Here is a 54,359-nt window from a genome sequence, read left to right on the forward strand (position 1 = left end):
ACGCTTCTATCCTTTTGATGAAGTCTGTTTTCAAATCCCTTGCAATTTTCTTGGAAACCGCAATAAGTAAAGAAACCAAACAAAAAAAATTAAGGTCAAAAACAGCTTAAGGTCGAAGTGACATTTAATGTCACGCCAAAGGATTTTTTTATTATAGATGTCTTAAATAGTTATTTCCTGATAGACTTCAATACTAACTTATAAAAAATATTAGGCACAGAAGTATCATAAACCAGGGTGCAATGCTAGGGGGCTCAGGGAGCCCAAACGGGCTGCAAAAAGTAGCAAATTTTTACTTTTGCTATTTTCTTTTACAAAACTTTGCTGAAGTGCCCCTTTTTGTGACCCTTCAACCCTGACATAAGCTATAACATACCCCTGAATTTGTCTTAAACGTCTATTTATGACAAATTGCTGGGGTCTTAATATATAGAGGTCTTAGAGGAGCTTGTGGAGAGGGGCTCGGTAGAAGAAGGCTGGACATATCTTTCAAGGCTCCTTCGATAGGTTCTCAAAAGAACCTAGAAAGATTGTTTTTAATCTCTTGCTATAAATCTGAACTATTATACAGCTGCCTCTGTAGGACACCTGCTAATAAATTTGTTTGCCCTAAGTATTCATTTTTTTGTCTCACTTAAAGGGAAAAGAAGAACCAAGAGAAAGGCAACCATCATTGTTGCTTGTATGATACACAGGAATTAAGAGTTTAAATACTTTTGTATCAATGATTGACTTTGATACTTTTAATGTCGAGACAGAAGGGAACAGATTTAAGCACTAAATCATTTCTTCTACTTGCTCTTCCCAACAAAGTTTTATCGAGCATAGCAGCTCACAAATATGCTCTATTATGCAATCATGAACCATATGACCACTGTCTAGCCATTCAGATTTTACGGGAAGTCACAGAAAATATGATTTTATCTGAAAATTAGATTCTAAAAAAGCTTGTAAAATTTCAAATAATTTACCTAAAGAGTTGCACTTTGATATAAAATAATGCTATGAAATGCATGTATGTAACAATGTAGTAGGAACATCGTAAATCGATAAATTCGATTCAATGTAAAAGCATAAAATGAAATAAATATTAAAAAGGAGTTTTTTAAAAAATCATGCTTTTCTTAAGTCAGAAACACGCTGTAAATGGAAAACGTATGCGAAACGGCCATACGCATACACGTCAAAAGGTCAGGATTACATATAAAGTATATGCACGTTCCGTTCGTGTTCACCATAGGTTATCGATTTTTAAGTAAATTGATCATACTACAGTCCTCCTCCAGGGCCGCGCATTCACGAACGACATCGCGAAGAACGAGGAATGGCGCGAGAGTGAGCCAAATTAAGGACTTGTTTCGACATGTTCCTAGGGACAGGGGATTTTAACGTCTTTTCTAGACATCTCAGTAAGAGCAATGTCTGTCAACTACATTTTACTGTTTTTCTTCAATTATTTCTCTATTTTTTACCTTAACGACGTCACAAAATATCTCAACATAAAGTGTTTGAACTGACAATGAGAAAATAGAAGTTGTTGTGAAAGATAGGGAAGGATCTATCTTTGATAATTTTGTTTTTATGCAAACCTCTCTTTTTTAAAAGATAATGTGTCTATTATCAAAATATTCCTCTCTATATACACTTGAAAGATTAGCCTGGACTCAGACATCAGAAAGATGTGACTCTAGAAAATGGAGAGGCGAGAACGAACTTCTGTGTATTGTCATTGATGCATTGTTACTTTTCCGTTATTCAAGTTGCTCCTGTGAAGGCGCCAAATCACATGTCACGTGTCTTGATTCAATAAGCATGCAAGCGATAAAGTTCGAAACGAATCTAGTCAAACATGGTCTAGTCAAACATTACGACTTATGTCACGTGATAGTTTTAGCAATACTAAAGAGGTGCGAAGAGTTAATCAAAGGGACCGCCAGACGGTAGTAGTCAAACGGCGCTGACGCCTGCTCAGCACCTAGGGAGCACAAAAGAGCCAATAAGAGACGAGAGCGGCCTTTTTGCGTCTGTTATTTTAGTAAAAGAACGCAAGCTAAAAATGTGATTGTTCTCAGTTTCTACCAAGTCATAGACACTTTGGAGTGTGTCACTCGCCCATGCTTTCGGTATGTTTCCCTTTTTAATGAACAAGGACGTGATTAATTTTACCGTTTAGAAAGTTTAAGATAACCCTTTGATCTCGTTTTCATAATAATTGCTATGTATCGTTTCAAGCCTCATTACTGAAATTTATTTGCTTATGCTCCAGATTTTGCCTGTTTTCAAATCAACCGTGTGACGAGAGAGTGGATATCAGAAATATTTCTTGGAAAGGATGATGAGCTCAAGTAAAGAGATGAACGATTCTTCAGGAGCCGCGGAGCACAGTGATGTGATCACCCTTGCAAGAGACGAAGGATTCCAGGGTTTTGAGGAGATCTCATGTAAACAAGGCGAGTAAACAGCTTTAACCAAATAGTTCATAACAAAGCCAAGCAACTTGTTTATTTTTTTGCATGTAACTATGATAAAAAACCATCTATCAAAACCATTTCCTAAGCGTCTATACAGTTTTGATAAGGTTCACTCGCAATGCAACTGCAAGGTACATCAAACGTCCTTTATTTAGGCATCAACAGTTCGTTTTCAGAGTTGCATTGCGAGTGAACCTCGCCTACTTTTTTTGAGGGTATGGAATCAAGATTCATTTCCCTAGAAAATCAGCATTCTAATAAGCATTTTCGCACTAATCAAGGCAACGTTGAGAAAGGTTCCTCGGCAAATATTACAACTTGTCCAACAATTGCCTCTGTGGGTCTATTGTAGCATTGACAGGCGCTATTTCTTTCGCAAGAAGCTGATGTCATTGACGAAATGTAGAGGAACGAACCCTGCTGGTTGGAATTAGAGATTGCTGTCCACAGTTTGCTCAAGTCCAACTACCGACTTTATTTAAAGGAAACAAGATTGGCATCCCCATAATTAACTTAACTTCTCTATAACATAGCGCCCCTTTATTTACAATAACGATAAGCTACTGTTGACGACATTGTTCGCTGAATTTTAAAAAGGGTGCTAAAAAATTATTGAATGAACGGAACGGGTTTGGTTGTGTCTCTATACTAAAATTGTAGCGTCTTTTTGAAAGTGTTTTTGTGGCGATGGGTCCGAAAAATGGGAATGTTGTATCAAACACCCTGCAACATTTTTCTGAGAGTTCCTATTTCGAAAACCAAAAGGTTTGGGGATATTTTGGCTGTAAATTCATAAGCCAAACATGCAAAAAGATCTAGAAAAAGTACATTTGTCTGTCTTTCAAGTAGAAACTTTCGTTGTCGGCTAAAGCGATGTTAGAATTGCTCGTTATATATCAGGGAGCTGTTATGTAGTCTATATTTGAAGTACAAATTGTTATCTATGTTTGATTAAAAAAGTGCATTGGGCTGTAAAAACTCTATCAGTTGTAAAGCTTTGGCAAACAATGCTGCTTTGCGAAACCTGTGGACAATATTTTGATATTTTCGTGTTTATTATGTACGACAGTGCAAACCGAACAGTATTTCTTTTGAAAAATCTATATAATTTCATTAAATTTACGTCTCTTTAAAGCTATTTGAAGTAATTCTATCAAATATTGTCTTCAAGACTTGAGCAATCAACTGACGTCTATAGATAAACTTTCTAAAAAAATTGTTCTCATTCTTTTCCAAACAAATTATGTTTACATATCCTGTAACTAAACGAAAATTGGGAAATTTAAAAAATCAATTAAGAATAATAGCCAGGCTCGAATTTGACCAATAATTTGACTATTTATCTATTCGTGTCTTTTGGGAATACAAGAAAAACGATGCTCAGAGGTAACGTGCTGGAATATTTCAGTTCCTTAAATATTATCAACTTAAAGAAATACAGCAACAAAGATTTGAGCTCTAAATTCTTATAAATTTACACTTGGTGTTCTTTATGATGAATGTTTTGGGAATAATTTTAGGCTCGCTATCACATATTAAGTTTTTCTTAATATTAAGGCGCAGTAAAAACCAAAGTATTCTTTTTAAAGAGGTGCTACGGAGCAAAAGATCTTTTTCCACTTCATTCTGGGTTGGCACAGATAATGAAGTTTCAATCTGTTCCTTTTCAAATCAACGTATTTTCTTTGTACTTAATTTCATTTGTATCAAGAGCTTCCGGTACATACTTTTCTTATGCATCTAAATCAATTTTCTTATCCGGTCTAAATCAATTTTCTTATCAATTTTCTATTGGCCTATTTCGATCCACAACTGGGTATATATTTTCCATCGTGTTCTTTCGGAACCTTATTCTGACGTTTTATGCTCTGAGGAGTGTCAGACGAAAAAGCTTTTAGTATGTCGTAAAATGTTTGCTTTTTACAAAGCCATTTTCAAATTCTGTACCGCAAAAAAATTGTTCAAATCAATTTTCATGCAATATGCTTCATGGCATACTGAAATGTTAGATATGAAGTAAGAAACAGCATCGTGACAATTAACAGCAAAGATTATATATATCAATTCTGTAGATTTTGTTACAGTACGATCTCATCAAGAGCTTTGTTTTCTTATATATTTGGTCAATATACCTGTTTGGTGCATAAGGATCCATTTATGGTTCATTTCATATCATCAACAAAACATTAGACTGTGCCCGGCAGCATTTGTGGACTGGGGCGCAGGCTGATAACCTTTCATATCACGTCAGAAAAAGTCTCGTGAATTATTTGATACTTTTTTCTACTCCATTTTAATTTAATCAAGAAGGTTGACTGAGAACATCATAAGAAAAACATGAGATAAGAAACCTGGCCGTATTAAGGGGGATCCAAGGAGTGGGGGCTCGTTTCCTCTCCAAACAAACTTTAGCTGCTTTTAGATATGTGTTAGCTTTCGTAAATGCGACCATTATTGGCTTTTCAATGAAAAACTTTGTGAGAAGTGAAGTATTGCTCAAATCGTTCAACCCTTCTTTGGAGCGATGAAAATTGTTACAGCTAACGAAAGTTCGTATTCCCAAAAGTTCGTATGCCCAAAAGACATGCAAAAACGGGTCGAGCTATCAGGGGCTCGTATTATCGACAGTCGAGCTATTGGAAACATGTTTATCATTCTTGTAAGTTTTATGATAGGCCGTCGAGGGCTTTCAATATATTTTTCAATGTTTGATGTCTTCTATCTTACGTTGATTCTATCTATATATTGCTGTCACAAGCGACACCGGAAAGGGGACATAGAAGAAAGTGCCATTTTTGCCCTTTCTATAGGACAAGGACTCAACTTCCTTTTCTCATAAATTTTTCTGTTCTTTTGATGACTACATCTTGACTATTTGATGACTATTTGGTGATTCACAATATTTAACGATTTTCGTATGCAAAGAATGGTCCTATTTCAACATTACTATAATATATCAAAATACGAATGTCAATCTAAGTGAAACCTGTTATCCATTTCCAAATGCCTATTACTAAAGCTTGCTTCACTATCCTCTGTGTAGTTCTAGCATTACTAGTCGTCTCTTCTTCTATCTGGAAATACATACCAACTTGATAGTTTTGATAGGGTACACTCCCCTTTCTATAAGAACCTGATAGCTAATTTTGCTCTTAATATTGCTCTTATCTAAACATAGATTTTTCTGCACCCACATGAAGTAGAAGACAACTAAAAAATAGTCATGCATGTCATTTGAGTGGCACGATTTGTTAGTTGGTAAAAGCAGCTCTACTTTTTTAAAGATACAAGAAAATTTTCTTCCAAGATACATTTTTCTCTTCTCATTTTAAATCTAAGACTGGCCATGTTTCTTTTTTTTCTTATTTGCTTGGAATGGAAATCTATGTAAAGTATTTATTTCTAAAGAAAAAAATTGCATCGGATGTTGTCATATCTTGTAGCAGTTCGGCAGTGTTTCTCTATTTAACGAAGTAATTGTATATTATCACTTGTTATCTCAGGCACCGTATTCTTCATTGATAATATCATCATCCAATTGATTCTGTACAACGCCCCATATTACATATGGGGTATAAAGTATTTTCTATATTATCTTATAGATATTACTTTTAATGAACTAAAACTTTGTAAATAGCTTAAGAACAATAGAACAAAAGTTTTCTTGCAAGTAGCAATAAAACGCTTTTTTATCTATAAGGTCATACCTAATACCGTTTCTCTCCGCTTTTCAGGGAATGTTCTGCCTGTACACTTTCTATTATTATTATTCAAATATTCATATCAGAGATTCTAGTACTTTGAAAGCTCTAGAATAGCAGTGTTCAAATGCAATAGATCTTTATACAAAAGGTACCACAAACTGTCATGGCATTTTACGTTATATTGGCTGCCAATTATCTTAAAAATACCGCCGTTTTAGACTTTGGCACAATCTGGGTATCTAAAAGATGGTTTCCGATAACAGAATCACATGTTTTAACGGTCATTTTTAGACCTACAAGATCGAGGAGGCTGTTCTCTTTGAGGGGCAGTTTTGTTTCTTATGTTGGAAGGAGCACTTTTTTTAATCCTATCCCCCAATCTTTTAGTTGTACGTCCTACGTCCAGCGTGATTCTACGTACGACCAATCCTCGATCTTGTAGGTCTAAAAATGTGCCAGAGTCTATAATGAGGACATGTTTCAGATACTTGGTAGAGCTAGGTCGTCATTTCATCTAGCAGTTTTGCAATGATGTTATCTGCTGGCCCCATTCATTAAATGTCCAGTGGATCTGCTGGCCTCAAAAGGTTTTTTGTTTCCCCTGCCTTTCCATCCTTCTGAAACCCAGTATCTTTCATCAACACATTCCCAATGAAGTTACAAATTACAAATAACAATAACCACGGTAAAAATGATGCAGAAATAATACCACTGGGAACATATAAGTATATATTATAGCAGGGGTGCCGTCATAAAAGTTAAGAGGCGGGGTGCAGCCAATACATTTCTTTGATTTTCTATTCTATCAGTTGCTTTGTTTGCGATACCTCTATGACCAATCAACGTTTTCTTAAAACGTTTTGCTCAGATTTATATAGGTATATGTAAATGATATATTACGAATAAAAATTTTTGAATAGCGCAATTTTTAATAATTACCAGATAGTTTTTGCCGTTGCTCGCTTTTCTTATTTTTTTTGATAACTTGAGTCTCGGGTGTACTTAATGTTGCTCTTATTTTAACTGTTGTTATTTACATTTACATTCAGTAAGTTTTTTCTAAGATCGCAAAATAAGTTTTCCATGGAACGTTCAGTAGCCCAGTTGACAAGCTGATATTTTTCCGTCTGTTTTGTCAACGTGAGACAAACGTTTCAAAAGCACATTTTTTTGTTTTCTCCTTTTTCAGATGAGGATGGCAACGTTCTTATGCAAATGTGTTCTTAAATAGGTGTTTTTGAATAAATCTTGGTCGAAAAATATCAGACATCCTGGGAAGTAATTTACTGAAGGCAAACTGGATCTTTTTCATCTTACTGTATTTTTCATATGACTTCAAATATCATTTTTTTACGGTGCTATGAAAGAGCTATTGAATTGACAGGCTTTTCGTGACTTTTTTCTCACATCCACTGTCAGAGAGTGTTGTAAAGTTGCCAACAAGTAAACTATACTGCTTTGAAGACGCCCAAATAGCGGTACTCTTTTCGCGCACTTTATCAATCAACATATAAAAAAGCAGCTACATCGGTCGAAGAACAAAAGACAAAACGTTTAGATGTCTTCAATATTTTATTTGTTTGGTTATGACCTCAGCATTGCAATGTTTTGTTGTTGGATGGTCGTAGCATTTTGGCACAGGAAAGGCAGAAATGCCACAAAAAAGTTGCGGGAATGTTATTCTGATAAACCACAACATGGACCTATCCACTGACGAACGAATTTGTTCAAAGACAGTCTTAAGCTCTACTTCAATTTGAAGCATTTTTCAACTAAGGGGACCTGTATTTCATTTCGTCATCCATAAATACTGGTAAGTTATTTCAAGCATGATCTTTACATTTTTGCCGAGTGTTGATTGTTTATAATTCACAGCTTTTGTAACTGTCACACGGAATTAAATCAAGGAAACAATAAAAATTCAGTGGATGTGACCAGTTTATGTCATATGTAATACGGACATTATCAACGAAGAAATATACCTTGTTTACACGATGAAAAATGTAGGGATCATAAGAAATATTATATAGGCCAGAAATTCTTTGTTGCTGTACATTTAAAATACCGTTTACATGAACTGATTAAAAAAGAATTTCAGGACATGCCTTCAGCCTTATTTCTCTAGGTTTGACCTCTGGGTTTGTCCCTTTTTACTCAATATGCTTTCAAGTGCTTCCGCCAAAAGAAACCTACGGATGTGCTAAACGTAAGAACAAGACCAATTGGTGCCAACTTTTGCTTGTCTGAAAATCCAGAATGATTAAATATATTTTAGAACAAGGCTTATCCAAAGATCACATTGGAAACAGAAACTTTTTTCCTCGCTATTCGATGTTTTTGGATAGGCCGCAGCGATAAATTTCATCAAATTTCATACAATTTTCTCTCTAATACATGCTTTCCAGCATAAAAATAAAAGTTCAAAAGATTCTGGCACAATTAACCTTTTATAATTGCATTGCATGCCTTATTTCGCTGTTTTCTTGAGGTCTCGAACCGTCTTTTTTTTATTTCAAAACAGCAATTTCCCGGCAATCGATAGTGCTTCAGTACAGCGTCTGTAGGCACCTACAAGGGCATGCCTTACTGTCTGGAATGCATACGTCTTATTCTTGATAAACAAAACGTACGCACAGAGGCTAAAATAGCACTTGTGATACTTTTTTGAGACGAAAATTTCCATCTTTGCTTGAAAAACTTAATTGCATTTTCAGTCTGAATTTCGAGAAATTTTCTCGACAGGTTTGAGATTTGACTAAAATTCGCCCTCTTGGAGATGCAATAGTTTAGCAGGTTGTTCATTTTTAGTAATTGTTCGTCGTTGGAAGATTTAAAAATAAATTATTTGAAAAACATATCTTTTCTTTCATAATTTAACAAAAACTTTATAAGCACAAAGTTTTCTAGCTACAACTTCTAGCTACTATGAACATAGCTTGTTAGCATATTCAAATTTCTCCGTTTTTGGTGTTCACACTGAAAACGGAGCGTACTCAATACGCGGTACTCAAAAGTATCCATACTATTTTGGGTCTTCAAACGCTCCATTTTCAAAGCAGAGCAGTGTGAACGCAAGGCAAAAAAGGGATAGGTTTGACTCAATTTTCATTTAAAAGCAGAGCAGTGTGAACGGGTCCCTAGTGTAAACTGTCTGTGCTTGCTTTTTGCCACGTTTCAATCCTTTCTTCATACAAACAACGTTTCTTTGATGCAACATATTAATGGTACCGAAAGCCAGACATTTAGATTAAGTCTGGAATGCAACTTCAATGTCCATTTAAAACATTGAATATCTAATTCTTTGCTTTTTGAGAAAAATATTTAAGTTTTTGCTACATTCTTTTTAATTACTCTTTGTTTCTTTGCCAGAGGTAATGACTGTCAAACACAAATATGTTATAATTTTGTTTAATCAAACTGGTATCTAAGACTTTTGTAAAATAATATACTGATTTGTTTCTGGTAAACAAGGCGTAAAGTACATGCAATGGAAACTTTTCTTTTAGGTTGGTTAAGAAAATGATATTGTCCGATAATGACCGAAGTTTTCAGTTAGCCATTGCTTGATCCAAAGTCTTTTACAATAGATGAATTAAATCCAACGGCAGTCGAAAAATATCGAAGTGGCTTGAGCCATTTGTCAATTGATATAAGTCAACCAATAAATATCTTTACTGAAAGATGGGCCAAGCTTAATTAGTGTCTATCGATTGCCTTTGAAACATTGAGGGGCCTCTTTTTTCTTCCATTTACACATTTATTTACACCTTATTTACACGAAAACCCCCATGAACATCCTCTCATTAACATTCTGCCCCGAATTTGCATCAAAGATGCCCCTTAGGAGGACTATAGATAAAGAGAAGTATACACACTATGGTATAAATGCAATTTCGTAAGGAAACGAGCCTCAAAATTGGTCAAAAGGTAAAGAGCAAATTGAGTTGTCAAATGATGACGTCACAAAAATGCGTTTTTAGAACTTTTGATATTTGTTCCCATAATCTGAAAGAGCACTATGATATACCTCTAAATCTGCAAAATCAATTTAAAGATATTTCGAATTGGCTGATATATGTCCAGATGAGCACAAGCTCTGGCCCCATCAAATTAATCAAACCTCTCTAATTTGGTCTCAGTTAGAACTTTATGAATTGAGCCAAAATAACAGTAATCCGTTAGCAAACTTAAAATTATCTATTGGCCATAGCTCACCCGATCTTCGACAAATTTAACTGATTTTGCACATGTGGGAGTATTTTATTGTGTTCTTTTATGTTATTTGGTCAAAATTCTAAAATTCTAAACAGTTAACAAACTGTGACCTGAGCTACTGCGAAATGTAATTTTAAACAATGTTGTGAAACCCCCTAAAGAAATTTTATCTCAAAAGCGAGGAGCTTCTGCAATCTAGTGGTGCATTTTTTCGGTGAATTTTTCAAACTTGTCGGCTAATAAAGGACGTCTCTTGCAATTCTGTTGGCAGATGAGGCCTGAAAACTCCCCTAAGGCGCACTGCTTACGTCAAAACGGGTTCTTGTAAAGGAAAGAGTGTATGTACTCTAGTCGAATAATAGACGCGGGTCCGGAAAAAGCTTCGGTGTTTTGGAGTTTGAAAAAATTGGTCAAGCGGTGGTCAGAATAAATGGAGTGGAATAAACGGTCCGAATAAACGCAGATTGTAAAAAAAGTGATGAAAAATCGATAAACAGTACATCTCAATTTTGTAACAAAACAGGAAAATTTTAGGAAAACTTTGTGTTTGGCTTCCGTTGTCATGCAGCATTGTAAGATTATCCGGTATATAACAACGAAAGAACACCTCAACTCGAACTTCAATACTCCATTTCGTATTCTCACGCATAACATGACATAACAAACCGGGCGCATGCCCAACATTACATAAATACGTGGCTAATAACGTCACAAGCATAGGCAGAAAAAGTAGCAGCTTTGATATTAAAATTTTTGTTAACAGCATATTGGTTGTTTCTGACCTCAAAAATGAAGAATATTTCTATACATTTTACCGTTTTCCCAAATAAACAAAGAACACCTCGCCCTCATGATCCACCAATAGTATTGAGGCGACCCTGGATTGTTTTGTTATGTTTTGACAAGATACACGTTTGGCCAATCAGTATTCAGTTACCTTGCACGTGGCTTCAGAAGCCAAAGTTGTGAAATTTCTTGCGAAAATTTGGACCTCTAAAGTAGGAAATAATAAATTTGGTCCTAGTTAAAACCAAGTTTAAAAACTAAGGAAAACAAAACGGTACAAGCTTTCTCTAGGCACACTTGACAAACACGGGCCACTAGTAACGGTATGTAAACACCGCTTTCAAGTCAAGGTGCAGGTGACAATTTATAACAGGCGCAGTCGAGGCTCTCAAAACATTAATGCACTGTCTTGAATGCGACTCGTCTCAAATACCGATCTTGGTTGTAAACTTTAGAGTTATTAGCTGTGAAAAGATTTGCCAGACAAATAATCTCATCTGGCGCCCGTGCAAAACGCGCAATAGGATATTGTGCGCACAACCAGTATCTCTCCGCTTGATAATTCGTTCGCGCGGCCATCGTTTCGCCACTTCTCACCTGTTGTTTTGAATTCCTTCTTCAGAGATGCCAGACGAGGGTTCACCTGATCCATTGTCAGGAGGTTTGGCGAAATCATTTACAAACACGCTTACGACTGTAATGAATCAGACCATCTCAGAAGATAGGGTTGCTCAAGGAGAAATGGTTGAGGATTCAAAAATACCCGTCTGTGGTGAAATCAAGGATCCGAATATAAAAGTGACGTTGCAAAATAAGGAAATATGGGACAAGTTCCATGCCTGTGGGACAGAAATGATTATCACCAAAGCAGGAAGGTATGCAATTGTTCTCTTCATTCAAATCTTAAATTTTTCCCAAGTGACCGGTGACTCAAGGATGATACTGGATGCTCTAACAATCTCATGATGCATTGACCCATTCTATCTAAATCCCTATATGGTGCATTTGGCTAACCAGTGCCAAAAACAAGATTCTTCGAGCAAGCCAATTTTGACACGACTGTATATCATCCTGCGAACCCAACTATCGCTTCGTTTCATCTTGTACAGCAACTAGGCCGCTGAATTGAAGTGCTAAGATGGATCGAAATCGAAGCTCATTAAGAAACTAAGATAATGTTCATTTTATTTCACAACTACTTGAGTTAATTGTACATGGTTGTTAGCAACTATGCACCGCATATTAACAGCCAATTCTTGCCAATTTGAACAGTGTTCAAGTCACTTGCTCATCCACTCCAGGGTAGGAAACTTCTTTCTGATATTATTAGCCTATACAGGCCTTGTGGCTCTCACCCTTTAATCATGGAACACCTTTCTATTTTAAACCTAACACTCGAACTAGATACGGCCTTCATGTTTCGTTGAAAGGGTGGTATGAAGTCTTGACGAAGGCAGTGATATTTCATTAGTATTTCTAAAAGAGCAATACCACGGTTTTCCTTCATTTACTTAGATATCTGCATTTTGGTGTTTGGTAAGATTTCTAAGGCATTAGCAATATGTGTTTGTAGTTATACTGAATATCAAGGAACAATTTTTGAAGCGGCCAACGAATTTTTACAAAAATATCCTTTAAAAATGCTAAAAGCACAGTCAATTGTATTTAAGACTTTAATCTGATGGGTAAGAGTGCATACAGGCACATACCTAATTATAAACTGAACTATTTCTAATAATTTTTGAGTATAATAGTTTTTCCTGCTAATTCGATATTTGTAGATGTCGAATTTTTTACATAGTAACGGTTCGCGGTTAACGGAGTTTATGACAGTTTGCAGTGGAAATAAAAACGCAACAGTATTTCAGAGAGTATTAAGACTTCAGATCTCCAATTCTTACTTCTCTCACTGTTGGAATTAATAGTTTAGATATTGAAAAATACGTCAGGAACACAAAAGAGGATTTTACAGTTGCAAAAGATTCCATTATCAGAATAGATTGTTATTTTGACTTTTTCAAGTGTGGTGGCTGGTTACTGTCTATCGCAATAGGACTCATTAAAGAGGTTTACAGAATGTGCTAGTGCCAATGGTGTGGTTATTTGGGAAGGTTGTTATCTATTTAGGTTTAAATCACTTCATATTAATACAGAGGTGCATTATAAAGGAATGATGAAAAGGATCATTTTTTTATAAACGCATCAGAAACAATGAATAGCTTCATTTGACCTGATTTAGAATTATGCTTGTAACGTCGTACTCATCTTTTATTCGTGTACAAAGCCGTTTTTTAATTGTATTAATTTTTCTCATTACTCGACGTACAACACATTCACCTACATTAATGATCAATTTAGCATTGCAAAAAAATTCGCTTCAAACTCAAGAAGATTTTTAGTTACGTTATAAACACTACAATACAGGTTTTTGAAAAATTAGACAAAATTTCAGTCAAAAAAAATGTTTTTACCTGTCTAAAAGAAATTACAAAATGAAAAGTGGTTAACGGGATGACTCACTTTTTGCTCGAAAAATATTGTTAGATTTTTGATGTTTTTAAACCAAAGATGGTTTTATAGGATTGAACGTGATATTGGTTAAACATTGTATATTGCTGAGAAGCTCATCACAATTTATGTCAAGTCTAACACAGGACATTCAAGCTAAATGTTGTTCAGCAACCTCCTCCTTAGTTTACCGTGTTTTTGCAACTTTGGGTAATTTTTTTAAGTAAGGCAATATGTAAGAAGCTAGTAACAGGAAACAGTCCGTGCATTTACAATGTTGAAAATGTTAAATCTTCTGTACACTTATCTCAAACTTTTTATTGAAATAATCATTCTGAAGAGAATATTTCTAATTGAACGAGCAAAAGGAATTATTGGGAACGTTTCTATAGGACTTGAACAGTGAATCAAATCTTCACCAGTCGAACTGTTGTACATAAAATAAACTGCATCAAAGTGTTTCGGTTGCATCTTGCCATATTTTCAGCTTAGATTTTCTCAGTATATTTTCAACAGTGAATAATCCCGCACAGATTAATTAGTAGATCCGAAAATGTTTAATAGAAGGCACTATAATCTTCGTTTGCCTCTCGAGCGTTTGCTTGTTAAATTTCTGTAATAATAACGTTCATCCTTTATATTTATATTTAAACTTATATTATTGAGATATTGACTGGAGAGCTTAAGTTAAAGGAAACAATCAGCAGTGTTCATTATATTTTCACCTTGCAATTTTTGGATTATATGAAAGTCAAAAGTATTTGTAACAGGGACAAAGTTATAAACACTTTTTATAAGAACTTAACCCCAGAAAAAGTTATCAGTTTCTTAACATTTTCTTCAATTTTGTAATTTTGGTGCTCAAAGTTTCTTAAAGCTTATTAAAGAGCAAGTGCTAAAGAGCTACAATATCTGCCAAAACTCCTTGGAACACCTACATATTTTGCTAATTTTTTGCTTTTTTCGTTTGTTTCCCATATTTCTAATAGACAAACCCCCCTCTCCCCCTTAAACAATGTTGCTTACAATGCAGTTTATCACAGCGATCGGTAGAAAAAGGTTTGCCACAAAAGTATGTCTTAACTTAGCTGTGAGACAACATTGTTTGAAGGGGGGGGGGGGGAGGGGAACGGATGCATGCAAACGTTGAAAATATCATAAGTGTTCCAAGAGTTTTGGCAGTGATTGTACTTTTAGAAACCCACTAACGTATCATAAAAGACCAAGAAGTTACAGAACACATTGTAGGAAGCAAAGAGCTTTCCATTTCGCGATATATGTCGATTTAACAGAAAAAAAATTCCTTTCTATCCGACATTTGAGAGATTTTTAGACTATTCCTAAAGGGTTGTCAATACTATGGTTGTCGAAGTTTTTTGTTTACATCAGTGCACGGTTGCGGAAGGAGAAAGTGATTTATACACTTTTTTGTCCTTTAAATCTAGACAATTTGAAAGGAAAGGGAAATATCAAAACATAGATAAATAAATAGTTGTCAGGCAAACATTATTAACATGTATACTATTTCACAACGATTGCCTGTGCAAAACACGTACGCAAGCATATTATACAGCAGGAATTTCTTTTTGTAATTTCTGTTGGTTGCAGTTGGTGCAGACTATTTCAGCCTTCAAACACTGTATATTTCTAACTTGATTTATGTCTGAGTTTGGTTCCTCAATTTTCTTTTATTATTATTCAAATTTCTATAACTTCTTCAATTTTCATAGTTAAACTTTAATTAATTTTGCAAATATTGCATAATGGTATGAGCAAGGATTTCTCAGTCAAGCAAAACTTTTACATTTAGGTTTTATGGGCTTCCAAAAAACGGTATTTTATGATAAGGACCCTGAAGGTGTGATGGCATCGTTAAGTCTTTTCAAGATTTTTTATGCATTGGTTGTAATTTGTTATCAATCGATCAAATTTTAATCCGTTATTTCACAAACTTTTTACCCAAAGTCAATGAATTTTCACGGCCTCTACGCGGTAAAACTCTTGTTGAACAGGAACGTTTATTTTGCATCGACAAATCATGTCTGATTCGACTCATGTTTTCCCCTCAAATCATTTCTGTAACACGAAGGATGTGGTTTTAAGCAAACGACGCCATCAGGCTGTGCTACAAGCAGTTGTTTCTTGCACGGAGATATTTCATGAACCACTATCTTCCTTCTTTGTAACTGCCGCTTCCTTTACGTTGATTACTTCTCTAAATTTTAATCGCCATGGATTTGGGTGTGCCAATTTGCTCCCAAATTTCGATGAAACTTTTCATCTATCTACCTTATAATTCTATGAATATGTGCCCGCCCATAGACTCAAAAATAGATGCATTAAAACTATGTTATTTTTAATTTTCGTAATTTTTTACATGGATAAAGGGGTTTGTATATTGGTAATATTTTGCTTTTTCTCGGACTGCAGTTTGATAAGTTCAAAAAGACTTTCCCCTTCGCTAGTTTTTTTCCAGTTAGCAGCCAAATATTGACGACTTTTGAAAACAACTCTTCATTGTACCATTCTGATTTCCTTTTAACATATTATCGTGTGACGTCATAGAAGAGATTGTTACTTATGGCTAGTACCAAGATAAAATAAGAGAACTTTAAGAGAAAATAAGAGAAGATTCTCTTATTTTATCCTGCTCTAGTACCTTGCCTTTCTAAGGCCTTGCGGCATATAGAATGTCACCAAACATCTTGTAAGCGCTTCTGATTGCTTACTCCACTGAATTGCTCTGTTCTTTATGCAAGACTGTGTGGCTGAATGAAAGTGAAAGTATGTCCAAGTGGCAAAGGTTTTTGTCAGGATTATCAATAAGTATTAAAAGCATAAAATTAGCACGCTTTTGCTTCCCATTGGCGTCAACTTATGAATTCCACTCGACGTTATCTTTGTGTCATGTTCTGCGTACTGGTAATCGTGGGAAATGCGGATTGATGTAAAGGAAAACAAGTTTACAAAGACAAATGGTTCTTCTTCAGGATTAATGGTGTAACAGAAACGATCACTCGCCAATGTCCTCCTAAATTCTTCAAGGAGTCATATTTTCAAGGCTGTGTCAATACATCGTTTCCCATTACTCTGTTAGGCCACTTTAAACAATCCTCTTGGTCATTGCTAAGGTGGAAAGGTATCCCATGCGATATACCAGTTTTTAACGCTGCTGAATCTTGATACAGCTGTAGATAAATCATTAGTTTCGAATGCTAAACTCGAGTAATCTTGAAGGAACAACTGTCTTTCAAATTAATAAAAATATGACCAGTTTGACCAGGGAAACTTGTAGTTCTTCATTAATCCTATCCATGTTTTTACCTGCTATAGTTATAAACATATTCTGTAATATTTCACAGGCGGATGTTTCCAGTGATCAAAGTAAGCATATCTGGACTGAACCCAAAGCTAAAATACATTCTTGTGATGGATATTGTCCCTGTCGATGACAACAGGTACAAGTACCACAATTCAGAATGGACAATAGCAGGCAAAGCAGAGCCCCATATGCCAGGCAGGCTGTACGTCCACCCAGACTCGCCATCAACTGGTGCACAGCTCATGAGACAAGTGATCAGTTTTCAGAAGATCAAGCTCACAAATAACCACCTCGACCAATCAGGACATGTAGGTTGAAGCAATCATTAGTTCTTTACATCGCCATACTTAGAAAGGGTCTAGCAAATTTTGTAAATTAAAGGATTTTAAAAAGATTAGTCAGCTATACACGTTTGCAAAGCAACATCCATGTTCGGACAGCTTCTATTTGGTCTCCGTCTACGCCTTCGCGTCTTTCAAAATATGAGCACATCGAAGATCCATAAATATCAGATCAACAGGACAAAAAATGATGTTCTCACTTATCATGCCAGTGAGATGTTTCTTAACTGGCATTACCCAGGGATTTCATGTTCCTTTAAAGTTCGGACTGGGTTCAAAAGAGTCACTAGCTTAAGGAATGGTTTTCATGGCAGATTTGGTCAACTTTCCACATACTTATAGTTTTTAAGAGTTGATTAAGACTTCAGCACAGGAAGCCCTTCATTAATGTGTTTAAAGGGAATCTCATTGCAGGGATCTTGAAATATATAAATTCTGTGCAGTCAGGAAGACCCCCACCCCTTTGTTCAAGATATTCTTTAAGCCTGAATCATTTTTGCTTCCCACCCAGTCACAATGAGAAATGCCTTGGTTTATAACGACCATCGAGTTATGATGGTATTATTATAATCCATGATTGTATCAGAAGTCTACATGCAATCAAAGAATTAGCGTGTTGCACGGAAGTAGCAAATATATTTTAACGTGTCGGTTGATATCCTATGTAAGATGGGCATTTAACTATGACTTTTCCCAGCCGTCCGAGATACTGTTCCAGCTTAATGGTACATAATAAATTTCAACTTTAAGCGTCCGCTCCTCACAAATGACAGCGGGCTTTCTGATCTAGTTTCAAGTTGCGAAGATCATGCTTCACGAATTAGCTCTGATTTTAAGACTTTTGCTGCATCAAAAATCTTATTGAATTAACTTTTACCTTACATCTGATTATTACACTACCCTCATTACATCTGATTATTACATCTGATTATTTCTCAGTTTTTTTCATTGATGACTAAAGCAATCAAAATGAAATAACTGCAAACAAAAGTCCCATCAATATTCAATATCATAAAAAGATGCCTATTAAGCAAACGTGTCATTTGTTGCCGCTTTGTTTTTTCTTTTCATTCTATATTTTGCTAAATGCTTTTTAATGCTTTTGTGATCAATTAGTTCTCGTGTTTCTACCAGGTCATGTTTCACTCATACCTGACCTATAAAGCTTCAAATCATTTAACTTGTTATTTATTTTTCACTATTTGTTGCTAAAGTGAGACCAGATGACCAAATTTACTATAAGAATTGTCGTTTTACCTACTTTGGCAAAATGCTTTAAAATTCATAAATAAATGAAAAAGCAATGCATTTCATGGGGGCCTATGAAGATTGACTTCCTCTATAATGAGGTTAAGAGTTTTTGCTATTTTCCGCAATGCCTTCTATATTGCCGAAGTCCACCCCTTTATTTTTAAAAAGATTTTCAAAAAATTTAGCTTCAACTCGTGTTACTAATAATCATTGCAATTCATTCGTATTTTAGGATGGTTACCTCACAAAAGCTATTAGACAGGTTAGGTACCAAAATATACGTTGAAAAATATCGATTTTCTTCGGCTATGTTGGCATTCCACGTTGCTTCTACTGAGTTAGGCTTCAACTTGTAGATGTGACAATCTTTTTTATTAAGAATAAAGATTATCATAAAACGTTTTTTCCATAAGATATCATTGCTGCTCGGCGGCAATATTGAGAAACAAGCATTACTGACACTTTTTCTTTATTTTCAGATAATTCTGAACTCGATGCATAAATATCAGCCTCGAATTCACATAGTGCAAGCAGACGACAGTTCCCCGACTGCCCTTCGAAAAAGCACCTTCACTACGCATGTGTTTACCGAGACCGAGTTCATGGCTGTGACCGCATACCAGAATCCTCGGGTAGGTTTACTAGACACGCTCGAAAACATTTTCTTGATTTGCGTTTTTCTGTTTGATATTGCATGCGGACATTAATACTATTTTCAACTTGCTCTGAGATAGATTGCTATCTCCATATTCTTAGCTTGCCAACAACCCAGCAATCTTTGTAGGAATATTATCGAAAAAAATTACGAATTACTTATGACCATTAAGACCCCGTTTAAACTACAGAAAGAAGAACGGAACTCTTGGTTCCGTTCTTGTTTGGGCACGATACCCCTTTTTTCATCGCGTTTACACTGAAGCAAAAAGGAACGGAACCAAAATGAACCCGTTTACATTTAAGCAAAAGAACGGATCTTTCATGTGAAGCATGCGCAGTGGCGCGGCAATGACGTCTGACATTTTCAGGAAGCCTCGCCCCAACCCTAGATAAAGCCCCGTTTTAGATCGTAACCAGACAGTTTCGTTCCTGACCGTTTACACTAGAAAAAACAAGCACGATTTGGGAACGGAACCAAAGAGTTTCGCATTTCAGCGAAACCAAAGAAGAATGGAACCGTTCCAAAACTAGCACGAAACCAAGATGCCTAGTGTAAACGCAAGGCCTATCGTCGCTTTTCAAGAACGGAACCAAAGTGTTCCGTTTGTTTCTCTGTAGTGTAAACGGGTTCTAAATCTAAAGCATAAATTATATTATTTTGGCTTTAAGCATGCTCCTCCCCGTAAAAATTTTTATCCCTCCAATACGTAATATGTTCTGCAGACCCTCAGTTCAAGAGTTTCTTGACTAGGAATTTGATAATCTACTGTTTGACATTGCCATCACATGGTTATACTCGAGGTGGAACGTCTGTTTATGCTTTACACAATTGCCTAAACTAATGATTTTTTGGCGTTTTTGCGATTAATATCATGCGAATTCACTTTATTCTGGATTTGACTAAAGACAATCTATTCTAGACAACCCAGCTGAAGATTGAGCACAACCCCTTTGCGAAAGGATTTCGAGGTGGCTGCAACACTGATCATTACGCGAGCATGAAGAGGTATGTACTTAATGTGTATTTGAATTTCAATAGCCTTGCTTTGATGACCGTAATTCTTGGTAAATCGTATCTGAGTACCTTAAATTCTCTGAAGCAACAGTTTTCTCATTGTTCAGTTATAGATGTACATTAAATGAGAAAAAACCCTGTTTTAAAAACATGAGTATAGAGGTACATGAGAGAAAAAACCCCTAGTGTGACAGCCTTTACACAAAAGGTTTTTGTAACAGAAAGAAGTGTTTGGGCCACTTTGTCTCTGAAAAAAGGACAAGATCCAATTTGAGATCTGATATAACTTCTGATATAACTTATGAGACAGGCTTCTGATATAACTTAAAAACTATACAACCAGCAGGAGATACTGGCATTTCTTTTTGAGCTCAAACGTTTGTCGCTTGGATGCTTAAAGATCTTCAGAGCAGAGATTTATTGAACTTCTGAAATTGTTTCCGACAGTCTTGGCATGGTAACAATTTACTAAAAAAGGTGTCATCCGTGGTTATTTGGCTCAGCCTAAATGTTTCTGGCCTGGCACTTAAATAATTGTGGCGTTCGCCGAAAATCTTTCAAAACCCAAACGAGAAAGCGCTTCCCAGAGGCAACGAAAGCTAATAAAGTTCTTCGCTTTCCAGTTGATGACAGCAGACTTAATACTCAACAGAAAACCCAAAAGATAGATGACCAAGATACTGAGAAAAGACATCAAATTAATAACGATGATTTATAACAAAAACTGATCAGTACCGATCTAAAGGTGTTTCATTTGTTGAAGTGGGTGTCAATTCGCGAATTATGATTTGGAATTTCTAATGGTTTGGCGGTTAATTTGTTCCGCTGACGCAGAATCTGGTGCAGGCCAATGTAGAACATCGTGTTGATTCACTGAACTAAACCACAAATTAAATGTGTTCCCCTCTATAAATTCTTGACTCCGCTCGAAGCTCGATTGGTTTCTTCAAAAGCAGCCTGTCCGCTGTTAAAGATAAAGTAAAGAACCTTATTTTATCTTGCTTATATCCTTAGCCGTCATTATTTACATATCTTTTGTAAGTAATTCGACTTTTGGTAGTTGCATGTCCAGGGCCTGTTTGCTGAATACTGTTATTGTCCTGGAAAGAATAGTTCTGTTGACCTAGTTTTTGGGTAGTACCCTTTTTGCAACAGAGAACATCCTCTAAGACTACCAACCATGTTCGGGCTTGCGCAATCGAAGGAAGGCTACGTAATTTTTCGAAGTTTTTCGTCTTCTACGTATGGCTCGGAGAACACTTGATCGAGATTTCAAAACAGGGCAGTCACACGGATACATGTATATTTGATATTCAAAGAAGAAGACTCATTTAGAACTGATAGCAAGAAGCATCGAAGCAGATTCATTTAGCATGGCATTGATATCAATAATTTCTATATATAACAGCATATTATTCAAGACCATGGTTCCCACGTTTCTTATGAATTTTTGACAGCATTTGAATTCTGTACTTTGTCTCATTTTGGACCTCATTAACCCTTAAAGCTATCATGTCCTTGTTACTTTGTTTGTCTTCTCACAGGTACCACGAGCAAGACCTATATTACGCAGCGAAACGTGTCTATCAACCTGCAATGTCAAGCATGGCCGGAATCAGTAGAACGTGCCCAACGATGTATAATCCGCCACAAAAACCATACTCCGACATATACGGTAAGTGCCCATATCTCAGTGCTTCCTCGGCACCTTTTTCTTGTAGCAATTAAAGATTGAAAACTTGGAAGATGGCTTTGCATTTTTCTGGTGGTTCATTGCTACCATGGCTACATAACTACAATATTTTGTTAAAGCAATACCTTAATTACAATACCTTAATTACAATACCTTTAATGTCTTACTGTTTTCTAACAACTTGCTCCTTTTTTCCCTAATTTCCTCGTTTATATACATAAAAATCTGATGCAACGAAATTTCTTTCCATATATCAATGAATCATTTTTTCTTTTACACGGATGCAGGGTTATTTGGAAAAAGCTGTTATTCGGAAAGATCAGTTATTCGGAAAACCTTGATTTTATCGAATTGAATATCAAAATGATTACCATTTTTTCAACTAAATTGCCGTTAATACTGCGTTGCTATTATATGGAAAATTTATGAGGATTATATGACATGACAAATTACTAACAAATTCTCATTATTTCAATAGAACAGGATTGGGTAGGATCGTATATGATAAAAAGAAAAGACACAAATTTTTCATTAAGGTTCGCTCTCTAAAAAAATCCTAATTTATATTCACCAGGTTCCTCGAACTATGGAACAATGGAGTACCCTTATGCCACCAACCAACCTTACATTTCTAAATCTTGCAGCCCGGAACAAGAATCATATTCGACTTCCAAGGAGGAGCGCTCACCTAGCTCCTCCCCAGCCTCTCCGGAATCCAACGTGCCGCACGGCTTCCCAAGCGGCCCTGCACCGCCTTTGGCCCATCCACCAGCTCATGCCATGAGTGCTGGATACCCGATGCCGCCAACCGGCTATCTCGCCAACGGTATGTCCTCTGTGTATGGATATCCACAGTCATATTGCAGTATTTATACGTCGCCTTCCGAAAACTACCATGGTCGGGCAGAACACTGCATGCGATCTGCCTACAGCTGGCAGCCTGATAATGCTTATCACTAAGAAGTTGGTGACCTCTTAATGATAACCGGGTCTGGTCCTATTGTAAAGCTGGACAACTGCATGAACGGTTGAAGTTGTAAGGAAGAGCTCGATTGGGACAGTAGAAACATTTGAAGCTTGCCATGGATCGAGAAACCCTCATCATTTCTCGAATCTCGAACCTTCAGTGAGATTTTTATAGGCATCGACAGAATTAAGGTCATCTACTTGCAAGAGGCCTCCAATTTCAAGCTATTGTACTTTCAAATTTCTCCCATTCGAATCCTCTCTTTAATTAACGAAATCCTTTTCTTAATTGGGAATTTTTCAACGTATACTCTCTGTTAATTGCTAAGAGGTGTGCCGTGGGTAACTGGCCACAATCCTAATCGTCAGCCATCAAACTGAGAAAACAACCAAATGTAAAGCCTAGAGTTGTGGGGGGGGGGGGTATCAGCCCCAAGCCCAACAATTAGCAAAATAGGCAACACAGTATACAATACTTAGAGATACGATATTCACCATTTTTGTAAGGTTTTTTTTAACTATTTTTCACTTAAACCTCAACACTGAGAGGCCTGATAATTATCCACTGCTTGAGCCCCCATCGCTTACTGTTTTAGCTGCCCATAGCCTCCTCTGCCCACTTTTGCCAAAAAAAAATTGAACTCAAACATTATGTATCTTACCAAAAAAACTTTTTACACGTATTCTGAGTGTTTACTGTAAATGTGAGTGTATTGCTTTATCTAGATGGGTACGTTGAGTTCGTCCCTGCCTATACCTGAAAATAGTGTAGAAAATGTTAGATAAATTTTATGGACAATATACAGATAGAGATAATTTAACCTGTTTTATAATCAATGTTGACAAATTAGAAAATAAGGAAATGGAATCCTAAATAATGCGCATGACTGCTATAACGACATTTTCACTCCATTTCTCGTTTGTGAATGTGATTTTTTTGATTGATTGCAACCAACGAAGGGGTTGAATGAAAAATGAATTTCATGGCAATCGAAAGGTATTATTGTGGCCTAAACGATCTTTCGATCATCAATTGACCAATCAATAAGCATGAATGGCTAACACGTGAATTGATTGGTCAATAATTGATTGACACATGGCTTGGGCCACAATTGCCTTCAATTGGTGATATTACAATTTTGCTTAGGGACTTACTAAGTTTACTGTTTCTTAAGAATTTAACTGATGAAAAATTGGTATTAAATTCAAGCTATAAGCTGTTTTTGTAAAATAGATATGGTGGACTAACCCAGGTCTTGACAAACCAATACTGGAAGTTAGCTCTAAAATGCCCCAAGCAATTTGAGCCCATTATTAATAATTGTAGAATTGTACTCATGAACATGTTTCAATTTTATAGTTGAGTTTGTTTCACTGTGTTTTCCTGTTCCATTAGGATTTCGAAATTGGATTGGAAAAGGTTTCCTCAAAATCTTTACAGTCTATTAATCAACATTGGCCGCGCAATATACCTTTGTTTTGGAATCCTAAATGTTTTGCTAGCAGAATGACCGGGGTTGGGATGTCTTGTAATCATTATTTGTTGGTCTTACGTGTCTGCTGATACTCTGCTTCTACCTTAATAGTGCCATCAATGCCCGTTCCGTTGGCCTATGAAGGTAAAATGCCAAACTGTTGTCAAATGCCAATAGTTTCCAGATAATACGTTCTTCGCATTTTCAACGTTTCTTGGCTAAGAAATAGCTTGAAGTAGGTGACACTTTCACAGAACGTGACACTGAATGTAAAGTCTTTACTGCAGATAATGCACAAAAAATTTAGATGATAGTGAAAAAGGGCAAAAGGTGTTTCAGGGGCATGTTTTGCAATTCTTTACATATTTCTGGAAGCAGGACAACAAAGATCAAAACTGCCTCTTCTTTGTAAGAACCAGTAAATTGAAGTTCAGGCTGGCTGATCTTAATTTTTTCAAAAATTTGAGGCTGGATTGTTCTTAATTTGTTCTTCAGTTATAAGACTGTAAGCCATTGCTTGTTAGTATGCCCTAGGAGTGTGTTCAGGCAACAAAGAAGCCAACAAAGAAGGTGAGACATTCATTATTTGCCGTAAATTTGAAAATTTACCGAAAAAATACCCCTAGATTGCAACAAACTCCTGGTTTTCGGGATGAAATTTTTCAAAGTGCTCTCAAAGCATTGTTCAAAATTACATTTTACAGTAGCTGAAAGCTCGGCTTGTTCTAATTTCTCAAACTTTTGGGCAGCTTTAAGGCTCGTCTGCTAATGAAAGAGTTCTTAAAAATAAGAGTGCATGGCTTGCCAGCCATGTCAAAAGGGATTTGAATTTAATGTTTGATACCAGAACATGTTTCTTGCACTCACAAACTTATGCTCATTGTAAGCATGTATTTGTTCTGATCAAAATTGTGTTGCCTTCTATCTAAATCTGTTTTTTCTCAATCCAAAGTTGGAGGCAAACGTGGAAGCATACAGCAGAAATGCATATCCAAACCGACAATTTTGCTTTCCGAGCTCCAAATTTTAGCTTTTAAAGTGAAAAATATTGATGAAAAAACAGCTAATTTTAAATTAAAAAACAGCATTCTGATACTACAACAAAAATTCTCATTTCATTTGATGAGGTGGCTTGCCATACAAACATGCTGAATGTTAATTTGGCCCTCTAGACCTTCTTAGGTGTAATCGAGCGGGGAGATGCGCAAGCAGTTTGAGCCCCACATTGCCAAAGACGACAGGAAAACCCGTAAGTCAAAATCAATGAAAATCTGCATCATATGCGCATGCGTGTAAAAACAGCCATCTCGCGCCATCAATCAAGTCGAAATGCTGACCAGGACGGATTTTATTTGTAGTGAAAATAAGATTGTTTTGTAACAATGGTTCGATTGGCAAATCTTTAAATATTTTTCCCGCTCTTTATTGAGATACTTTTTAATAAACAACCAATAAATCCAGTACTTTGACTTTAAACTCTATTAGCATGTCTCTTTCCTTGTAAAAAATGATTTCTTACATACGTCTTGCATCCACGGCCAACCTCTCCATTCGTTTAATGTATTTTTTACTTTGACGCGGATAAACGAATGACGCAGGTCTCGAGAATATCAAGATGTGTTCGGGCGCGATTTCATAGTTTTCCCAAACATCTGAAACTTTGCTATCCCTGCATCCCTTGCGACGCAATATATAGAAACTTCAAAAATGTTTATCCATAAGAACGCGTAAGGCATGTTTTTATCCATGAAATTGTTTGTATCTGCATACGGAAGCAGTTTATGGTTGTCAATAGTCCTTGAAAAAACGAAAGTCTCTAGCAGCATAGCAGTCCTTAAATTCACAAGAGCTGTGGCTAGATTTCACAGCTCACAAGAAGCATTGTTTAGTCTTCTACGAAAGGGCCAGACATTGACTGACGTGGGCGTCAGAGTCATCCTAGAATCCTCGGTATCGGGTAACTAAGTGATATTGCAGGACGTAAACGAGACCTCAGAAACCAAGATTGGTAAGCGATGGTTTGAGCGCATAATCCGCTTACGGAGGCCATCCTGTAAACTGAATGGACAACAGTTGTATGAGCGATTTGATGGACGAAATAAAAAATGATATCTTTGTTGATGACCGTTAAAAATATTTGGATTCTTCCAAAATTCAGCGATCATGTCTAAGACTTTTTGAAAAGATTAGTGAACTAATAAAAGGTTGACGCGGGCGGAAGATTCTTTTTAGCGGTAACTTCGAACCTCGTTTTGATTCAAATGGGCAATACGTTGTGCTGATTCTTTTTTATCTCAAAAAGCCAAACATTAAAGAAAAACCTGTATTGAAAACCTAATTGCAGCGCCTCTCTCATCGTGTATCTATTTCCAATAAAAGTTCGAATTCGACCTACCTTTAAAAATAATATTTTTACCAATATTTCATTTTAAAAATCATGAAGACGGTGTTTAGCAAAAGTGGAAAGGGATTTTACTTCTAAAATCTCCACCAGCGACTTCCCTCAAGCCTTTAACTGGGCAGCTGTGCTCAACGGTTTAACTGCGCAAGGGTTTATCGTTGGACGTAAAACATCAGAAAAATGCACAATGGGTTTTTACTGAAAGAAACAAAATGCTAGTCTTTTCGCTCTAGCATATTTAATTTGTGTTTCCAAAGGAACGGTAATTACAAGGTCTACAATATTCTATTCAGCTACCGCATCAAATGTGTTCGTGCTTCGTTTCAATGAAATTTTCTAGACCATATGTTATGCAGAGATGCAAATGGTATTTTTGTCCTGTCGTAAGAGTGTTATCAGCTGATCGCTAGATTTGTTTGCAGATCTACGAATACCTTACGGCAGAAATAGACTTGTGATGAATATACGGCGTCTGAAATGGCTTATTCTCGAGCTTCACGGTTTGAGTAGGTGGGACCTTCCTTGACCTGACCGCTAATGCTCGTTTCTCAAGACATAACGAGGTTTACAAGGGCAAATCGCTCGACCCCTAGTCCTCTGGTTATGAGCGAGTCATCTTCCTGCAAGCAAGCTCTTTTGGCTTCTGTCATCGACGCACTTCCTAAGGCTAGAGTCAAAACAATACAAAAGGGTCGGGGAAAGAATGCATAACTCTTAGTTCTGTCTTATTCGTGTAATTTGTAATCTGAAGCATAGTTTCTGAAGCATGTTTTTTATGATAGTTTGTAAAAATATACCTTCGAAAGTTCAAAAATCACACACAGCATTCAGAAGGAGAGTTACTTTTGGAAAGAAAAGGGAGGTAAATCTTGTTGAAAATGTTTACACTCTTTCTGTTTTACACTACTAGCGAACATATGAAGGGGAATGGATCCTTAGGCAAGATAAAATGAATGTTCAAATGTAAGACACTCGGTTTAACAAAACGCAGAACTTTCGACATCAATTTTCATTCATCTTTTTTGCATAGGCCATCCACTTTTACACAAACACGCGGTCGCGTGAAAACGAGGCAAATAGATTACGTAATCCCTAAAAGAGTTCCTTATCGGGAGGGGTTTGAAACAACTTAAATTTACCATCTAATAATATAAAATATATCATTGTTCTTACAATCCAACATACACCCCTCCAAGGTAAATGTTGTCCTCAACATTGAATCTGTTTTCTTGAAACTTTGCTTCCGGGTCACTGTTTCTCACTTCAGTTCTTGTAATGGCGCCTTACAACAACTGTCCAATCAACTCTCTTCACTTTTGTATCACTGCAACCCGACAATTTGTCTATTCAATACAATATGTTGTATCAGGTAAACTGCTCGCAGTCAACAATTTTTCTTCTGGTGAGTCACACCTTTTGTTGATGTCGTTTATAACAATTTTATGCAAATTTTAACGATTAAGTGGTCCATTTCCAAACACGATAATGTTTTTTTTGTTATGAATAGCTATTAAAAGTACTTTGTCACAATGTTCCACATGATGTGTCTTTATGTACAATATATCGGTCTAATTGGTAGCATTCTGTGGCCTCCTGGTATGAACATCGGGTGAATGAAGACTGGTGGTGTTACAGGAAACTGTCCTTGGGCGTTTCCGAATGGTTGCTGTGGAAAAACTGAATTAACAAAATAGTTAGCTGAATTTCCTGGGGCTGCGTACATCAACCGAGTTGGAGGTAAGCGGGTTCTTTTGGGTCTTCTGATTTGTTCTGATTCTGGGCTAGCAGGTAGGTACACATCTGCTTCTGGTCTCAGGTTTGTTGCATATTCATTGTCAGCTGGTTCAGGGTTTTGTTCTTGTTCTTGAATTCTTGGTTCTCCCTCTGCAACCTGTGCTTGATTGATAGTATTTTCTGTTCTGGGTGCAGCTGTTTCTTCAATATCATTTGGGTAAAACCCAATTTCTTCTGTATCCTCCTCCTCCCCTTGGAATGATTGGTCTGCTGTTGTGTTATGACTATCTGTTTGTTTATGTTTCCGAGCTGACTTATTTCTTCTTGATGGGATTGGATCATCAGGAGTAAGCACGTCACATGGGAGCAATAGGTTTCTATGAACAGTGCGTTTTCGACCTCCACCCTTTTCTGGTTCTATGGTATAAACCGGGCTTGTTTCATGAAGTCGACTTAAAACTTTATAAACCTTGTCCTCCCAGTAGGAGCGGATCTTGCCAGGTCCACCCTTCTCTGAATTCCGTACAAGTACTCGATCTCCTGGATAGAGAGCAACTCCTCTGGCTTTCTTATCATACTGTTCTTTACTTTGACTTGCACTTTTCGCGGCATGTGTGAAGGCCGTTCTGTACGCCTCTTGCATTGCAGATCTCCATTGTTTGACATAAGATGAATAATCTTTCTGTGAACTATGCTTATTTATGTTGAATGCAAGGTCGATAGGCAAACGTGGTGATCTGCCAAAAAGCAGGAAAAATGGAGAATATCCAGTAGCATCATGTTTACAGCTGTTATATGCATGTACAACTTTCGGGAGGTGATCACGCCAATGGGTCTTATATGTTTCTGGTAGTGTTCTTAACATCGATAGCAGTGTCCTATTAAATCGTTCTGCCTTACCGTTTCCTTCCGGGTGATACGGAGTGGTTCTTGAATGGGTAATATCAGCTGCTCTCTCTAGGTGGTGGAATAATTCATTTTCAAACTCCCCACCCTGGTCGTGGTGGATTTTTTCTGGGAACCCAAACCGTAAGATGAAGTCATTGTAGAGGTACCGTGCTGCAGTTTTCCCTGACTTGTCCTTTGTAGCATAGGCCTGGGCATATCGGGTGAAATGGTCCACCACTACCAGGATGTATTCATAACCACCACTACTCTTTTCCAAGTGCATGTAATCAACTGAAACAATCTCCAATGGAGCTGATGTGATAATAGGCTGTAGGGGCTCTCTTTGCTTAAACGTTGGTGGTTTTTGCTTCAAACAGCGACAGTTCCTCGTTATGAAATCAGTTATATCACGTTGCATGTGAGGCCAATAGAAGCGTTCTCTAGTCAACTGTACCACCTTTTCGGCACCTATATGCCCCATTTTAACGTGAAGCTCATCATACACTAACGTTCGCAGTGCTCTTGGTAAAACGATCTGTGTGTTCTGTCCTGAAATTCTCGTTAAGATGCCATCGCTATCAAGTTTTAATCTGTTCCATTCATAAGCAAGCAATCTGGTGTTATAGTCAAGCTCCTTCAGTTGACTTGGCGTTGGTCTGTTTCCCGTTTTCATCATGTTTACAATCTTCCGGATACTTGCATCCTTGTCTTGTTCTTTCTGCACACTGACTTTGTCTATCTTCTTTGCAGCGAAACTCTCATCGGGAAGGTGATTATTACTGAAAAGAGCGGCTGATGGATCTGTAAGCACATATACCCAAGCAGTGTCCTCATTAGATCTCTGTTGTACAACATCAATTGTAGCATCGACCATATCAAGTGTACTTTTGTTTGTGCATGTTGACATATACTTCTCCATATCATAGGGAAGTCTAGAGAGAGCGTCAGCATCACCATTGGATTTTCCTGGCCTGTACTGAATTGAGAACTTGAAATCTGCTAATTCTCCAACCCATCTAAGAGCAGTTGCATTCAATTTTGCTGTGGTTAGTACGTATGTGAGTGGGTTGTTATCAGTGAAAACTTGGAATGGTGGAGAATAATACAAGTAGTCCCTAAAATGATCAACAATGGCCCATTTCATGGCGAGAAACTCAAGTTTCCCTGAATGCATGTGGTAATTTTTCTCACTACGAGTTAGAGTCCTGGATCCATATGCAATAACTCTGAGTTTCCCTTCTTGACGTTGATATAGAACGGCCCCAAGTCCTTTCTGACATGCATCAACATGTAAGATATATGGCAAGCTTGGGTCAGGGTAGGCCATAATTGGTGGACTAATCAAGTGTTTGATCAACTCTTGCAGTGCTGTCTGATGTTCTTCTGTCCATTCTACTTTTGATGATGATGACACTTGCCCATTGTGATTCTTTCTGTCTCTTCTCTGATATTGGCTTTTGACTTGGCTTTCATTAGAAGTGAGTAGCTCATATAGTGAACTTGCAATTATTGAGAATCTTGGTATGAAACGACGATAATAGCTAAGCAAACCTAATAGGTGTCTGACTTCACCAACTGTCTTTGGTATTCTATCTTGCAAAGATGTCACTGCTTTGATGTTGTCTGGATCCATTATATAGCCTTTATCGGACACAATGCGCCCCAGAAACTTGACTTGCTTCTTGAAAAATGAACATTTACTTGGTTTCAATTTGATGCCATGTTGGTGTAAGCGTTGCAAAACTTGGCGGACATGTTCTACGTGTTCCTCAAAAGTTTTGCTATACACAATGATATCATCGAGGTATGGAAGGCAGGTTCTATCTCTTAGATCACTTAAACTTTGTTCCATGAACCTCTGGAAGGCAGCAGGCGCATTAGTAAGTCCGAAGGGAATCCGTTCCCACTCAAAGAGTCCCCACGGTGTCACAAATGCTGTTGCCGGTTGACTTTCTCGTCCAACAAACCCCTGGTGGTAAGCTTTACCTTGATCCAGGGTGCTGAACCAGCGATTTCCACCAAGACTGTCAAGGGCTTCCTGTACTCTCGGCAATGGGTGCATGTCCCTGACAGTTTTCTGGTTCAACGCTCTGTAATCAACGCATAAACGCAGTGTCCCATCTTTCTTGCGAACACAAACACAGGGTGATGAATATGGCGATTTTGATGGCTTGATAAAATTTCTGTTCAGCATGTCTTCAATGTACTGTTTTACTTCTCCATACAGTGGACGTGGTATTGAAGCATAGCTCTTCTGAATCGGCTGTGGGTCTGTCAGTGTGATGTCAAGTTGTAAGCCTGGAGCACATCCAATATCGCTATCACCTGCTGAGAATGATTGAATTTCTTCACGAAGCATTTTCTTTACAATTTCTGTTTCATCATGTGTCAGACCACTAAAGTCAATTTTTGACAAGATACTGTCTGCATCGTTCTGCAGGACTGTCTCCATTACGCAGTTTTTTAATGTTCCTTTGTGCTTGTCCATGGTTTCACTATCAGTTTTAGGACGAATCAATGCAGGCGTAACTGATCTGATCATTTCTAGCTTTCCCATTGGTGTTCTCCCTGGCAGCATAATGTCATGATTTGTCTTGTTTACCACTTGCAGCTTCAATATATGTGAAGTTCCTTTCTTCAGTGTCAAAACTGACTCTGTCACACTTAGTCCTGATGGTAACATAGAAGGTAAACTTGGCTCAAAAATCATTGGGGTGTGTCTCTCCAGGTAGCTTGTATTTGCTCTGCAAGAAACATCAATAGTTGTGTTCTTCTGAATAACAAAGTCTTTCTTAGTTGTTTTGACATCACAAACCTCATTTTGAGTTTGAGAGTTATACACTAGGTGAATTAATGCAGATGCTTTGTGGTCCGACATGTTTGTGAAGCTTCTCTGAATACTACTCAAAACTGCCTCCTTTCCAACAGAGTCTTCAATGTTACCACAAATAATCTCCTCGATCACATTATATCCAATAATTGGCCTCTCTATTGTTTCTGCTGTTACAAGAAAAGGTACCTGAATAGTCTGATTTTTCCCCTTGTTGTTGATTAGCTGAAAGCTGAGTTCTGTCCAGCCTTTATATGGAAGAATATCCCCACTTGCTGTTACAAGATTCAAACATGCACCATCTCCTAAAAATTCTGATATGTCCCTGATAGGTCTGTCAGAAAAACAATTGTTAATCAGTTCAGAAGAAATTAATGAAACCTGTGAACCTGTGTCCCAAAGAGCCTCAATTTGAGTCCCGTTTAATGTGCACTGCACATGACACCTGCTACCAACTAACTTTGAAATTCTACCTTGAACCTTTGGAGTAATATGGCAAGGAAAAATATTTGGGTCTTGTCCATCACCAAGCCCCTTATCAGACAATGTTGAGTTCTCAGCCAACTCCTTAATTGCTAGGCACAATATTTTATGTTCATGCCATTGTTTCTTCTGACATTCTACACTACAATATCTAACAGACTGACAGCCACCACACTGTGGAAACTTCTTGTTATTATTTTCTGGGAGACGACAGTTATTACAAAAAAAATGGGGTTCAACTTTCGAGGCTAACGACCACCCCTTCTCGGAAGCCTCCCTCCGTTTCCCGATTTTCTGTTCCTACAGCCACGGAAATAATGGTCAGGGCTACCACAATAACTGCAATGATCACAATCGGTTTTGCCTGTTTTCCTGCAAGATTCACATGTTGGTCTAGGCAAGCTGCTTTTTTGTTGTTCTTTTGCATAATTTGTTGTTTTCATTTCTGCAAGTTCAGTTTTTAGAGCTGCCACTTCACACTTGATCTGCTCAACAGCTGCCAAAATTTTGTCATTATTTTCTGAAATTTTGGCTTGTTTCTGGGGATTTTTTTCCACAATTGAAATTTCATTTACTTTGGATGCTTTGTTTTGGAGTCCAAACTTTTTCTTTCTTTCAGACTCAGCCAATACAGCTAATTGCATTTGGTTAATCAGTTCCTCATCATCAACATTTGAATTTTGCAGGTATGGCCTTATGCGCCCACGAATAGCATCACTCAACAGACCTGTCTCCACTGATTGCCGAAAAAGGCCTGTGACCAAAACTGGACTATACTTAAGGTCATTTTCAGACTCTTCCCTGCATGCAAAAATAATTTTCTGCCTGCAGTCCATTGCACGTATCAAAAAGTTAACTGGGTCTTCCTTGGGTTCCTGTGACATTGTAAGCAATTCTTGATATAGATCTGTTGCACTACCCTCTTTATAATGGGATCTCAAAATTTTCCTCAACCTTGCAAGGGATATTTGCCCTGAACCTTCTAAATAGCTTCTTATTTGTAGACCAGGAGAGATAGAATTTATTATTGCATTCACTACTTCCCCTTCAGAATATCCTCTGTCCAACCCAACTTCAACTTGCCTTATTAGGGATACATAAGACAATTTTTCCCTTTGACCCACCTCCCCAATCTGACCTATAATCTTAAATTCCCTTCTAAACATGCTAGTCTGCATGGTCAGATTATCAGGCTGGGTAGTGTGTGTTGTCTTAATTCTTGTGTTATCCCCCTCTGCACCTTCTGCACACCCTGGGACTGTAGATGTTTCTTCTACTTCATCCCCTTCCAAGGGAGGGGGTGACAACTCACCAAATTTCTTTAATTCATTAAGAAGGGCTTCAAATTCTTGTTGGGTTGATTTTTCAAAGTTTTCTTCATAAACTGCAGACAATAATTTAACGAGCTTTAATCGACTCTTACCAACAACATCTTTCTTCGGCACTTTTAATTTGTCTGCAAGTACTTTCAATTTCTCCAATTCAAGCAAATACAATATTCCCTCAGCCTGCAACAATAATTCCTCCATCTCTGCCATCCTTGTACTAAATGTCCCTCACTGGGCGCCAAAATATGTAAGACACTCGGTTTAACAAAACGCAGAACTTTCGACATCAATTTTCATTCATCTTTTTTGCATAGGCCATCCACTTTTACACAAACACGCGGTCGCGTGAAAACGAGGCAAATAGATTACGTAATCCCTAAAAGAGTTCCTTATCGGGAGGGGTTTGAAACAACTTAAATTTACCATCTAATAATATAAAATATATCATTGTTCTTACAATCCAACACAAAAATGCACTGTAATTAGATTATTGTTACACTCTTTTCACGACAAATTAATAGAGGTTTTAGGGAACAAGATGCCAAGGAAATATGATAAATTGGAAAATAGGGACGTTGTAAACTTTCAATGGTTTTATGAGAAGTGTTGAAAATGATTTAGTATTGCGGGCGTAAAGGAGAAAAGCAATCTGTGTAATTTGCAAGAACATCAGTTCTGCTCATTTTTGCAGGTACCTTTTGCATAACAATGTTGCAAAAAACAAAATCAAATGTAGACTGTGCTCATTGGACATAGCAATGAATCAAAAAAGGAGATATTACCAATAGAAAAAGAACGAAAAGAGCGACAACAGCAAACAGTGACTTTATTGGTCGATATCATATCAAGTATTAGGATTGTTTGTCATATTTGTCATATTAGATGTTTGTCATATTTCTTTAATTAATGAATTTCAGGTATTAACTGTTAAATCTGTACTCATGACGGAGGTAAAACGTAGAGAAAACTCATTGCATTATTGGTAACATAACGCATTCAACAAAAACAAATGTTAACATAACAATATCTGTCACCTTGCTAATTGAACTAACAAAAACGTGGTGCGCGGTCAGAGAACTAGGCACCACTGAAAGGATGATGTTTCATAATGGTAAATGTTCATGTTCACACATAGGTAAATGTAAGTCACATGTCAACATTAACTAACGGAAAAATTATTGAATGTCTTTTGAACAAGAAGGTAATTATTTTTATAAATTTCCTTAACAAGTTGATAAAGTTGTTAGAAGCCAGCAGAAAATACTATAAAATACAGACTGTGTGACTAAAGCAATTGACAATTGATACCATTTGTAATAAAAATGGATCTGCTTTAAGGCTTCTACAGAGAGACGAATTAAAGAAACACGTCGTTTCCTCGAGTGCTTCTTTTCGAAATTGATTCTCAGTCACGAACAGTTCAATTAAAAGGAATGCTTAATTTGTAACTAGCTCAGCATTTATCCATGTTAAAATATAAATATGACAAGGCCCTATATTTTCAAGTTCATTTCATCACGCAATGATATTCATTGGAAATTTAAGTGTTGTAACTCAAAGCATTTCGAGGATCATAAACAATGAAGAAGCAGTTCGAAAAAACAACACGTTGTAGATTCATGGTTATTGAGTTTGTCTATGTTGATACTGAAGTCTTTCGAATAAACAATCATGGAATACTTTTTTCTGAAAACTTTGCTGAAAATCATGTAAGGCATGTTTTGTTGTCTCCAGAGTTCATGAGCTTCTTTTCATGAGTCATCTAGTGTTATGATCATCAATGCAGTTTAGCGTGCTGTACGTACGTACGTCGATGAATAATTACAAAATATCAATGTAATCAAAGGACGACTTTGTACATTAAAGGGTAAATATAATTTCGACGGTTCATGCATATTCTTCATAAGGTTATTCAACCTTTATGACGTGATCTCTAAATTTTTTCAATCACAAGAAAGCATTTCTTAACTCGTAGAAATCCTGCATAGATAAGGCTTCGTGGCAAACACCTTCTTCTGACCAAGATAAAAGAATAAGCCCTCTTCAGAAATTCGATGTGCTGTAAAAATAGAAACTCTCTTGCATTGAGCTGCATTTCAATCAGCAGAAAAATGTAACTGTCAAGGCCAAGATTTACTGTGTGGGATGAGGCTTTTCAAGAATCGAATATTTCTTACAGGTTGTTAAGTTTCATCTACAAAACAGCAATGATCGATCTTCCTGAGTTATCTACCTTTTTTTAGTCGTCTTATTAACCATGTGCTTCTTATTGACGCCTTCCCAATTAAGGATCAAAGAATGAAGACCAGACCTAATGTGACACAACTGTGTCAAATGTAGAGAATTATCGATACGCCTTGTCTTCAATAAAATCATAGAAAATACTGATGCTGATACCATATTGGCCAATTTGGCTTACGGCATTACAGGTTTTAGAAGGAATTGCTGAAAACTTCTTCAACAGTACTGTTGTCATTTTTGTAGCTGTACTCATGCGAGCTGTACTCAACGAGCCATTTCATGATTCGTTGGTCGCTGTTTAATGTTGATGTTTGTGTAATCATCCACCATTAGAACAAGAAGACATTTTCCAGCATAAAAATGAGAGACAGTTCCCTAGTGCAGTTGCAACTGTCAGAGATTGACAACGAGAAATTATTTATGTCAGATACTTGTAACAGTAAAGTTTGATAACCAAGTTCCATTATTGCCGAATATTTACTTATAGTTTCTTCTATTGATGACAGGTTCAGCAAAACAGTTTCATCTTCTGCAACTCCTGATCCCTTAAATCGATCTTCCGTGGCGATAGCCTTTGCTAGAGGCAGAAGCAATTACTTAAGCCCTGGCAACACGACTAAACATTTCACTAAACATTTCACTCAACTTTTATTTAGTAAAGTTGAGCGAAGTTTAGCTAGGGTGGGAAAACGTGGCTAAACTTTTCATTAAACTTCACTCAACTTGTTTGAACTGCAAGCTGTCTATGACACTGTTGGGTTGTAAAGGATCTTGCATAGGAATTTGCTTTTGGTTTATTTTGTTGCATATAAGCAGTGGATAACAATAAGAATTGGTTGAAGCGACGCGGAAAGAAAAGACTTCTTAGCGCATTGACAACAAAGTTGACTGTTGAAGACGAAACAGTTGCGTACAACGAGATATGCAGATGTCTCATAAAGGCTTTTTGGGTCACGTAGAGACAGAAAAACCAACGAAAACAGACGAAAACCTTTGCATTTCCACAGCTAGAGCGCCTGCGCAATCACAACAAATGTTTAATTAGTGGCAAAACGACTAAACATTTGCAAAACAACACTCAACACAACTAAACAACACTAAAGAGGGTGGAAAAACGACTAAACTTTTCACTAAATTTTTGGCTTCAGTGAAATTTTTAGTTAAATGTTTAGTCTTTCTGCCAGGGCTTTAAGTCCAGATCCCCCTACACAGCAACTATGAATCCCTAGCAGTTGAATTCTATCAAGGGAGAAGTGTTTCTGGAGATTCTAACGAGGGTTTTGAGGTCAAAATAGAAGAGGAATTACTCCTGAAATAAGGACTGATTAAGGGCTACTCCTGAAACGTCTATCACTTTTTATTCAAAGCTATTTATAACCATAATCTTCTTTTGAATTAAAAAAAATTCAGCTACACGTACATATACAAAATACAGATATCTAGGCTATATTCATCTTAAAGGAATACTTACTCTATGTTAGGGTGTCTAAGACAGTTCCTCTTCCTAACAGTTATTATTCCTAACCAAGTAAAAGTTTTGGTTTGCAGATCCTCAGCTGCATCGTGAAATGATTGTAAAGTTTTCATTTGAATTGATAAATCGTCAGAATGGCTTCGGTACTTCAAGAATGTACAAAATAAGTTTAATTAAAACTTTACTCAACTGACTTTTGTAATTCTAAGTTGCAGCTGTTGACAACGTGAGAGTTTATTTATAACGTATCGTTAAATGCTTTTAATTTTTGGTTTGCACTTATGAAGTGGCTTCAAAAAAGCCGTGGAAATTTAAAGCCAAAATTACCCAAAGTCATTACTCATAAACGCTTTTTTCTACGAATATTCTTATGAAAAATTATACAATTTTTAAGAATATTATTTACAAGAATATTGCTCAGTCTCGGCTTGCAAATGTATTTGTGTATAATTCTTAACAGATGCATGCCTCAACATGTTCATAATCTAAAATGTATGTTAAATGTAAACTGAACCATTTTATGACCTCATTTTCCGCCAATGACCTCAATTTTCTTAACATTAAAAAGAATCAAACTGAGCAATGCATGATGTCTGAGGTATCCTTGGAAACAGTTACGACAGTTTCTACGTCAAATTAATCAGACCTTTAAAATAGTAAAAAAGTCGTTGGGAATTTGTTTTGATTTTGCCAAAGTATTTGCTGCACGCAAATATCGCTTACAAGAAAATGTTGCAAGTTATCTAAATACCAAGAGCTGTTTTGTTGATGTTTGTTCAAAAGAAATAAATAAAGGATTTTTTTGTTTTGCAATGGAGAATATGGGCAAACACGTTGTTTATTTGTCGAGTGCAGAGATCGAAAGAATGGTGAGTTGTCTCAAAAATTTCATTTTCAAATGATTTCTTAACAGTTTTGTTAAGTATTATTCCACCACCCAATGAATTGATTTTGTTCACGCAATTAGGTATATATGTACACTTACGTTCAAAAAGTATTAGGACAGACTTCGAAATTTCGAAGACACTTTATGCAACAAATTTGGATAGACTTTTTAAAAATCTTTCTCATTAAATAAGTACAGCAGCACACCATGAAACTTTCACAAGACATTGTTGATGTTTCGAAGCATTTTATATATGCCAAACAATTAAAAAAACGTCGAACATAAAATTTCTATAGGCCTTGAGACGAAAACCTGGAGGCTCTTGAAATTCAAGAACTGAGTTAAGAGAAGCGCTTACAAATTGCTTTCTACTTGAATAAAGCAAATGAATTTCGTGAAATTGCATCAATTGTCAGCTGCTCAATGAGTGCAGCTTTTCTGGTGTGTAAAAAGATTTTCCGTACAAGATCAGTAAAAAATTTTCCAAGGGATGGCAGACCGAAGAAGTTTACGACGCCCGCCATGGAACGAAAGGTACTGAGGGAACTGCGAAGTAATACTGTAGGTTTGAATTATTACTAAAAACTATGTTGTCGTGTAAAAAGAAGCTAATATTGGAACATAAGCAAAAACATGGCTATAGATATCATGAAAAATATCAATTTTCAAGCTTTATAGGAAGAAAATGCTCTATTTGAATCTTACAATTTCGATTTTGTAATTTCTTTTATAAAATTCTTTGTTATGCAAACGTGAAATTAAAAAGTTTGTATTTGTTTGGACGTTTGGAGTTTGTATCTCTAAATTTTTTGGAAGGTCATGTGACTTTCCTATTGTTAGGCCATTTAACCCTTCTGCATATTTTGTTGTTATATTCAGGAAAATCTTAAGAATCCTATGTTTTCAAGGTTATACTTTATAAGTTGAAGCATTTTCTTAACTTTTTATTCCACTTTGAGGATACGTAGGCCTAGATTATTTGGAGAAAGACTGCCCAAATCTGAAAAAGTTTAAGTTGCAAAACCGAATCCAATGCAACGCCATAATTCGTTTATCGAATTTGTCCCAATACTTTTTGAACGTAAGTCTGTTTAAGAATAAATCTTTATTCTCGTGCAATAACTTTTATCTTGGCAACAATCTGCTTCGCACAAAAATTTTGAGTTAAGAGTCCTTCGTCCAAATAGAATCAGAGTAAAACTACTACTAAAACTTATTATCATCATAGATATAAAGGGATAAGGTTTCTTTCTTTTTCTTTGGATTACCTATGGCAGAAATATGAGGTAAAGAAAATTGTGTGTTTTCCAAATAAACAGCCTAAAGAATGTCCAATGTTCCCAAATTCATTTTCAAGCTGCTTTAAAAATTTTTCACAACCTTGTGAATATCCCTGTGAAAAATAAAAAGTTAAGAAAAAGCTGAAAATATGAATAACATAAAAGCTAACAAAGAATGGTCAATTGAAGCTTACTGATATTTTAATCAAAGATATGGCAACTGTTGTTCCTGATGGGTGGCAATAAAAATTTAAGATATACACTTACGTTTAAAAAGTTGTTTGTTGCTTTCTCGCAGCTGTTGTGTAGCTGCATCTACCTTGGTCAACATTTTTTCAAAAATTAAAGAAATTAAAGAAAGGAAATTAAAAGAGATTTTTTGAGAGAGTTACAGTAGAAAAGAAACCAAGAAGTGGTCTACAAAAAATAAATTGATGTTGCAGGGGAACGAATTTGTCGGTTTTATTTCACTGCGTTTATACCTAAGGGCAGTAAAAGAAATGAAGCTCGACATTGAGCAAGGTTTTGCAGCTCAATATCCGTCCACAGAAAATATAATGAATGTTTTGCTCAAATAATAAAGAAAATTTACCTGAGAAAACGGGAACCATTTTGACAAAGAATTATTTTCAAACAAAAGAAATTGAAGCTTTGACGTAGTCAGAGTAAAGTCCAATTTTTTCAAGTTTGACTTCAAATGGTGGTCCAAAAATTAAACCGTGATTACAAACCATGATCCAAAGGGTGCTCCAAAAATCAGAGAATCATTAATTATAAAAGGTTTGCAGGCCTAATACGAAATTCCACAAGAATACATTGGCCAAATATATGGATCCATTTCAAGGAGGCTTTTTGCGGTTTCAAAAGTTTGGGGCTAACCGTCAAAATTCTTAAACTTGAAACTGTTAAAAGATCTTTGGAACTGTTATTTTTTAAACAAATGCTCTAAATAGATTGAAGTTTTGATTGGTGGTTATTTTGCTTTCGACCAATTGCGATTGGCCCTCTAAAAACAGAATTAATTTGCATAACAATAGCCTCCGATCATTCATGCGCCATTTCTCCTCCTTCGAGGTGGTGCAATACTTTTGATACCCTAGTGTAGAAATCTTAATTGTTTGTCGTACAGAAAAGGTTTCGAGACATTAACAATGTCTTGTGAAAATTTCATGTAAATGCACTAGGTGAGCAGAAGTATTGCACCAATTCGACGAATTAATAATGGCGTCAGCGTTGTGAACAACATGCCTTCAAAATTCAAACCATTTTGATGAAGCCATTAGGCGTAATTAAATTCAACCACACAAAACTTCAAACCATTGGCAACATTTTCCGTTTTAATTTTGATAAAAATATCATTTTAGAATATCAGAAAAGTAAATTTTTCATTGAAGAGTCTCGGAGCTTGGACGCCCTTGTAATTCAACCAAAAACTTTTGCAGCAGGTTTCTTTTAAACGTCACATGATAAATTTAAATAAACTTTGGCAAGATCACATTTAGGTGCTTGTGAAACCAGAAGGTCACTATCGACCTTGAATTAATCCTCGACCTTGAATAAGCGAAAAGTGACACTTTTACAACCTTTTTTGATGAAGACTTTTCATGCACTTGCGTGTCACTGTTTACGACTGTTTATCGCAGAAACTTTTGTTTTTTCATTCAAAAGCGAAGATGAAATGCTGCTTTACAGTATTGTTTGTTTCCTGAACAACACCGCAATTGGCTGGAGAAGATGGATTTAGAGACTACTTACGTGTTTATTGATTAAATTCTGTGGCACCATGTTTTCGAAATGGTATCCGAAATTTGGCCCTCGGCAGGATGAAAAACGTGCGGCCAAGACTTTTGACAAAAATTTTAATAAAAATCAAGAAAATTAACAGTTTCGGGCACCCAAGCAGAATGTAAGTATATACGAGTTCTCCTTGAAAAAATATTACCGGTTTATGCAAAGAAAACTTTTCATTGCAAATATAGTATTGCAAATATAGGTATTGCAAAAATAGTATAGGACAGGTATCATCATAATTCATAGTTCATTTTTCCGCATAAAATGTCTTCGAAATTTCAAAGTTTATCCCAACACTCTTTGAACGCAACTGTAATAGCAAAATCTGCAAAAGAGTTGTATGGCCTAAAAACTGCAAAGTCGCACGGCCTTCGCTATTTTTAGAGAAATCCAAACGAATTCACGTTTTTAGATTTACATTTGCATAAAAGGAAATTTACAAAGAAAGATAAAAAAATCACGCTATGAAATGTCCAATAAAGTTTACTAAATCAAAAAAACGTTCCAATTTTCTTAAATTATTGAACTTTCTCAAGCTACTTTTAAAACTGCGTAAAACTTTTGGGGAATGCCACAGTACGCGTCAGCGAGCATCAGTTTTTCCTTTGAAAGAGCATTCCCTCCTTCTTATAAAGCTGGAAAGTTTGTATTTCTTTCGATATTCATAGCCATGTGTTTTCTTATGTTCCAATTTTTAGCGTCTTTTTATATGATAATATAATTTCGGGTAAGGATTCAAACCTATTACTTCCACGCTTTACTCGGAAATGAACTTTCGTCCCCCGGTGTCGTAAACTTCTTCAGTCTGCAAACCCTTGGTAATTTTTTTTTCTGTTTGTACCGAAAAACTTTTAGCATACCAAAATGCTGCACTCGTCGAGCAGCCGACAATGTATGTAATTTCATGAAATCCATTTGCATTATTTTTGCAGAAAACAAAGGACTCCCATGTTCAAATCTCAAGGCCTATAGAAAACTTATGGTTGATGTTTTTTAGAATTGTTGGGGCCAAAAGAATGGGGCAACAGAAATTTTCAATGCGCTGACCGAGAAAAGGCATTCACAAAAACGAAAGGCTAATAACCAACTTTAAACAATGAATGTAATTTACAAGTTGTGTTACCTAAAAAGTCAGAAGTGCAATGTCCTCCAAAAACAGCACGGCATTTACCTTGAATTTAATCATTTGTCGCAAGAGGGCCTTGACAAGGAAAGAAAACTGGCAATACCGTAAACAGTTAACAGTTAGCAATGAAATACGACGTTTATCTGCAAACAATGCTATATCAACTTTAAAAAATGGTTGATGAAGCAACTGAACGATAATCTATGCTTATCATTCTCATTGACGACTGCACTTATGTGCACACCAAAGGAAACCAACAGCAGCAACAGCCACTTCTGCGTCGATGTGCACGATTATATGCAGAATGTTTCCCGACATCAAGGCAATCCCACTAACGCGTATCGAAAGCTTTCATAAATGGCTTATCAGACAATTTTTTTCGACCCTGAAAATGAAAGATATCGTCTTCAAACGCATTTATATCACGAAGCCGATAATTTGCGAAAGATGAGATCCCTCGAAAATCTCTACCTCGTAGAATTTACCGAACTTCCATTAAAGAGCATAGAAAACTTCTACGAAGCTTTACGTATTAGCTGTTCCTCCCTTGGAAGATACATGGATAAATTCGCAATCTTTACACCTGGTAATTGGCCAGCCCAATTCTACACAATAAAAGCGGTTTACGCCACCTATGGATATAAGGAGCATAAAGAACAGACGTTGTTTTTTGATTTTGATTTTTTTGATTCAGGACCACTGCATGTAGCTCTTAACGGAAAAATAGATTTGATGCAGAATTACCACAAATTTTCAAAATATGTTATGGAACTATTTTTCCGAAAAGTAAACACTAAGGGAAACCAAGACCGTGGCGCACAGTTTTATTGCTTGAAGTAAATTATGGTGGATGGACATTGATTCGATCAAAAGTAAAGAGACTGTTTAAGAAGTGCAAGCTTCCCTTATATGGCGTGTGCATAAATCTTCTTGACAATTACACCCCGTTGGTTTTTTCTATGTACAGTGTTTCCTTTCGTTTGAATAACTTTGAAGAATACTACGAGGCTATGATTTTTATTGGGATAAAGTTGTATTGTTTTCGTCGCCAATGCACCGCTTGTTTGGCTTTCAAATATCTTCTACTGGGGAGAGAATACCCTAATCTTTACCACGTAATAAAAAACGGTTACAGATGAATATGCTGTAGAAAACACTCAATCGATAATTAGTGCATAAACTTGCGGTGGCGATCCTCCCTTGACTTTACCAAAGTAGCAAAAGTTGTTTTTCAGTCAAAGCGTAAGCAACATCATCCCAGAAGCACTTTTACGCGTCAAAAAGATTTCTCATTATATCGAAACCCACTCAGTCATGTTAAAACCATTTGTTCAAAAGTTATTGGTAGCATCTTTTCCAGACTTTCTGTGCCATGCTATGTTCTGTAAACCTACTCATACTTTCCTTGAACTGTTAACCTCTTGGTTATCGCAGAGGTCATCCTCCAAACCCAAACCTTCGTTGTGAAATGCCAGGGTGTTGTCATAAAAAAAGAGATGAAGAACGACATCTTTTTGAAGGATGCCTACATTCTTATCACATTCGCTGCGTTAAAGACATCCTGTACCTAATGTTTCATTTTCGACTGCACATTCACGACACCATTGAAGATCTTAGGAACAAGGCAAAAAATGCAATACTTCAAAATGATGGAAGGTCAAACTTGGGTGCAAATATCGACAGCAATCACGATGATGATGTAAGAGGCAACAGATCCATGACTGAAGTTTCATTTGTCTCTTCGACATCCGCAAATAAGATCAAACAAATAGTCAATCAGCTAGATGGGCTCCAGCCATTTATACCACCAAAGAAAATTATGAATGGTGCAGGATCATACGTCACAATATAAATTAACAAACGAGCCCCACACACTGTAAAACATGAGGTCATACAAAAAAGGCCATGAATAATAGAACATAATGACGTGTCAGCTTCGCCCTCAAAAGATTTGCACAGCTGTGCGAAGGTCTTTTGATCGCTTATGTGAATGCCATATTGGAAAACTCTCAGCACCAAGCAAGACCGCAATACCTCTTTCCAGACTTGATGCTTGTGGAATAACCGAGCTGACCTTCCTGGGTGATGTGTGTCAATCTGGTCTACAGTATGGCGCACAGACAAACTCGTGTACGGCGCTTGCATCACTGACGTGCAAATATGTATTTGCAGGAAAATTTTTAACAAAGAGCCATTTAGAAGACCCTTTTCTGCTCGCCGACCAATACAAAATATCAATACAAAGAGGGAAATGTTGTCTATGATTCCATCGGTGGAATAGATGGTCAACCTAATTTATCAGTCGAAGAAGTAATCTAGCCATCAACAAACGGTCTAATGATCTATATGATCAAAAGTTTCGTTGACAGATCTGGCATATCGTTGGCAATAATTATGTACATATACGATGTCAATGCTTTAGCTGCAAAATCGGAAACCCTTTTACAGGAGAAAAACAAATTCGTGTGTCTCTTCAATTTGACACTTGTTAAGTCTATTGTCATCTGCCTGACATCTGAACAATTATACTTTCTGGACAGTCACAAACGTGAGTATAAGAAAGCAGTTGTTACGATATCATTTAAAGACAAAGTTCACGAGATGTGTACCTACTTAGAAAATGTCTTTAGACGACATTATCAACGAAGTATCTTTATGCGTAATTTAACATTAATTGAATGCATCGGTGCATATATTTATATCAATTAAAATTACCAGTACACAGAATAACACAAACAAGTCATTCCAACCTCTCTAACATGAATTGTTTCATAGAAATGTAGGATATAATAGTTGCTCAAAATTTATGCTCCCTTTATAAAGGGCATTATAGTGCTATTAGTTACAATGATAGCACAGTAGTTCATAGTTTCGTCTCAAAGCATCTTGTCTTCTTGAGATCTTGGCTAGGAATCTTGGTGTCTTGAAGAGGTTGATCTTACAAACTGCATTTTCTGGATCTTGGCTTTGTATCATCCATAGTGAAAGAATATAATAATGTACTCCTCCCCTGGTGATGTCTCAGCTATTTTGTGACAAATTTCACAAAGTCCGTGGATTTAAAAAGATTTCATTGATTCTTTTTGGATTGTACAGTCCAAAAGAAACTACAAATAAATCTTAAAGACGTCATGACCTTCTTAAACGGACTCCTATAGAACTTTGATACAGAAAACTTTGCTATGATAATTTAAGTCCTTTTTTAAAAATGATGTTATCTGATACAATGAAACATTTTGACGTAGTCATCTTAGTCATAGATGCAAAATGCCTTTCAAGAAACTAAATATGAAACAGATCTAGCATATGCTTGAATGAGATAAAAAGTCTGATTGTTTTAGATGTTTTGTTTTGTTTTGTTCTTACTGATTGTTTTGTTTTTTTAGGTTGAAGATGATTATGCATCTGCTATGCTTGAAAATATTGATAAGGTGGTTAGAGAAACGGTAGAAAGTATAGCAATATGTTGTTGACATGGAGTTTTTCTAGAAGTAAGCCATCTTGTCGACTAAAACACGTTTCATTCCTAATGTTGACCAAATTTCTTATTGCGTCAACACTTTCAAACTTTATTGCTACTGAAAGATTTTTCTTCTTCATTCTAAACGCCTCTAAGTAATGAGATCAAACTCGTTCCGGACCTCTCAACTGTTGAAGCAAGAGAAACCATAAGAATTTTTGAGCGAATGAAGGAGCTTATTAATCATTTGAAAATCTGTGAAGAGTTTGATCGGAGGCAAAACGTTTCCAGAACTAGGACCATGGAAGCTCATGATATTGCCAGTGAGAAACATTTAAAGCTTGAATGTTGTTTACGGATGGAGTCAGCAGTTGCCATGTAAATATTTTTTCTGAAGTTGTGTCGCGGTTGAAAATGGTAAAGTTCAAGACACTGTGTGCAAATTTTGATCAAAATAACTGGAGCACTAAATCTACGAACCTTCTCAATTTGAAAGGATAATTACGAAGTAGCAGTGTTTTTTACAAAACGTGCAAACATACGAATTAGAAAATGCACAAAAATAAGTTTTGCGTTGACTGATGGTGAAGTGTTTGGCTATTTGTTCCTACACAGCAAGATTACCAAATAATTTTAAAAGTCTGTCGTAATATGGACTGGGGAGTAGAATCATTTAAAAATTATTCTTAATTAGTTAAATATTAAGGTAAACAAGATGATTTCGTTATCAGGCTAAACTACCTGAAATAATAGTTTCTTCTCTTCCTTTCTTTTCTATCGATTTCTCTTTGATTTTAGTGATCAGAATTACCGTTGTTAGCTTATTTATAAGAAACCCTGATGTTATTGAATATAGCAAATTCATCTAGTTTCAGAATATTATTGCCGAATTGCCCAAGTCAATTCAGTCGAGTAGCAACGAAGATACTGTGACTGTTTTAGATGAAGGCTCTGCTCATCAGAATGGTATGATATCAACTTTACAAGATTCAAAATTTTGGTAGCTCATTTAAAAATGTTGAAATAGATGGAGAGACGTACTACTTTGTGCCTAAATATATTATTAAGTACATACCATGCACACATTAAGAAATTGAAACACTCTAATGTGTCGGTCCAGAGGAAGTCTCTGAAGACTTTTTCTATATTGACAGGCGTCTACTTCCCGAAATCAGAAGTGCATTGGAAAATAATGCAAATCTACAAGAGGAGGTGAGCCTTTGTCGGAATCTCCATTTGATCCTGAGGAGCTAAGAAGATATGCCAAGAAACAAGGCCACAAAGCTTTTTCGAAGAATATTGAACACAAAGTCAACTGCAGAGCACTCGTCAAAGAAATATCGCTAAATGAGAAGAAGGCTGTTGCCGTTATTTATATGTAAATGTTCGGGCAACCACAGAAAGCCAGCTGGTTTCAAAAAGTTTTGTCAAGTGCTCTTGTTAGCAAAGGTCTCAGTGAGACAGGATTGCTTAACAAAGCTGGTATATCAATCCAAAGCAACCCAGCGACGTTCTGCATATAAATAGAACTGCATATAAAGACAACGTTCAAGTAGCAAGTTTTATAGATGAGACAGTCAAAGCTGAAAAGCTCAAAACAATAGTGACACAAAAGACCACACGAAGCATCGCCCGAAAGATGAAAAAACTTCGTCTGCCCTTCCCGCAGTATGACGTTTAAAGAGATTTCAAGGTATTCCAGCTAAACCTGCCCAAAATGCAAGCAATCCTGAATTTGTGAGCAACAGTATCAAAGCGAAATTCGTAAGAAGTCATCTCTCAACTCCATTCATGTGTTACGCTAAAAAAGTGCAAAACTGGATCCGCACTCAATTATTTGACCCTGAGTTGGAGAGGAACAGAATAGAAACCCATGACTACCAGGCCAAAAACCAGTTAAAAGATCTACGAAGAATGAAGGACTGCAAACTTCTTGATGAGTTAGAGCTTTTTCTTAAAAGTTACGACAGTTTCCTCAAAGCTACCGCGCATCTTTAGGTCTAGAAAACAACTTGTCCAAATTTATATGCCCTCAACCAGGAGATTGGCCTGCACAATTTTTCATGAGACAAATTTAGCACAATGCTCAAAGTCAAGGCCTAGTTTGTTTTGAAAATACTGTACCATTAATTGGGCTGCTTCATGTCTTACTGAACGCAAAGAAATGTCGGAGCTTGGTAAACTTCCATTTGTTTAAAAGAGCATATGCCTTTCTATCTGGTGGAAACAAATGCCTGTCGAACAAACCAAAGCCGTGGAGAATAACTGGAATCGAAGACTTTTTATATGGTAGATGGTCAACAATTAGAGATCCAGTACGTATTGCCTTTTCAAACTGCAAAGATGTTCAATATCTTACACTTTTCCTTTACTACTATTCTTGAAATATTCTTGAGAATTACTTGCCACTAGTCCTTTCTATTTATTCTATAACGTTCTAAACAGGAAAGGCTGTTCTGTTTTCCTACTCTCTCCTAAGATGCTGGATAATGTTATTTTGTTTCCGACGGAAAACTACAACACGGCCCTCTTTGCTTGGTTGAGCAACCACCCTCTACGATTGCCTTCTTCGACATCTAAGCCATTTTGACGAATGCCGTGTTCAGAATTTTCATTCCATATTGCGAACACAGACATTAGAGGCAGACACTGCAGAATTGCTGCGCAAGAACGTAAAGACCTTGGTCGGAAACAAATCTTCCTATTCTGGTTTCTCTTCTGTGTATTCAACGTCAAAAAAGAGCAGATACAGCAGGGACAGCCTTGAATATCTTAAATTAAAAGCAGCCGAGTTTATTGTCTTCTTCCTGAAGGAAATTAAGGAAAATCCAGACAAATCAGAGCAAGTTGATAACCTATAAATGTGAACCTAAAAACACGTCTTACTGGAAAATTCCAACACTTTATGGTGATGAGAATGTCATGTCAGCTCAATTTCTGCCGCGCATAAAATATGACATTGTCATGATCTGTATAACCTTTTTTTAAATAATTATGATAAAGCACATGCCTTTGCTTTTCTATACCTATTTACCTCCGATTAAAAAAAAGCAATCAATTTAGGCAGTGTAATTTGCCAACATGCCAACTCGCCAACAGTACATTCACCGCTCCGACTAGATGCGGCCATTCAATTCACGATGAATGCTTTAAACTAGGTCAAAATATCTGTCCTATTTGTAACGAAGAGCTCGAAAAAGCCGTGAAAGCATCTGATGTCACCTTAGACCCAACTTTATTGGTCAACGGAGGTTAGGAAGAAGATAATGAATATGATTCCAGCGACGAAGTAGAACCTAAATGCGAGATGACAATTTTGCCTAGCAGACAAATGCAAATACAGAAGGAATGTTTCTGATCGGGTCTTGGCGATGGGGTCTGGCCCCGGCGAACAGTAACGAAGAATGTGTTTTACACAGATATTGTTTCATCAATCCTACTTTTCCTTGACAAAAATAGTTTGTCCAGCTCGTTTTGATATATATTTACAGTAGAACAAAATGCATACATATAAAACTCAAACAAAGAGAGCATAGCTATACTTGACCAAAAAAACTTTGAAAAACCAATCCATTAGCAAAAAGATATATTGTCCCTTATCATAATCCCCTTTATAGCTATCGGTAGGGAAATAAGCTCAGACGTTTGCATCAAAATGAAGATTTAATCAACCTATAAACAGTTATAATTACAAACATATCAGAATGGGAGCAGAGGTAGAACATTTCACACCGGGCGTTTTTAGTGGTTAGCGCTAAAATGAATAAAAGTGGTCTTGGGTGGCGTTTGTCTACAGTTTTCCGTTTTCTGGTTGGTCAAAACTCGGGGGTGTTTGCTGCATTAACCAATCAAAGATCAGAAAATTATGCTTAGTTTGCAAGATTGTTGAAGAACCTTGAATTGCTTGAATTTTTTGTATAAGTTTCTGCCACTTATTCTTTTAAGAAATGTATGTTAAAGCAAAAGAACCTTCATATCAAATTAAGAGACCTTGGTTGTCTAGGGTTGTCCGTAATCAGAATTCTAGTAAAAACCCCTCTGTAAACAGGTACATGAAAATAGCATTGTTCAAAAGATGCTATAACTGTTTCTGCCGATTTCATCTAAAAAGCAACAAGTTGCATAAATCGTTGTCAGTTTAAAGAGGAGTATCTTGTGAGCTAATCAAATCTTTTTAGGGTTTTTGTTTAGAATTTCACAAAATTATGCAACATGATATTAAAAGAAAAATTACACATTAAATCCTTTTGTGCACAATTTTTTCATAATAATTTCAAATTTGCTCCAACCAATTTTAGCAAGGAAAAGAACGATAAAATCGAAGTTTAATGTAACTTAAACTCACTGTTATTCTCAAAATGATTGTTACTTTTAGCAGAATCTTCACAATTATGCTTAGGCCTTCGAAGATTGCTGTCACTTTTTGTTAAAAGGGTAAACATTTCTTGAACTCAAATTTTCGATGTCTCTTGCTTTAACTATAAAGGTAAAATTTTCCCTGGACAAGCTGACTTTATATTGACATTAACTTCAAGATTTTCTATACATCTATTCGTTCCAACATGTATACATGTATGTTAGAGGAGATTCTCTAATGAAGGTTATATTTTCAATAATATGTTAGTTCTCTTGGTAGAATCATTGTTGTTTGTCCTTTCTTTAGTGAGAAAATGGTTCCAAAAGCTTCTAACTCAAGCATAAGGCTGCCGTCATAATTCAAAAAACGTTTTTGCTTAAATTCATTCTACGTTCGATCTTATCCATATAGAAATAAAAAGCAAGCAGTATGTGCAAAAAGCATTAGATTCTTTGCAAACGGATCAACATTGTTGTTTCTTCACGAAAATTGCTATGATCAAGAGATATAACCTGAATAATAAAATAATCGTTTTTCAAAACGAAGAAATCGAATTTATTATTAATCGGTTCAGAAGAACATTTCGTGTCAAAATGAGTTTTTGGGACCAAGTGAATTTACAAAATACACCTTTCCTTGCAAATCTTACTTATATCTTTACTTTTGCTTAAGATTGTAGAAGCTTCATGCAAGACAAAATGATACTTTATTTCATATAAGAAGTTCATTGGCTGTTTGCTTTGCATAACGCAAAAAGATAAAGCTTAAGAAAAAATAATTTCATTTGCTTTTATACTTTTTAAATACACTTGCAAAGTTTTTTTGGGCCATAAACTTGCTTCTTTATTTTTTGTCAGGGGTGCGTGGCTGGGAGCACGTACCCTCCCTACATCAATTTTTCACATAAATAGAAAGAGAAAATAGGCTCATACATAAATAGCGTACATCCATTTTTCGCATAAACATAAATAGAAAATAAGAAAGCTCAAAGAAAAGAATCAGTATGAGAAGAAGATCGCCACGAAAGATTTACACAGGAAAAGCTTTCTGACGACAGTCATACTAGCGGTCAAATTGATAAGCAAATTTAGTTTCCATCTTGCCTATCCAAATCTGTGCATTTTTTACAAAAAAGTTGCAACCTTGCCAATTGGCTCTACCAAGTAGATTCAAATAACCCATAAAATTCAGCTACTTTATTTCTTGGATTATATTTACTTCTACCGATTACATTTAAGAAACTTTTAACTAGTAATCCAAATTGACATGTTCTGAGAATTAAGATTTTAAAACTCTTTTTTTCTTTTTAATTATCCCTGTCCTATAAAACATAGTACTGCCTTTAAAAAAATTAGGCCATTCAACGATGATACATTAAACAGATATACATATATATACATAACATCGAAATATTCACACCAAAACTAACACAACTATGAATCAAGGTCGTTACAAATGTAAAAGCGATTAATCCATTAGTGTGTGGCATGTGATTGTCATGTGACTCTACTTGACACTTGGGGCACGGCGAAAAGCTAATCTAGAATATTTTCTATTAGCTGGGCGTTGAAAGCGTCCCTCACTACGAAGGCTACATTGCATTGTGGCTGCAATAACCCAGGTTCTAATCCTGGTCACGGCACCATTATGTTGCGTAGCCAAAGAGGATACAGTGTGTTTAGTAATAAAATATTTACAGAACATCGAAGCATTGACACGAAAACGAATATAACAAAACTATGCATCAAGGTTGTTACAATTGTAAAATCGATTAATCCATTAGTGTGTGGCATGTGATTGTCATGTGACTCTACTTGACATACTGGGGGCCCGGCAAAAAGCTAATCTAGAATATTTTCTATTAGCTGGGCGTGAATAGCGTCCCTCACTACGAAGGTCACATTGCATTGTGGCTGCAATAGCTCAGGTTCGAATCCTGGTCACGGCACCATTTTGTTGCGTAGCCAAAGAAGAGACAGTGTGTTTGGTAATGAAACATATACAGAACATCGAAGCATTCACACGAAAACGAATATAACATAACAATGCATCAAGGTTGTTACAAATGTAAAAGCGATTAATCCATTAGTGTGTGGCATGTGATTGTCATGTGACTCTACTTGACAGACGATGCGTACAATATCAAGAAACACTGACACTGGATTAAGACAAGAAAACTGCAGATCTATCTGTATGCCTCCAGACGGTTTATGCTTTAGGAAGCACATCTATGCTCGAACCATGTTTCAAGCCTTTGGAGACCGTATAGAAGAGCCATATCCAAAGATAAAAAAGGACTATTGCATCAATTAGTTGTCAAGAAAGTCTAGATGATGTAGATTATACGGACACTGAACAATTCAGTGACAGTGCAGATAAAGGAGAAATTAACGACAAGTATGAAATTAGCTTATGATCTTGAGACAAGGAGAAATTAGCTTATGGTCTCGAAATTGTTATCTGGACAATAGAAGCTAATGTAAATCTGTTATGGTTTCATGTTTGAATGTTGTAGAGATAACTAACAGACCAAACTGATTCAATAATTTTTTTTCTACAAGCAGATGACCCTAATTTCATCCCTCTCCCTGAGTCAAGAGCCCCAGTTCTTACAGCAGTGCAGTCTATGTCCACTGGATATGATTTATTTGCTAAAAATGCATGGGAAATAAGCTTGATCTATTTGTAGGACGTTCAGCTTCTTTAACCCACTTTTCTACAAACCCACTCTACACGTATCTCGGAAAATCTTCCTCTTCCATCCGATCAACATTCTGCACAAAAAACTGGTCTAGGAAAAGTTCGTCTAGTTAAGTTTTCTTGGGTAACCATTGTTAGCTCATTCACATGCTACATCCCAGCGTTTGGAAAAAACCCCCCGTATCATTGAAAAGCATCCTCTCCCACCCTTTCAAATGTTTTTTTTTAATTTTACACCAAAAACTGGTCTAGAAAAGGTTGGTTGGCAAGCTCCTCTTCGGGTGGTCATTGACAGCTCATTCACCGGCTGCATGCCAGTTTTGGACAAAACCCCCTGTATCTCGGAAAAGCCTCCTCTTCCGCCCGATCAACATTCAGATTTAAATTCTACACAAAAACTGAGCTAGAAATAGTTGGTCTGGTAAAGTCTCTCGTCGGGTGGTAATGCACCCCCTTGTCCCTCTGGACTATATGGGGAAGACTGACAATGCAGTCAAGATGCAACAATGTTGATTACTGTTTTAGAAATATTTTGTGGACATACTTGGCTCGTAATTGGACAAAGCTCAATAGACGAACTTTTGGAAAATATGGCCGCTACCGACCACTCTTTTGTCGTCAACTAACTTAATATATATCCCTACAAATCACTGTTGTTGTCGGCTCTGACGGTCGGTGATCTATCAGGAAGTCATAGCATCTCAAAGACATTGTGGCTATCAATCAGGATAGCAACCCTTCCGAATGTTACAAAATCTGCAGCTTTAGTCAACGCATCTACACCACGCCCCCCCCCCCCCACCGGTATTTCAGCTTCTGTATCTGTTAAAATAGTGTGAACTGTCAGGGCCCACGCCACCGGGGGGGGGCTAGGGTGGCCATGGCCCCCCATTTTTGCGAAGCAAGTAGTTGAAGCCTTGCTCAAGCCTTCACTGTGATGCACGTTTTCACTCTTGCGAAGAAAGAAGCCTTGCCC

The 54,359-nt window shown here is 36.6% G+C and overlaps 1 protein-coding gene across 3 annotated transcripts; it reads left to right on the forward strand.

Moving 5' to 3' along the window:
- Positions 1-1,968: 1,968 nt before the first annotated feature.
- On the forward strand, positions 1,969-24,289 carry LOC135683854 (T-box transcription factor TBX5). Of its 3 annotated transcripts, XM_065199231.2 has the most exons (9): positions 1,969-2,123; positions 2,267-2,450; positions 11,799-12,051; positions 17,047-17,314; positions 18,831-18,860; positions 19,078-19,230; positions 20,176-20,261; positions 21,815-21,945; positions 22,538-24,286. In XM_065199231.2, exons 2-9 carry the CDS (start codon positions 2,333-2,335, stop codon positions 22,921-22,923), a joined length of 1,425 nt encoding a protein of 474 aa, XP_065055303.1. In that variant the 5' UTR covers positions 1,969-2,123; positions 2,267-2,332; the 3' UTR covers positions 22,924-24,286. The 3 variants fall into 3 exon arrangements, with proteins under 3 accessions (XP_065055303.1, XP_065055304.1, XP_065055305.1); XM_065199232.2 differs by lacking the exon at positions 18,831-18,860 and having other exon boundaries at positions 22,538-24,285; XM_065199233.2 differs by lacking the exons at positions 1,969-2,123; positions 2,267-2,450 and adding an exon at positions 7,356-7,988 and having other exon boundaries at positions 22,538-24,289.
- Positions 24,290-54,359: the final 30,070 nt, after the last annotated feature.

This window comes from Rhopilema esculentum, chromosome 7 (assembly GCF_057945365.1).
Source record: "Rhopilema esculentum isolate cy_ngs chromosome 7, ASM5794536v1, whole genome shotgun sequence".
NCBI lineage: Eukaryota > Metazoa > Cnidaria > Scyphozoa > Rhizostomeae > Rhizostomatidae > Rhopilema > Rhopilema esculentum.

Excerpts from the sequence above, each read along its gene's own strand:
- LOC135683854 (XM_065199231.2), top strand. The coding sequence starts at position 2,333 with ATGATGAGCTCAAGTAAAGAGATGAACGATTCTTCAGGAGCCGCGGAG. Across the intron at positions 2,451-11,798 it reads GGAGATCTCATGTAAACAAG|AGATGCCAGACGAGGGTTCA; the intron begins GCGAGTAAACAG and ends TTCCTTCTTCAG. Across the intron at positions 12,052-17,046 it reads ATTATCACCAAAGCAGGAAG|GCGGATGTTTCCAGTGATCA; the intron begins GTATGCAATTGT and ends AATATTTCACAG.